This window comes from Solanum pennellii, chromosome 8 (genome assembly GCF_001406875.1).
Source record: "Solanum pennellii chromosome 8, SPENNV200".
Classification (NCBI taxonomy): domain Eukaryota; kingdom Viridiplantae; phylum Streptophyta; class Magnoliopsida; order Solanales; family Solanaceae; genus Solanum; species Solanum pennellii.
In genome coordinates this window covers 36,759,736-36,831,824 of record NC_028644.1, presented here as the reverse complement: position 1 = coordinate 36,831,824, position 72,089 = coordinate 36,759,736, and the positions used below count along the sequence as shown (strand labels likewise).

At 34.7% G+C, this 72,089-nt stretch overlaps 2 protein-coding genes across 2 annotated transcripts; both read left to right on the top strand.

Annotated features, from left to right (window-relative positions):
* Positions 1–49,756: 49,756 nt before the first annotated feature.
* LOC107028112 lies at positions 49,757–52,327 on the top strand (the record flags this gene model as incomplete). Its single annotated transcript, XM_015229161.2, has 1 exon — positions 49,757–52,327. A coding segment is annotated over exon 1 (1,746 nt), but the record flags the coding sequence as incomplete, so codon positions are not given.
* Positions 52,328–55,522: 3,195 nt separating this feature from the next.
* Positions 55,523–56,674, top strand: LOC107027607. The gene has a single exon (XM_015228729.1). It carries the CDS (start codon positions 55,523–55,525, stop codon positions 56,672–56,674), a length of 1,152 nt encoding a protein of 383 aa, XP_015084215.1.
* The last annotated feature ends 15,415 nt before the right edge of the window (positions 56,675–72,089 follow it).

Genomic DNA, 72,089 nt, shown 5'->3' with positions numbered 1-72,089 from the left:
GAGAGCCCTCTTGATAACCCCTAGATTTGAGAGCATTGAAGCGGTTCTTCTTAGGAGCATAGAAACTTGGGCCACTAGCTTGTGCTTGATTACTCTACCTACTTTTAAGTCTTGACCATGGGAAAATCTCTCACCATGTGTCCACTCTTTCCACAAAACAAATAGTATCCGTTCCCTTTTCTCACCTTGAGAACCACCAACTTTTCCCCCTTGAGGCTTAGGGTTATAAACCCTATCCTTGTTAGCCCTTGGGAAATTATAAGGAACTTGGTTGGAGAATCTCTTCTTACACTTTGGCTTGTGTTGGATTTCAAACTTACCCTTAGAAGTACCTCATCATAGGACCTTGCCCTCTTGCCCTCCCTATTCTTCCTCTTTAGCCTACTCTCCTCAACTTGTTGATCATGCACCATCACGAGAAATGTCCATTTTGTCATGAAGCATTGCCACACAACATTCTTCCACAAGATCATCCAACACACCTGTCACAAAACAGTTCATTTCATCTCTAGGATTAGACACCAAAGAAGAGGCATACTTAGAAAACTTAGTGAATTTCAAAGAGTATGCGTGCACACTCATACCTTCTTGATGAAGGTTGATGAACTCTTCCACTTTTGCCTCTATTTTCTCCCTTGGGAAAAACCTATCAATAAATGCCCTCCTAAAGATTTCCTAACTTATGAGACCCGCTTTCAAAACCCCATTGCCTTTGCATTGAGTGTACCATGTTTGAGTCACGTCCTTGAGTTGGTAAGCCGCTAGCTCAACCTTATCATTTGAACTCACCCCCATAGAACACAAGATCTTATACACCTCATCAAGAAAGTCTGGGGGGTATATATTCACTTTATACCGAAAGAACATGGGAGTGTTCATCCTTGTAAAGTCCCTCAAGCGAGAAGCCATGGTACTAGCATTTTGATTCACACCGGGTGCAACTTCTAAATTTTCTTGAGCCGTCATAGCTTTAGTTTGAGTGGTTACAACTCAATCTTGAGTAGTCATGGCTTGTTCTAAGTTTACGAAAGTCATCTTTATCTCTTTATACGCCATAGTTGGAGGATTGACCGGAGCTTGGTCACCTTGAGGAACTTGTTCTTGAGAAGGAGCTTGGTTGTCTTGGGGAAGAATTTGATTGTCTTTGGGAGGAGCTTCTGCATTACCAATCTCCTCTTAAACACTTCTTGCGGCTTCCCTTCTAGTAGTCATATCCTATAACCACAAGAAAAGGATTAGAATAAAAGGACACATGGAGTGAAGAATCTTGAGGCACGACCTAGGAATACGAAAGGATATGAGAATTTCCTAAGCATCACATAGCCTCTAATTCCTAATTGTGGCGCGCTTCACAATTATGAGCAAGACTTTAGATAGACGTGTTTTTGTAAGACATCATTCTTAAGATTATTCAACCTCTTGCTCTAATACCAAGTTTGTTATGACCAAGGAGCCCCCCTAGTCGTAACCAACATTTTCGTCCTTTTAGAGGCCTTACACAAGCCCTTAACATTCATCATAGCATTTAAAACATTATTTGAAGTTCAAGTCATTTGATGAAAATAGTCTACATTGTCTCACATAAACCATTTAACATAAAAGGACATGATTTGGGACATAACCCTTACACTACTACGATATATCATAAAAAAGTACAACAATCTCAAAAGATAAGGAATAGAACATTGTCTTTAGACTAACCAAATAACAATAACTAGATTGACGACTTTCGTCCTCAGACTTGAGTACTCACCAGTTTGGGGATCTATCCAAGCTTGTTGAAAATTGGCCTTGAAACCCTTCAATGGCCTGAACCTACATTGTTGTAGAAATAAAAGATAATATGGGATAGTACAAACCACATGTACTAAGTATGAAGACATATGCAAGTAAAACATTTAGAAACACGCTAAAAAGGACATTTTGTTCAAAATCATGCGAAGTCACTTGAAAAGCCTTTATGCACATACCAAGCATGTGCAAGTCCACAACACAACAACAATGAACCAAATTTATCTTCATGAGCAAGAAAACATCATAATGAAGCCATTGTCAACAATTAATGCTTAGAATACATTTCATATATATATCAAAATACCTTACTCACAATTCCAATCCAAGCCAACTAGTGCAATGTCTATGTGAAACCCCATAACTAGGAAAGAGACCATAAGCATTGTCTTTACAACATATAACATTATAACAAGTGTAGTCAACATCATACATAACAATCTAGATCAACATCATGCATATCAAGTTAAACCAACATAATGGATAACATATGAAACTAATATCATATAGAATCAACATTATGCATTTCATTCAAAATATAAGTACATAAAGAATAAACCCTAAGACTCCCCTCAAGGTCCACTTGTGCAATGTATAGGTAAATTCCCATACCCTTACCTACACTAAGTTTAACTATTAAGTAATTCTCGTTGTAGTATTCAACTTTTTAGTTTCATTCATTCATTTAAGTTTCTAGAAACTTTACCATAACCGACAATTGACTATGTGATCTAAACATGGAATTCAGTGTGAACCCCTCACACCGAAAGAAGGGTATCCTACTAGCCAAGGTAGGACATATACATCATAATAACATCTACGTGGATCTACTAGCTAGGTTCCTATGGGGCACATAGTTAAGTATCTAGGTGGTTGTTACTAAAACCCTCTCCCTGCTAATTCACATCATAGTTTCCACCACATGAGACCTTGGGTGAACCTACCTTTCTCATTGTAAGGGACACCTCTCATTGTCATGTTCACTCGGTGCTACGCTAAATATTCCCTTTTTGAAGTATCTTAGAGTCTTTTTTGTCAATATCTTATATTATAGGTCTTAGGATTCTAGCCCCTCATATATCATGTTCATAGATCCTAGGTTCTAGGATGAGAAAGTACTTTCATCATAACCCAACATTATGTGAGAATATCAACCCCATAAACATAGTAAATAGATGCACATAGGAATCACCTCCAGTCTCTTATAATAATACACCTATCATGTTCTCACAGTTCATAACTTTTTTTTATCATGCTATTACATTCATAATCTCATCATCTTCCTATCATACTCACATATTCATACTTCAATTGAACAAAAACATCAAGAATATACTAACATTATTACCATGAAGTACTCATGAACTTGACGATCTTACTATTATCCTTCAAGAAAGCTCTTTCAAGAGTTCCCTTTCAATTCAATGATCTTTACCCAAAAATTCAATCATAATCATCATATAATAGTAATATACACAAAAATACATTCAATTACATCTTCCATAATCATAAATAAACCTAAATCACAAGTTAGGTGTAACACTCCATAAAATGTACTTGTCTAGTGAAGATTCTATTAGGTTTTAAGAATATGTATTGGGGTACATAGGCATCCCAATGCCCAATATTGAGTAATATTGGGCATGTTAGAGAATATTGGCTTAAGGGTGTTAGACAATTTATCTGTTCTTAAAATACACTTTGATGTTTAAATGCTCCAATCCAAGCTTGTTTAGGAATTGTACTTGCAATGAAGACCCTAAGCTAAATTTTTTGTTTTCTTAGCTTACACACAGTAGCTACGAGGCATCCAAGTGTCAAGCCTAGGTAACATAGCACATGATCATTTAAAATGATCATGTAGATCAGGAAAGTGCACGGAAACACATGTGCAAGCACATGTGCTATGACCGAGACACCAAACGACCAAGCCTAACCGATTCGGTTAGGGCGGTTAGGGGTCCAGCATGCGTCGGGCCAAGCCACGTGGGGCTGAGCTTCCTAACCAATCCTAGGATCTACTAACTTAAATAACTAGCTAACTAACCTAGGTCTAACTAAATTGAATTAACTAGTCTACTCGAAATCCTTAGACCTAATCGGGTGACACTAGCCGAGTAACTAACTAAATAAACATCCTAGTACCTAACCTTGGATGGTCCAAAGGGGTTGCTTATGGTCCTAGTGACTGAAGGGTACTTTAGTAATTGCCCTAGGTCACTTAATTAATTAAATTGACAACTTAATTAATTAATTTAAATTCATGGTCAAACCCAAGACTCTTAGCAAATTTTCAGAATTTGGCTAAGTCAAATGCTCTCCTATTTTTAGTCAATTTAGGAGGGGCGTTTTGGTAATTAGCTAATTGATTTATTTAATTAAGTTAATTAGCCTAAGTTGAACTATTAAATATTAAGTTCCTAATACTAGACTCACTTTTATCCAGTAGAAACCCACGATTGAAAAATAGTGAACAAACGTGAGAAAAAATAGAAAAATACTCTCGGTTCTCCTTAGGAGATTTCAAGGCAATTCTTCATAATTTTCATGCAAAGTACAGGGTGATCTTCGTAGATTCAATTCTACATCAAGGTATTGGTTTTATCTCTTGGATTCCATTCCCCTAGAGACTTTTCAAACATTTTAAATTCAAGAAAACTGAAACTAGAGTTGTTCCCAATGAAATTGTCGAATGTCCATCTACCTAGTTCTCCCTATTTCCGGTTCTAATAGTATGTATAATGCCAATATTGAGCATGTTGTTGGCATGTGGTGCTAACTGATCATTATGTGTAGGTTTTTGTGATTTGATAATGTCGAATGAGACCTATAGGTTAGATCCGTACGATTAGAGTATCATTTACATGAGATAAGAAAGGTTGTAATGCCTAATTGTGTTCAAGAAGATTAAATTGTTATAAGTCATTTATGAAATTCAGTTTACTGTTGAAAGGAATGAAGGTTTTGATTACTGTGTGTGTTTACAGTAGATATGTTTGTAAGTGTTTGGAATGCAATGTTTTCAAGAAGAAATAAGAATGAGAATCAAAGCTAGTTAATATTTCTTCAATGTCAAATAAACTTTATAGCTTGGCCAAACTAAGCACTGAATTGTTCTTATGATTATCAAATGTTAAAATTTGGCTTGCTTAAAATGATGAATTACTATAGTATATACATGAAGTTAATTGACTTGGCTAGTGATGATATCATGAAAAGCGTTTAGTGAAAGTTTGGTTTAGGCCAATAAATTGGCCACCAACATTATTTCCAAAATATGTAATAGAATTGGCCAATGACTAATTAATACCAATCTTATATGGCCAATTTAAATTATGATTTTTCTTGTAAGGCCAAATACATGTTAAAGATTGACTTGAAGAGATGTAACTCAATGAACTCATAATCTAGGGTATGCCAATGATTGGGACAAGTCCCAACATACCCTATCTAAATGAACTTGTGAACATAGTAGCACATTGAATAAGTCCTTATAACTTTCATAAATAATGGTACAAGACTACAAAATAACATTGAACAAGATAAGGTGATTAATGAAATAACTAAAATCTTATGAGTTATGAAATTGACCACAGAATGGGGTGTTAAAGGAAGTGAGACAAGTCTAACTTGCACCTAATCAATTATGTTAAAGATACTTACATAAGAGGGTGTTAGAAATCGTGAGGCAAGTCTCATTCACACCATAATGATAATGTAAGATTTAAGTTCACATTCATCAAGTATAGAAAGGAATGACAAGTCATCCATTGAGCTAAGCATACCTCATACTAAAGGCAAGCTTCCATAATATGCGAGTCAACTCTAAAAGGATTAAAGTATGATAAATTGAGCTACACACTGCTAGAGTAGTATTGAGCTTGTCCAAGCATATGTAAGCCTCATGATATGAGACTACCACCAAGGTTGATAAGGATCTCCAAATTCTCCTAGTCTTTGAACTATGTTGCCAGCATAGTTTACTAGCTAGTGGATCCACCTAAGAAAGCTAAGAAGTATTCAATTTCACTTTGTCAGGTGAACTACCTCTTTTCAGTATAGGGAAGACACTGGATTTCATGTTAGCTCACATGATCTATGTTGGTTAATGCTAAAGATTTATTTAAGAAGTAAGTAGGAAAGAAAGAAAGAACTAGGAAGACGAGGGGTGTTCGAATAGGATAACAAAGGGTGAGGTTAGACTAAGTAATGACGTAAGTCATTCTTAGTCATTGCAAAGAAAGATCCCAATGGAAGTCATACAAGAATATCCTAAGTCAACCTATCATGTTCAAAGTGAACATGAGATCAAAGAAGATGAAATGTAAGTTCAAAGTGAAGTAAGTAAGCAAAAGCCTAAGTATATGAAATTATCAATGTTCGATAAGAATGAAGTTTTAATAGTTATTGGCTTATGCTAATAAAGGGAGAAATTGGAGTATGAATATATTCCCTAGCATCTTTATATTATGCAAATGATCAAATGATGGGCGTAGTCAATAACTATTGGTTTATAAAGACTTCATGCCCAATTTAACAAGAATGGAAGATTAACTTGTGAGTAGGGTAGTCAAATCATTTCCTTAGTCTTTTCGATTACTTACTTGATTCATTGTAGCAATGGGACTACAATGAATCATTGCAATCGTAAGCAAAATATAGGATCAAAGGATCATTGAACTACACAACAAAAAGAAGAAAAGACTGAAAAATAAACTAAAGTCTGGGAGAGGGAGCTCTCGGCCTAAGGGTAGCAAAAATATTATATTTTGCTTGAGTTGTTCTAAAATTATGTTCATGATTCCAAGGTCTTATGTTCATATATATAAATGAGTTGTGTGCCTTCAATGCATGAAAATATTTCATATTTATAGCATGATTCATAAATATCGAATTAGGGAAAGTGAAGTGACTTCACTTTCCAAAAATAGCATGTTGCTATAGTAAGAGATTTCCTACACCCATACTTAGTACAAGTGTGTACTAACCTATATACAATAACTACTTTTTTTTATAGGTGCAGGTCCTTGAAGAAGATTGAAGATTTGTTGAAGCTGTTTGGACTAGTACCTCCTGACTAATGTAGGTCCTCTTGAGTTCGAGGATGCCTACACTTTATTTTCTAGATTTAATAGATTAGACATAGCTAGTTGATGTTGTCCCAAGCATTTCTTTTCAACCATTCGTTCAAGATTTTGTATTAAGGACGGTTTGGCAACTATTAATGATATTATGAATTCTTCATTTGAATGGTTCAATCTGTTAATAGATGGTTGTTTATTTTGAAATGTTAGTATATCACTCTCATGCAAGAATTATATGAAGTCTATGTACACTTCAGTGAATTTAAAAAGTTTTAAATTTTCCACTAAATTTAACTGTATGTGTGATGAAAGCTAAGATGAGGCTTGTCTGCGACCTCTGAGAGGTTAACGACGCCGATCTCATCTAGTGTCTAGGACCGAGGTGTGACAAACTTGGTATCAGAGCATGATGTTAAATTACCTAGGAACTAAGGCTTAAAACAACCACATTGCTTATTTTCTACCTTATGGTTGTGAAGTGCACCACAGCCATGACTTAGAGACTTAGTGATGTTAAGAATCTTCCCTTATTCTACTTTTTATCGTGCTGTGTAGAGTTTTTATATTTTGTGTCGTTCTAGCATCTAACTTCCTTCTTGTGTGTGCGTGTAGAAAAATGAACACAAGAAGAAACGCAGGCAAGAGAGTTAGAGAAGCAGCTGCTGGGGGAAACCAAGCTCCTCCTCAAGCCCTAACTGCTGGAGTGCAAGTGCTTGTCAACCCAACTGCGTTAACGGATGAAGAAATGAGAGAAACACTGGTTCAGATGGACCAAGGCATCACTTCTCAACCACAGGCTATCACAGCCCAGGGCACTAGAGAGGGTGCTCCCATGGAGAACCCACATGCTAGCACCAAGACTAGTAGACTAAGAGATTTCACCAGGATGAATCCTCTAGTTTACGTCCGGTCTAGAACCAATAAGGATCCCCAAGAGTTTGTGGACGAGGTCCACAAGATTCTCTGTGGTATGGGTGTTATTGAAGAGGAGAATGCTGAGTTGGTTGCATACCATCTCAAGGATGTGGCTCAAGTATGGTACAAGATGTAGGTAGATGGCCCCATCACTTGGGACATTTTCAACACAACATTCCTAGAGAGGTTCTTTCCCAGAGAGCAAAGAGAGGCTAATATTGAGGAGTTCATCAACCTACGTCAGGGAGGTATGTAAGTCAAGGAATACTCTTTGAAGTTTGTTAAGCTTTCCAAATATGGTTCTTCCCTGGTGTCCAGTAGAAGGGATGAGATGAGCAGGTTTGTGATTGGTGTATTGGATGATCTGGAGGAGGAATGTTGGGAAGCCATGTTGCATGATAACATGGACCTTCCTAGGTTGATGGTACATGCACAAAAAGTGGAGGAGAGTCATCGGAGGAAGACAGGTCGAGAAGGCAAGAAGCCTAGGCCCTCAGATCAGGCTAGTTCTAGAACTGGTAGGAGTTTGTTTGGAGTCCAGGACAGGCCCAAGTTCAAGAAGGGGCACCATCACTCGGTAATCCTACTCCTTCCAGGAACACTAATGCCTAAGGGGACAAGTCAGGCCCAAATAAGGGCAATGATAGAAATGCCCAACATGACAGAAAGCCGTGTGGTATGTCTAGCCGTTTGCATGGAGGTTAGTGCATGGTAGTTTCTAATTCCTACTATGGGTGCGACAAGAGTGGGCACATCATCAGGGACTGCCCACATGTGATGAATCAGGCCAAGGCAGATACTCTACCTCTGTCTAATCCTACTGCTGCAGCCGAGCCTCCCAAGAGGAACATGTTCTATTCTTTGAAAGGTAGCGATGAGTAGGAGAAGTCAGCTGATGTGGTCGCTGGTACATTGCATGTCTTTAATTTTCATGTGTATGCATTATTAGATCCAGGATCCACCTTGTCTTTTGTTACTCCTTTAGTAGCTAGTACATTTTACTTGCTTCTGGAGATCTTGCATGAACCTTTTCTAGTTAGTACTACCATAGGAGACAACATTAGAGTTAAAAGAGTATATAGAGATTTCGCAATAACTGTTCTTGATGGAGTTACCTATGTTGACCTAATTGAATTAAGCATGCTTGACTTTGGTATAATTTTGGGTATGGATTGGCTCCATTAATGCTATGCTACCATAGACTGTTGAAATAGGATAGTAAGGTTTCAGTTTCCTAATGAGTTAGAGCTGGGATGGGAAGGGCGTAGTTCAAATCCAATAGGCAAAATAGTTTCCCATCTTAAAGTCAATAAGATGTTATCCAAGGGGTATTTATACCACTTAGTCAGAGTCAATGACTTAGGCCATGAAGTTCCTTCCATAGACTCTGTGTCCATAGTGAATGAGTTTCAAAATGTCTTTCTCGAGGATTTACCAAGAATCCCTCCTGAACACAAAATTGACTTTTGTATTGACTTAGATCCCAACACCAAACCAATTACCGTTCCTCCCTATAGAATGGCTCCAGCTGAACTCAAAGAGTCAAAGTTGCAGTTAAAAGATCTATATGGGGTTCATCCAGCCGAGCATATATGGGGTGCTCCAGTATTGTTTGTTAAAAAAAGGATGGAACCCTTAGAATGTGTATCGATTATCGGCAACTCAACAAAGTCACTATAAAGAACAAATACCCTCTTCCAAGAATTGATGATCTATTTGATTAGCTCCAAGGTTCAAGTTTCACTTCTAAAATAGATCTCCGGTCAGTGTATCACCTGCTTAGAGTGAGACAAGAGGACATTCCTCAGACTGCCTTCCATACTAGGTATGGTTATTACGAGTTTCTTGTTATGTCCTGTGGTCTCACTAATGCACCAGCCGCGTTTATGGACCTTATGAATAGGGTCTTCCGTGAATACCTTTATTCTTTTGTCATAGTGTTCATAGATGACATCCTCATATACTCTAAGACAAGAGAAGAGCATGAACATCATTTGAGAATGACATTGGAAGTACTCAGGGAACATCAGCTGTATGCAAAATTTAGCTAATGTGAGTTTTGGTTGAGATCAGTGACCTTCCTTGGTCATGTTGTGTCCGACCAGGGTGTAGAGGTTGATCCAAAAAATATTGAGTCACTAAAGAACAGGCCGAGACCCCTCACTCCTACAAACATCCAGAGTTTCTTGGGTTTGCCTAATTACAATCGTAGGTTTATTGAGGGCTTTTATGCTATTGCTGCTCCATTGACAGCTTTAACAAAGAAGAAGGCAAAGTTTGAGTAGTCTGAAACTTGTGAAAAGAGCTTTCAAGAGCTCAAAGACCGACTCACTTAGCCCCAGTTCTCACATTGCCGAGGAGTGGTGAAGGGTATGTGGTGTACTTTCATGCTTCTCGAGTAGGTTTGAGATGTGTTCTTATGCATGATGGCAAAGTGATTGCATATGCATCAATACAGTTGAAAATCCACAAGAAGAATTATCTTACCCATGATCTTGAGTTAGATGCTGTGGTATTTGCGTTAAAACTTTGGAGACATTACATATATGGTGTACATGTTAGTATATTTACTAACCATAAAACTCTTCAGCAAATTTTTACACAAAGAGAATTCAATCTTCGTCAGAGAAGATGGATAGAGCTGCTAAGGAATTATGGCATGAGTGTCTACTATTACCCAGGTAAGACCAATGTAGTGGCCAATGCTTTGAGCCGATTCAGAATGGCTAGTGTGTCTCATATTGATGATGAGAAGAAGGAGCTGGTTAAAGAGGTACACCAATTGCCTAGGTTAGGTGTACGGTTGGTAGATACACCATGTGGGGGTGTTTCAGTTCATTCCAGTTCTCAATCCTCATTTGTTATCGATGTTAAAGCTAAGCAACATCTCGACCCAGTACTCATGGAGTTGAAAGACTCCCTATTGAGTAAGCTGAATAAACATTCTCCCTAAGGGGGATGATGTGCTTAGATACCAGGGAAGATTGTGTATGCCCAATGAACTCATAACCTAGGGTATGCCAATGATTGGGACAATTCCCAACATACCCTATCTAAATGAACTTGTGAACATAGTAGCACATCGAATAAGTCCTTATAACTCTCATAAATAATGGTACAAGACTATAAAATAACATTTAACAAGATAAGGTGATTAATGAAATAATTAAAAGCTTATGAGTTATGAAATTAACCACAGAATGGGGTGTTAAAGGAAGTGAGACAAGTCTCACTTTCACCTAATCAATTATGTTAAAGATACTCACATACGAGGGTGTTAGAAATCGTGAGGCAACTCTCATTCACACCATAATGATAATATAAGTTTTAAGTTCACATTAATCAAGTATAGAAAGGGATGAAAAGTCATCCATTGGGCTAAATATACCTCATATAGAAGCAAGCTTCCATAATGTGTGAGTCAACTCTAAAAGTTGTAAAGTATGATAAATTGAGCTAAGCACCGATAGACTAGTAATCAGCTTGTGCAAGCATATGTAAGCCTCATGAGATGAGACTACCACCAAGCTGGATAAGGGTCTCCAAATTCTCCTAGTCTTTTAACTATTTCACCAACATAGGTTACTAGCTAGTGGATCCACCTAAGAAAGCTATGAAGCACTCAGTTTCACTTTAGCCGGTGAACCACCTCTTTTCAGTATGGGGAAGACAATGAATTTCATGTTAGCTCACATGATCTATGTCGGTTACTGCTAAAGATTTCTTTAAGAAAGTAAGTAAGCAAGAAAGAACTTGGAAGATGAGAGGTGTTCGGATAGGATGACCAAAGGGTGAGGTTAGACTAAGTAATGATGTAAGTCATTCTTAGTCACTGCACAGAAAGATCCCAATTGAAAGATTCAAAAAATATCTTAAGTCAACCTAGCATATTCAACGTGAACATGACATCAAAGAAGAAGAAATTTAAGTTCAAAGTGAACTAAGTAAGCAAAAGCCTAATTATATCAAGTCATAGTGTTTGATAAGAATGAAGTTTTAACAGTTATTGGCTTATGCCAATAAAGGGAGCAAAATGTAATGAATCATCAATTGGAGTATAAATATATGACCCAGAAACTTTATATTATGCAAATGATCGAATAATGGGCATAGATCATAAAGATTGACTTATAAAGACTTCATGCCCAATTTAACAAGAATGGAATGAATAACTTGTGAGTAGGGTAGTCAAATTATTTCCTTTGTCTTTTGGATTACTTACTTGGTTCATTGTAGCAATGGGACTACATTGAATCATTGCACTCGTTAGCAAAACATAGGATCAAAGGAGATCATTTAACTAAACACACACAAAAAAACTGAAAAATAAACTTAGTCTGGCAGAGGGAGCTCTCGGCCTAAGGGGAGCAAAAATATTAAATTTTGCTTGAGTTGTTCTAAAATTATGTTCATAATTCCAAGGTCTTATGTTCATATAAAAAATGAGTTGTGCGCTTTAAATGCATGAAAATATGTCATATTCATAGCATGATTCGTAAATAACGAATTAGGAAAGTGAAGTGACTTCACTTTCCAAAAATAGCATGTTGCTATAGGAAGAGCTTTCCTTGATCATGCATAGTCCTTATGTGTTTATGTGCATACAACCATACTTAGTACAAGTGCGTACTAACCCATATAAAATTACTATTTTTTATAGGTGCAGGTCCTTGAAAGAGATTGAAGATTTGTTGAAGATGTTTCGACTAGTACCTCCAAACTTTGGTAGGTCCTCTTGTATTGGAGGATGCCTACGCTTTATTTTCTAGATTTCGTAGATTAGACATAGCTAGTGGATGTTTTCCCTAGCATTTCCTTTAAACCATTTGTTCAAGCTTTTGTATTAAGGCCGGTTCGGAAACTCTTAATGATATTATGAATTCTTCATTTCAATTGTTCAGTCTATTAATAGATGGCTGTTTATTTTGAGCTGTTAGTATATCACTCTTATGCAAGAATTATATGAAGTCTAAGTATACTTCGTAAAGTTAAAAGTCTTAAATTTTTTGCTAAATTTAACTGTATGATTGTGATGAAAGCTAAGAAGAGGCTTGTCTGCGACCTCTGAGAGGTTAACGACGTTGTTCTCATCTAGGGTCTAGGACCGAGTGTGACATTAGGGTTAGGAGATGAAGAGTATTCAAGGGAATTTTTGTGGAATTAGTTCAAAGTCTATAGTAGTTCATAAATAAACTCACAAACATGCAGAATTCATCACTTATAATTGAATTAAGAACAACAACTGAATTTAGAAAGAAGACACACGAAATTGGATGGTAGCAAGCGTTTTGAAGACCATTGAAATCAAATTTTAAAGAACCTCTGGGGAAAAGGTCCCAAGAGTGAATTTCTTCCATACCTTGAGAATCCTTGAATATTGGTGAAGTAAAGCCTTGATCTTGAAGCCCTATATAGAACTCGATCTTCTTCTTCAGTAACGTCTTTGTTGTTGTGAGAGAAACTAGGGAGAGATGAGAGCTTTTGGGTTTTTTGGGAATATGGGGTGTTAGGTTAGTTAATCACTTAGGATAGTTAAATAATCCTTAACCAACTAATATAACCGTCCCTAATCATTAATTAATTAACCAATTGCCTAACACACCTACTTAACTCGTGTAGATGTAGTTAGATTGGGGGTCAATCGACAAGACCCCATCAAGGCCCCCTCGTCCCAACCATAGACCGTATGGGTCAAACGCGGTTTGCGACAGAGAGTCCCTTTTTGGGTATCAAGGGGGAAGAGTCTAAGTATAGACCGACGAGCACCATCGATGGCTCGTTGGTGGCTCTAGTGGTTCCACACTGTTTTTAATAGCTTTTAGGGTAAAAGGTTGGGTCCTCCTCAAGGACCCATACGGTGGTCCTTGTGGGGTTGTACCTAAACCTTTTTACCCTAAACACGTAATAACATATGTTCAAGGTCTTATTACAAGATTTGACCCTCATACGACTCTTTAAACCCCATCCAAGACCTAAAGGCACACTAGATCACTTTGACGTCTTCGGACGTCAGTTTCTTGACGTATAGACTCTAACACTTCCTAATAAAGTTAATTACCATTATTTAGGCCTGGAAACACCGTTTTAAAGCATTATTCAATATGTGAGGCTCTAGTCTAGGTCATTGGAATTCCAATGCAAACACTGATAATGATATCACCAGTAGCATTAGGCTGCAAATACACTGGGAAAGTGTGTGCATTGATAGTTTTGATCCCATCATCATCCTCAACTTCTTTTTTTTTTCTTGTTATTTTTCCACACCTTGTTTTTGTTTTTCTATGTCTTTATTAACTTCATGTATTTTTTTCTTTTTCTTCCTCAACCGCTTCTCTATTTTTTCCTTCTTCTTCCTCAACTTCTTTTTGTTTTTTTTCTTCTTACTCAACTACTTCTCTAGTTTTTCCTTCTTCTTCCACAATGTCGCACCCCATTTTTTGAAAAATAGGTTATAACCTAACAACTCTTTTGTGTTTTGAATTGGATTGAAGAGTCGGCACCTAACAAATTAAGGTGTGTTATGACACCTATCTAACCTATCTAAATTTAAACTAAGATCAATGAACGTGAGATCAGGGTAAGGGTTCAAATTACCACAATGGGAAGGTGTTGGGCGTCCCTCGAGGAAAATAAATATGGGTCCTGGCCGTATCTCCTGCACTTTATGTGGGGATTACAAGTACAAAGTTTGTCACTTCATTTATTATTTTGTTTAGTTAATTTACATGCTAAAATAGGTGATAACAATAAATAAAGAATAAATATAAATTAAGAGACAAGTGAGAAGAAAGAAAATGAACAAACAGATAAAAAAACAATTTATTATTTTAATTAAGCTACCCCAAAAAATTATAATTATAAACAAATAAATGGACAAAAGGGAAGAGAGACTTTGAGAACGACACACGTTATGGATCAACGCTCGGTTTTTATATAGGGAAAAACAAAACAAACGTTAGTCATTTACTCCTCATGGCAATGTCATCATCTCTGCAAGGCTTAAATTACCTGTCACATCCGGGGAGCATCCCCTCGACGTAACCGGCGTCGTCATTTTTGAGGACTAAGACTAGCCTCTTAACATACATCATGACATTCATAGGTTAAAAAAGCGGAATAATTTAAAACTTTTCATTACTTGTATATGGAGGTTTACATAGACCTCGACATACACATAATATATTCGTATCGAGTATACATAGACCCTTCGTATAAGAAGATTACATAGTGTTCTACTTTTATTGCACATAAGTATATATAAGATAGAACATAGTCTTTAAAGAGTGTCTCATCTCATAACCATCTAACAAGATTATAGCAATTTGGGCATAGCCCATACATCAATGTTAAAGAGCCACATATAGGCTATACAATCCGTACTCAAATAAAAAGAGATAGAATATAAGAGTCTTAAAACTAAAAAAACTTCATAAGCTTGATATTGGCATCACACTCAGAAAGTGGGGACCTACCTAGTTGGATGATTGAGAAATTCCAAGTCTTCTTCAAAGTCATCTCAAAGAGCTTTCAACGACCGAAACCTAAAATGTAGGGGAAAAAGGAGAAATTGGGATAGTAAACTACTTGTACTAAATATGAGATCATATGCAAACATTCTCTGAAATCATGCTAAAAAAGGGACATTTAAATGAGTATGCACTTTTCATTAAAACGTTTATCCACATTCAACAAGATCATACCAACCAATAGGACATGTTCATTTAGTCATAGGCATGTATATCACAAGAACAACAACATCAAGTCTAGTAAAGTCAACATGCATATCATACTGTTGAATACATAGATAAGGAAAGACAATCACCCATGAACCCTTATTAAGTCAAAAAGTTCAATGACTGAGCAAAGCCCCATAACCTTACTCAATCAAGTTACTCAACAAGAATCATGAACAACATCCAACTTCACATGACACATCAGTTAAGAATATATATCATCATACTTTACCAATAGAGACCAAATACATATTCATAAGGACAACCAACATCACATAATGTCATTTACATGTAGGATCATTATATGCGTATTATTTACATTTATAAGCATCTGTATATATAAGAACATCCTTCTAAGACTTTCCTCAAGGCTAACTAATGCATTATATAGGTAGAGTCCCATACCCCTACCTAGACTAAGCTAAACCTCTTAATTCATCCTTGTTAGAGTTCATTCATTCCTTCATTTAACCTTTTTAAAACATCTTGCATTAACCGATATAGACCACATAAGCTAATTTTGGAATCCGGTGTCATGGAAATCTACACCAAAAGAAGGTGGAGTACTTATCAAGGTAGTATCAATACAAGAACATAGCAATTACTTGGGTTCACTAGCTAGTATTCCTATGGGGACAACATAGTTCAAGAAATAGGAGATATAATTTGGACCCTATTTATGCTACATGTATTATAGTCTCTGATCTCAAGATTACATTAGTGATCCAACCTTCCCTATGTGGGAATAGGCACTCCTCTTTCTAGTTCACTCGGTGCTAAGCTAGAGTCGTTTTTTGAAATGTCTTTAAGCCTTTATTAACAATGATAACTTAGTTTAGGTCATAGGACCTATACCTTATATAATAATCATCATCATATCTCAATAAGAATTGCATGAGTATAAATCCTTTCATTACAATTCATATAAGTGAGTTACCACATTTACATATCACTTCATAATAAGGCACTTTGGTAAATCATTCACCATCCTTATAACATTTTTATCTTAGACAACACCTCACAAATCATAGTTAAGACATTTCAATTCAACATCATTGCAACCCTATCAATCCTAATACAAGGCATAACCCAATACAACATCATGACTTAATCACAATTAACCATAATTTGAAGTAAATAATAGGGATCATAAGACTTACCATGTCTCCTTTATAATCCATTATCAAGGTCGTACCATAAACCCTTAACTCAACCCAATAGGAGTGTAATATCATCACACAACAACAACCAATAAAATAACAATTCCAGTTACATCACTATAACACAATTCATCACTAGTTCATAGCTTAAGATAAAAGACTTAGGTCATATTCACGACATGTTTCATAACATAGATCAACTACTAAAAAACTAGCATGATATGACTATAAATTCATATTAATCTATTAATAGTTGATAAAATAACATTATATTAATTCAATCAATAACCAAGTCAATTGAACCAACATTACACAATTCATATTAAGAATATAACCTAGGGTTAAGGGGAATGGGTCGTATTCAACAATTTAGACCAATCCTTTGAGATACTACATCATTAAGTTAAAATATATGTTGATTTACCCAAAATATCATAAATAAATTATAAACAAGGTAATTCACAAGATTAATTTCGAGATTGGGAAAGACCCACTTGAAAATTCAACTTTTGAAAATTACTTTGAAGAAACCCTTTGGGGAAAGGAGTCGAAAAGGTGAATTAGATCTCCTACATTACTAATTGATGAAGATTGATTGTGAAAATTGACTCTTTGAAGCCCTTAAACCCTCCCCTAGCTTGCTCTTCAATGGATTCCTTCTCTATAGAGATAAAGAAGAGAGAAGGAATAGAGTTTGGGTTTGTGAGTTATGAGAGTTTAGATTAGTCTAATGGGGTTGGAGTCTTTATACGAGGTGTTAATTAAATTAATTAGGCTTCCCTTAACCACAAACTAAATACCTAACCCCTTAATTAATTAATTGGAACTAACTTAAAACGTGCAGAAAATTAGGCCTTCATAGACGGCACCACGATCGACGGATCGTGGGTCAATCTAAGGCCAACCCCCCTTCCGTGCTGCACATCCATAGGTAAGTTCAGAGACTGTGTAAGAGAGTCCCTTCAAGGATTTTGCTAAGTGTTGGTATACGGATATGACCAAGCCCCGTCGATCCACACACGCCCCGTCGATTCCATTCAGGGGTGCACACTGCCAAGGAAGTCTTTGACCCCCAAATGCAATGGTCCTCCTCAAGGGCCCTTGTTTTTTCATTGGGGAGTTGTACCCGTACATTCCAACATGAATCAATTTAAACACATGTTACAAACCCTTCCACCAATTTTAATGCATTTTCGACTTCTAAAAGCCAGTCAAATAGGCTAAGGCACGCTAGTACCTCCTTGAACTAGTTTCCGAACTTCATGGACGTTCTTGGACATTTTGGTTTCTAGACTTCCTAAATGACTTATATTCATTAAAACGGACCTTAAAAAGGTGTCTAAACCTTATGACACATATGTTAGGTTCTAGTTCATGCCTTGGATTTTCAAAGTGTTACATTATCCCCCCCCCCCACCTTAGGAACATTCGTCCCCGTATGACACTAAAAATCTTTTGAAGGAAGGAATAGACTCAATACTAGAAGCCCAACCAACAACAATAATTAAAAACATCAACCATACCACTTACACAAGGTAATTTAAAACTTCGATTACTACACCTAAGGCTCAACATTACATTATGAGAAATATCCTTCTCACAACAAGAAGAGCTCATTATAGCATTTATGAGTTAACTATGTCAAAGTTCAACTTATCAACATGCTACATATTATTTCATACAGACTCACCATATCAAAACACACAACATAACTCAAACAAGAAAAATTGCAATTTTTAGCATACTTCAGTGCAAGTCACTGCAACAACATTAAAAAATACAAATTTTGTAAAACTTCACCAAAAATCAAGAAACTTCAATGTTTAGTCATTATTTTTATTATTAATAGAAGTAAATAACCTTAGTTATCAAATATATGAGGGTAACGGTACTTCATGTCGGCCTCTGCCTCCCATGTTGCACCCTCAACAAGGTGATTCTTGCATAACACCTTTACGGAAGGCACCTATTTATTTCTCAAGCTCTTTACTTGCCTATCAAGGATTTGAACTGGAACTTCCTCATAAAAGAGGTTATACTTCACACCAAGACCTCAATAGGAATAATAGACTCGGGATCACCGATACACTTCCGAAGCATGGAAACATGGAAAACTAGATGAACCGTAGCCAATTAATTAGGGAGTCTGAACTCATAGGCAACCTTCACAACCCTTTGCAAGATTTAATAAAGACCTACATAACGAGGACTTAACTTCCCTTTCTTGCGAAATCTAACCACCCCATTCATATGTGAAATTTTCAAGTACACTTTATAACCTTCTTCAAACTCTAAATTCCTTCTCCTATGATCGGCATAAGACTTTTGACGCTATAGGCCGTTTGCAACCGGTTCCTTATGATGTGAACTTTTTCCAAAGTCATATAAATCAAATCCAGACCAAGAATCCAAGACTCACCGACTTCAAACCACCTAATAGGAGATCTACACCTCCTACCATACAAGTCTTCATACGGAGCCATGTACGTGGATGAATGTAAACTATTATTGTAAGCAAACTCCACCAAAGGCAAGTGCTTATCCTAACTTCCCTTGAAGTTAATGACACAAGCTCTATGCATATCCTCAAGTGTTTGAATAGTACGCTCCGCTTGACCATCCGTTTGGGGATGAAAAGCGGTACTTAACTTCACCTTTGTACCCAGCCCTTCTTGGAATGACCTCCAAAACCTAGATTTAAATTGTGCACCCCTATCCGATATGATGGATAACGGAATAACATGACGACACACAATCTCATCTATGAATATCTTTGCATATTCCTCGGCCGAATAAGTAGAATTGACGGGAATAAAATGAGCGGACTTGGTCAACCTTTCAACCACCACCCATATGGAGTCATGCTGTTTTTGAGTCTTAGGCAAACCTACCAAAAAATCCATATTGATGTCTTCCCACTTCCAAGTAGGAATTTGGATTTCTTGAAGTTAACATTGCGACTTTTGATGTTGGATTTTCACTTATTGTCAATTTGGACACTTAGCAACGAACTCCTCTATATCCTTTTCAAACCTTCCAACCAATACACTTCCCTAAGGTCATGATACGTATTTGTCGAACCCGAATGAATGGAGTAAGGGGAACCATGAACTTCCTCAAGAATCCGGTTCCTCAAACCATCTACATTGGGAACAAACAAACTTCCTTGATACGTCAAGACACCATCCCCCTAAGGAGAATGACTCATTAAGCTTACAAAGACCCGATTCATTATACTCCATTAATGGTTGATCAAGGTGTTGTTTAGACTTCACCTCAACCACTGAATATGACTTCGAGTCATGATGGACCATAGAACCACCATTTTGAGAATCATCCAATCTTACACCCAATCTAGCATACCTGTGAACATCTTTCACTAGGTCTTTCTTGGCTTCCTCTGCATGAGACACAGTAGCCATTGTCATACGACTTAGAGTATTGGCAACCACATTGTCCTTGTAGGGGTGATAGAGAATACTCATGTCGTAATCTTTCAACAATTCTAACTATCTTCTTTATCAAAGATTCAATTCCTTTTCAGTAAATACATATTGGAGACTCTTGTGATTGGTATACACATCAACATGAACACCATACAAGTAATGCCTTTATATTTTTAAGGAAAATACCACGGCCTCTAACTCAAGGTCACGAGTTGGATAGTTCTCCTCATGCACCTTAAGTTGTATAGAAGCATATGGGATAACTTTCTCATTTTGCATAAACAGACACCCCAAACCCACTCGGGACACATCACAATACACAATGAATCCCTTTGTACCCTCTGGTAAAGTCAACACCAAAGTGGAAGTAAGCCTATCTTTCAAGATTTGGAATATTTTCTCACATGCCTCCGACTATTCAAACTTCTTACTCTTTTGGGTCAAAGTAGACAAGAGAGATGCGATGGATGCAAAATCATCCACAAACCTTTGATAATAAATTTCTAGATCCAAGGAACTCATAATGTCGGTTGGAGTCAATTGTCTCAGCCAATTTCTCACTGCCTCCGTTTTTCTTGGATCAATCTCAACCCCCTCACTAGAGATTATATGACCAAGGAATGACATCGCCCTCAACCAAAACTCACATTTGTTATACTTGGCAAACAATTGATGTTCTTTAAGTACTTGCAACACCTCTCTCAAATGACCCATGTGTTCACCCTCATTATTCGAATATACCAAGATGTCGTCAATGAACACAATGACAAATAAATCTAGTAACGTCAAAACCCCCTATTCGTTAGGTGTTTAAACGTCGCCGGAGCATTAGTGAGACCAATGGACTTTACTAAGAACTCATAGTGACCATATCTAGTACAAAATTCCGTCTTTGGTATATTCTTACCTCTCACCCTAAGTTAGTGATACCCCGACCTCAAGTCAATTTTCGAAATTAACTTGCCCCTTGGAGTTGATCAAACGAGTCGTCAATTTGAGGGAGAGGATACTTGTTCTTAATAGTGACTTTGTTGAGTTGGCAATAATTAATGCACATTCTAAGGGACCCATCCTTCTTCTTCACAAACAAAACGGGAGCACCCCACGGACAAATACTAGGTCTAATGAAGCCTTTATCTAGTAAATCTTTGAGTTGAGACTTCAACTCTTTTAATTCGGCCGGAGCCATCCGATAAGGAGGAATTGAAATGAGATTTGTATCCTGTAGCAAATCGATACCAAAATCAATTTTCCGTTATGGATAATACTGGAAATATCATTAAGAAAGACATCCGAAAATTTACTCACTACGGGGACCAACTCAATAGGAGAAATTTCGGAGTCTAAATCCTTGACTCTTACTATATGATATAAACAAACATTAGCGATCATTTTGCATGCTTTTAGACAAGATATAATATGACCTCTATAAATAGAATTTCCCCCCTTCCACTCAAGAATGGGTTCATTTGAAAAGTTGAACTTCACCACCCATGTTCTACAATCAATAAGCATTCAACAAATCCATACCCAAAATAAAATAAAAATCAAACATATCATAATCTACAAGTTCAACATAAGAAACTCTATTGGGCAACATTATAGCGCAATTTCTATACACCCTTTTTGCAACAGCCGACTCATCAACCGTGGTAGACACTTGAAAAGGTTCATGCAAGTTATCGGGAAAAATGTCAAACTTTTTTAGCTACAATAGGAGTAACAAATGACAATGTAGCACTGGGATCAATTAAATCATATACATAAATGGAGAAGACTTTCAACATAACGATCACCACATTGGGATAAGTCTCTTGCTCACCCCTAAAGCGGAGAGCATAGAAGCTATTCTTCTTAGGAGCATCATTAGAACTACTTGCTTGAGCTTGACTACCACCCTTATCTTGACCCTTCACTTTAGCGCAATCCTTAACCTTGTATCCACTTTTACCACTACCGAAAAAATTATCCGTTCCCTTAAGGCAATCACCATAATGTTTCTTGCCACACCTTTCACAAGTTTGCTTCTTAGTTGGTGAACTAGTGCTCCCTCCATTTTTAGACGTAGAGTTAGACACCTATCCTCCCTAGCCTTAGGGAACTTGGATGGAACTTGACTAGAAAACCTCTTCTTGAACATAGGCTTGTCTTGGATATCAAGCCTACCCTTTGAAGAACCACTATCAAAAGATCTTGCCGTCTAGGCATCTCTACTTTTTCTCTTAGCCCTTGACTCTTCCACTTTTCAAGCATGAACCATGACATGAGAAATGTTCATATTTTCATGTAGCATGGAAAAATGACACTCCTCTTGCAAATCATCCGGCACCCCCACAAAAAATGACTCATTTCATCCCTATGATCGGAAACCAAAGAAGGAGCATACTTGGAAAATTTAGTGAATTTAAATGAGTATTCAAGCACACTCATACCTCCTTGATGAAGGTCGATAAACTCCACCACTTTGGCTTCCCTCATTTCCCTAGGAAAGAATCGATCAAGAAAATCCTTCTAGAAGATCTCCCAAGTCACCATTCCATCCCTTAGAGGCCTATTGTCCTTCAATTGGACGTACCAAGTTTGAGCCACATCTTTGAGTTGGTAAGTATCTAACTAGGCCTTCTCACTAGTAGTCAACCGATAACATAAAGGATCTTGTAAACTTCATCAATGAACTCTTGGGGATATTTTTCGAACTTGGACCCATAAAAAATTAGAGGATTCATCCTAGTGAAATACCTTAGATGGAAGGCTACGGTAGAAACTTATTTATTTGGTCGGGGTACAACCTCCCGGTTAGCTTGGGACGTCATGGCTTGGGATTGAGTAGTGACGACTTGGGCTTGTGAAGTAAAGGCTTGGGCCATTTGAAAAAGGGAAGCCCTTATGTAACCATCTATACAAAGGGAGAGGATTGACCGGAGATTGGTCATCATTAGTATCTTCTTCAAGAGGAGGGACTTGATCATCACGGGGAGGAACTTCCGCATTGGCAATCTCTTTGTTAAGTATTCGTGCCGCATTCTTTTGGGTATTCATTGCCTATAATCAAAATACAAGGTTTAGGATAAAGCATACAATAAGTATACTCTAGATGCACAATATTGTATTTCCAAGAAAGAGAGTTTCGTATGCATCACATAGATTCCTATTCATAAGTGTGGCGCGCTTCACAATTATGAGCACGAATATATATTGACGTGGTTGAGGTGGATATCGACATCAAAGATATTCAACCTCATGCTCTGATACCAAGTTTGTCACATCCGGGGAGCAACCCTTTAGACGTAACCGGCATCGTCATCCTTTCTGAGGACTAAGACTAGCCTCTTAGCATACATATTTACATTCATAGGTTAAAAAAGCGGAATAATTTAAAAGTTTTCATTACTTCTATGTGGAGGTTTACATAAACCTCTACATACACATAATATATTCGTATCGAGTCTACATAGACACTTCGTATAGGAAGATTATATAGTCTTCTACTTTTATTGCATATAAGTATATATAAGATATAACATAGTCTTTAAAGAGTTTCTCATCTCGTAACCTTATAACAAGATTATAACAATTTTTACATAGGCCATACATCAATGTAAAAGGGCCACATATAGGATATACAATTTGTACTTAAATGAAAAGAGAAAGAACATAAGAGTCTTAAAACTAAAAAGCCTTCATAAGCCAGATATTGGCATCACACTCGAAAAGTGAGGACCTACCTAGTTGGATTATTGAGAAATTCCAAGTCTTTTTCAAAGTTGTCTCAAAGAGCCTTCAAAGATCGGAACCTAAAATATTGGGGAAAAGTGAGAAAATGGGGTTAGTACACCACTTGTACTAAGTATGAGATCATATGCACACATACTTTGAAATCATGCTAAGAAAAGGGACATTTCAATGAGTATGCACTTTTCATTAAAACATTTATGCATATTCAACAAGACCATAGAACAAATAGACATGTTCATTTAGTCATAGGCATGTATATCACAAGAACAACAATATCAAGTCTAGTCAAGTTAACATGCATATCATATAGTTGGATACATAGCTAAAGCAAGAAAATAACCCATGAACCCTCATTAAGTCAACAGTGCAATGACTAAGCAAAGCCCCATAACCTTACTCAATCAAGTAACTTAACAACAACCATGGACAACATCCAGCTTCACATGACACATTATTTAAGAATACATATCATTATACTTTACCAATAGATACCAAATACATATTCATAAGGACAACCAACATCAGATAATGTCATTTATATGTAAGATCATTATATACATATAATTTACGTTTATAAGAATATACATACATAAGAACATCCTTCTAAGACTTTCCTCAAGGCTAACTAGTGTAATGTATAGGTAGAGTCCCATACCCCTACCTACGCTAAGCTAAAACTCTTAGTTCATCCTCGTTAGAGTTCATTCATTACTTTATTTTACCTATTGGTAACATCTTACCTTAACCGACATAGACTACATGAGCTAATTGTGGAATCCAGTGTCATGGAAGCCTACACAGAAATAAGGTGGACTACTTGCCAAGGTAGTACCAATACATGAACATAGTAACAATGTGAATCCAATAGCTAGTATTCCTACGGGGGAAACATAGTTTAAGAACTAGGAGATATGATTGGTACCCTCTTTATGCTACATGCATTATAGTCTCCAATCTCAAGAGTACATTAGTGATCCTACCATTCCTATGTGAGAAAGGGACACTCCTCACACTAGTTCACTCGGTGCTAAGCTAGAGTCCCTTTTTGAAATGTCTTTAAGCCTTTATTAACAATTATAACTTAGTTTAGGTCATAGGGTCTATCACTTAAATAATCATCATCATCATAGCTCAATAAGAATTGTATGAGTATAAATCCTTTCATTACAATTCATATAAGTGAGGTTGGCACATTTACATATCACTTCATAATAAGGCACATTGGTAAATCATTCACCATCCTTAAAACATTTACATCTTAGCCAACAACTCACAAATAATAGTCAAGACATTTCAATTCAACATCATTCCAACCCTATCAATCCTAATACAAGGCATACTTTAAAACAACATCACGACTTAATCACAATTAACCATAATTTGAAGTAAAGAACAGGGACCATAAGACTTATCAAGTCTCTTTCATAATCCATCATCAAGGTCTTACCATAAACCCTTAAATCAACCCAATAGTGGATTAATATCATCACACAACAACAACCAGTTGAATAACATGTCCAATTACATCACTATATCATAATTCATCACTAGTTCATAGCTTAATATAAAATCCTTAAGTCAGATTCACAACATGTTTCATAACCTAGATCAACTACTCAAGAACTAGCATATATATGCCTTTAATTAATATTAATGTATTCATAGTTGATAAAATAACATCACAGGATAGTAATTCAATCAATAACAAAGTCAATTGAACCAACATTACACAATTCATGTTATGAACATAACCTAGGATCAAGGGGAATGGGCCATCTTCGACAATTTACACCAATCCTTAGACATACTACATCATTAAGTTAGAATACATGTTAAACTACCCAAAATATAAATAAAAAAAAGTTAATTCACAAGATCAATTTCGAGATTGGGAAAGACCCACATGAAAACTCAACTTTTGAAAATTACTTTGAAGGAACCCTTTGAGGAAAGGAGTCCCAAAGGTGAATTAGATCCCATAACTTACTAATTGATCAAGATTGATGGTGAAACTTGACTCTTTTCATCCCTTAAACCCTCCCCTAGCTTGGTCTTCAATGGAGTCCTTCATTAGAGAGAGAAAGAACATATTTTGGGTTTGTGAGTTATGAGAGTTTAGATTAGTCTAATAGGGTTGAGGTATTTATATGGGGTGTTAAATAAATTAATCAGGTTTCCCTTAACCCTTAACTAACGAACTAACCCCTTAATTAATTGGAACGAAATTAAAATGTGCAGAAAATTAGGCCTTCACAAACGACACCATGATCGACGGATCGTGGGTCAATCGACGACCAACCCCCCCTTCTGTGCTGCACATCCGTAGCTAAGTCCACAAACTACGCAAAAGAGTCCCTTCAAGTATTTGGCAAAGTTTGGGTCGACGGATGTCATCGATGTCCCATTGATCCACACACGCCCCGTCGATTACCTTCATGGGTGCACACAGCCTCGGCAGTCCTTGACCCCAATATGCAAGAGTCCTCCTCAAGGGGCCTTGGTTGGTACTTTGGTAGTCATACCCAGAAGTTTCAACCATTAATCAACTTAAAGACATGTTGGAAACCCTTCCACCAATTTTCATGCATTTTTGATTCCTAAAAGCTAGTCAAATAGGCTAAGGCACGCTAGTACCTCCTTTTACTAATTCCGAACATCATGAATGTTCTTGGGCGTTTTGGTTTCTAAACCTCCGAAATGACTTATATTAATTAAAATGAACCTTTAAATAGTTTCTATATCTTACGACACTTATGTTAGGCTCTAGAACACGTCTTAGATTCTCAAAGTGTTACAATGCTCTAGAATACGTCTTTGATTTTTGAAGTGTTGTACTACACCTACCCGCATTCATAACGTCCCTATGAGGTGACTTATCATTACAAATTAATGTCCAAGATGTATTGAACGTCTACAAAAGAGGTATAGATTAAAATAGAATGTAGGCTCCTAAAAGGACCACCTACACACCAAGTGTGTCACAACTCTCAAAATGAGTTAGCTTCAGTTAGAGCCTATCATGTGTTTTATGAGGTAATAAAGTGTTAAAATAATGAATATTAGCATTTTAAGTCAATTTGAAGAGGTTTGAAGTGAAACGTCAAAGAATGACCAAGACGTTCAAAAGTTAGCCTTTGTGTGTGCTAGTGTGCCTCCATATATTTAATGTGTTGTTTGGAGTCTAAATTTATAGGATAGGGCTCTAAAACCTAGATGAAAATATTCAGGGTTGAAACATTCCACTATGACTCCCCAAGGACCTCCCTAAGTGTCCTTGAGGAGGACCCAAACCTTGGAAGAATGCTGCCAAAAAGCAATCCAACCAACGACCCAAAACTACGGACCGTGGTCTAATCGACAATCTGTCAAAAGGGTTCGTGGATACAAACTGAGTTGTGGGAGATTATACCCCAATTTGGGAGCCTCTAACTAAAACCACGGACCTGCAGAAGATCCATTGGTCAGTCGATGGGACATTGCTTGCAACCATATTTGGGCCTGGAATTTTGTGCAGGTCTCAGCCTAGTGAAAGTTGAATTGAGAAATTCACCCCACGTACCAATTAAGTCCTGGATGGTTATTTTGGGTTATTTTTGGTATTTTAAGTTATTTAAATCTCTAAAACCTAGACTAAGATTTCATAATTCAGAATCTAAACCCAAGATCAAAAGAAAATTCTCCAAAACCTCCATGGAAGCTTGAAGTCAAGTTGAACCTAGAATTGAAATTCTTCATTGATTCTTATTCAATTTCGTTTGTTTTCTTCAATTAATGTATGGTGATTTCATCCTTGATTAAAAGAGAAGGTAGGCTCCTAAAAGGCCCACCTAGACACCAAGTCTGTCACAACTCTCAAAATGAGTTAGCTTCAGTTAGAGCCTATCATGTGTTATGAGTTAATAAAGTGCTAAAATAACGAATATTAGAATTTTAAGTCAATTTGAAGAGGTTTGAAGTTAAACACCAAAGAATGACCAAGACGTTCAAAAGTTAGCCTTTGTGTGTGCTAATGTGCCTTCATATATTTTACGTGTTGTTTGGTGTCCAAATTGATAGGAGAGGGATATAACACCTAGATGAAAATATTCAGGATTGAAACATTCCGCTATGACTCCCCAAGGACCTCCCTAAGTGTCCTTGAGGAGGACCCAAACCTTGGAAGAAAGCCGCCAAAAAGCAGTCCAACCAACGAACCAAAACTACAAACCGTGGTCTAATCGACAATCTGTCAAAAGGGTTTGTGGCTCCAAACTTAGTTGTGGGAGATTATACCCCAATTTGTGAGCCTCTAACCAAAACCGCGGACCTGCAGAAGATCCGTTGGTCAGTTGATGGGACATTGCTTGCAACCATCGTTTGGGCCTGGAATTTCTTGCAGGTCTCAGCCTAGTGAAAGTTGAATTGGGAAATTCACCCCACGTACCAATTAAGTCCTAGATGGTTATTTTGGGTGATTTTTTGTGTTTTAAGTTAGTTAAATCTCTAAAACCTAGACTCAAATTTCATTATTCAAAATCTAAACCCAAGATCAAAAGAAGTTTCTGCAAAATCTCCATGGAAGCTTGAAGTCAAGTTGAACCTAGAATTGAAATTCTTAATTGATTCTTATTCAATTTCGTTTGATTTCTTCAAGTAATGTATGGTGATTTCATACTTGATTCTTATGTCATTCAAGGATCCAATTCCAAAGGATTTTCAAAGATGTTCAAAAACCTTGAAATCCTATTTTGAATTCTAGGCATGGGTTTATACATAAAAAGGTTTAAATCAATGTTTTATGAAGTAATTGAAGTTAATTGGTTGTTTTAAGATCAAAACTTCCATTAATCCATGTATTCCTTGAATTCCTAATTTTCGCTCTTAAGTGGGTGAATTGATTATGGCTTAATCATATTGAATTCATGTGTAGATTTTATTGGGCTATTGAATTATGTATAGATCATGATAGAATTATTCATAATTTGACTTATAATGTTGATGTTTATATTGTATGTTGTTGGATCATTGATATGGATTGATTGTTGGCTTAGTATGATGCACATTGATATTGGTAAGAGCTTTTGTAATGTGAATTGGTTGAAAAGGCTAAGGAATGGGATGATGGCTATTAGAAGGTGGTGACTTGACCTAATTATATTATTTTGTATAGAATTGATGTTGAATTGTATTGATTGGTTTGGTCAATTTATACTGGCGGTGTTCAATTGTTATTTAAGTTATGAACATAGCCTTGTCGTCATTATTATGTGAAATATGGTATGATCATGATATGGTATATGTGAAGGTCTAAAGTGAAGGTGCTCATGTATTGTCAATATGATGTTATATGGGTGCTATATTGGTATGATTAAATGTATTTCCTCTCTAGTTGTTGATATATGATGATGAAGGACTAGGGAGAGCCATTTTAGAATGATGTTGTTTCTTGATTGGTAGACTTAAGTCCGTCTTATGGATACATGATAGCTTAAGGATTAGGAACTCTTGAATTGGTAGTCTTAGGAACCCTTGTCATGAACGTGTATGAATAAATGAAGAATGGAAGTTTAGGATCCATAGATCTAAAGTAGGTGCCTTTATATGAAAGACTTATATGTAGAACCTTGAATATGAAAAGAAGGTTATGTATGTGAAACCTTGAATATGAAAAGAAGGTTAAATAATGAGCTATCCTTGGACAAAGTATTATGAGTTTGTAAGATTTAGTGATGGTACCTTATCTAATAGACATAGAAACTAGGCAAAGCACCGAGAGATATGCTTGTGGTAGTAGCTCTAGTTGAGGATGAGACTAGAGTACAAAAAAGCCTTGATATCCATTAAACATGTGCCGATATGGGATGAGTCTAAGTGCTACCTTTGGAAAGTACAACTCGTTCCACGGCGTGGGTCCTTATGACACTGAATTCTATACCTAGTTATTATGGTCTATGTCGATTAATGCCTATTCTCATCATATGGGATGTACATTCTAATTATTGGATGGACTCTACAACATATGTGTAGTGGAATGGGACACTATCTACACATGACACGTGTAGGCCTTGAAGGTGCTAGGATGAGTTCCCTAGGTCTTCCAAGACCATAATGTAAAGTCTTTTGTTTGATTTCTTGTCTCTGAAGTGGATTAGATGAATATTGTTCACTTAGTGAAGTATGTTGTATAGAAAGGATCATGTATCACTTAGGTGGAGAATCAAAATGATGAAAATAGTTACTTGATGAATATGGAACTATGTATTAATGTTATGTAAAGAATAATATTAATTTGGGTAGTCTTAAGGATTACTTAGGAGTGCTTGAAGAGGGTGTATGAGCGGCCTCTTCTTTTCTTACTTAAGTGAGTCTTAGGATAACCTTTGGTAGGGGGTATAAATGCTTAAATGGGTTCTAAATGATGATGGTCATATATTATGGACTACTTGAGTATGTCTTCTATGTGAATGCCGACTTGATGATGTTGTTATACTTGTATTATGAGATTTCTATCAAAAGAGCACGAAAAGCATATCTTAAAGCAAATGTCCGTTTTAGCATGGTTTTCTTGGATATTCACCATACTTAGTACAGTCAATGTACTGATTCCACATCGTGTTCTATTTATACAAGTGAGGATTTTCTTAGGAGTGAAGCTTGGGTATGTCATATGAATCAAGGACATGGTTTATCTCTTAGTTTCCTTTTTCCAAAATAATATTGTAATGTGCTATAATTATCTTTTCAAATTGATGTATAGGGCCATGACCCTATGATATTATATGTATCTAAGATGGATTGCAGCGAGATTTATTTCTTACTTATATTCCATAAATAGTTGACTATTGTTGTGACAAGTTTTAATTCTGCACTACTTTACATATATATGCAATGAAGGATATCTAAGGGCTTGCATAAGACCTCCGAGAGGTCAAATACGTTGTGTACTTCTAGGGTATACCCTTGGGCGTTACAAAGTCAAACAAATAGGATGAACATTTAGCACATAAATCTCAAATTGACCTCTAGATTTTAATTTAGAATGCTGGCAAACACAAGTAAAGTGAAAACATCTCATGTTGAAGTGTGTGTACAAACATACAACATAAATACAATAGCGGACAATTTAAACATTTGATTCTAATAATTATTACTGCTTTTTAAAGGCCTCAATATATATTACAGCGTGCAAGAAGTAGTTATTAATGGATTTTAAGGGTGACATAGAGGTGATGATAAATTCAGAAATTATCAATTTATCAACAAGATTTAATCAGGTAAACCAAGTAGAAAATGATAAGAAGCAGAACAATTGACTTTAAGTGGCAAAGAATCATGTAGAAACTTATTAATCAATATGCAAAAAATGATTTATTAATTTAATTTTATTTTTATTGAAGCGGCAAGGATGTTTTAATGTAGAAAATAAAAGTATCAAGCAAATTCGGACAAGATCTAATCTTATATTAATTAATTTAAATTGAAAACTATGCTGATTTTTGTTCTTAACATATAGAAAACAATAACTATGTCATAGACCAAAGGAAAAAAAAATATGCACAACGAATGTGATTCTGATTAGTTAACATCGATTTTATAATTCGAGTCCTATATGCATTTTTTCTAAAAATTATGTTTCAATAATATAACAAGTAGCACGTAAATCCCTCCCCCCTAAACGATCCCCAAGTCATTTCATTTATAGATGGTTTAGAGTTATACAACATACAATGAAATAAATAATAAACGACATAATACAATAAAAAATAACTCTTAGACATAATTAGTTTCTCCGGTACCCCACCCTTTGCAACTCTTCATGTCTTCAACCCTTTAAGTTCAAAACCTGTTAAAGAAAGAAAAAATTAAATCCAACTAATACATAACACATAAATAACATTTATTTTATGAACCCAAGAAGAATAAGACATACACATTACTTCAAGCAAATATATTGCAAATATACAATCATACACATATAAAGGGAGAAGAGAACTGACCTGAACACTTACTTTATTTGTTTCAAACATACAATATCCATAATAGATGATGCAAACAAAATTTAAACTAGTTAGAAAAAGAGAGCAAACCAAATATGCAGATTTATTAGTCATCAATGAAAATAAACTCTATTTCAAACCGACCGAAACACATAAAAACAAAGTGGAAAAGTCCTTCTTAGAATAGTCATCAGGGTTTATATTTTTTAGAATAGAGAGAATTATAATAATTGTTTAAGCATGAGAGTGAGTCGTTTCGAAGACTGGGAGTGTGTAAGTAGTGTTTAAATTGGAGAGTGAGTGTAGTCTGTAAGCGTGAGCATGAGTCAGTAGTAAGACTGTGTAAAAGTGAATGGAAGTGTACAAGCATGAGAGTGTTCAACTGTGAGTCCTCTTTTATAATGATAAGGATGGATTGTGGTAAAGTGAGAATTATTAATGAGGAGTGATTATGAATTAAAAGATTTTCTTAAAAAAGAGGAGAATGTCTTCCGTATATACAAGGAGGAGGGCACAACTTTAAAGGAAAGGAATAAATTAAATGAACAACTAAGTTATTATTTTCCTAACTAAGAGGGCACAAAATCAGTCATATGATTTACCAAATATAATAAGTAATAAGAACTGGTGTAAAATTCCAATTATGGTATGAGATCAATTAATAGAAGCCACTAATATATAAATTAAGTAGACAATGATAAATATCTAAAGGAAAGAAATAATTTACAACTCAATTCAAGAAATTATATATAGCATCATAATTAACCCGATTTACCAGTTTTCCTGAATATTTACAATCAAAACAACGAGTACCTCAACATCGATTGGGACAATAAGAAAGTATTAAGGAGGATATTAACATGGAACTCTTTGGTGGAGGAAAATAAATATATTGTTAAAAAGGAAATACAAATATCATTTTAGTAGGAGTTACAACTTTATCAATATATGCATACTAACATTCATTTAAAGAGATTAAAACATATTTGAACATTTATAGCAAAGTGTGATATGCCAGGCATGAACAAACCTAATATTTTTGAACAAATAACACAAAAAACATGCTTAAATAACATTTTCTAGCACTCAAAGAATCTGACAAATTGTAAGCAAGCAATAGTATATCATAAGTTCACTAATTCACTGAAAATTTAAATGAATAATCAGAAAAGAAAATAAACCTTGTCGGATCTGAAAGATCCGTCTATAACTTTAAATTCACCGAAATTCTGGCCGCTTTATTTTCCTCGCCAGAGCTTGTTGGTTTTGTTCGCAAAGTTCGCCAAAAGTAGTAGCTGAGACAGCCTCTGGTCACAGTTATGATGTCGTTTTTCACTGGAGAAGAAACGACTGGTGGTGCCATCCTAGCGGTGTTGTTATGCATGGCCGGAGACCGCCCGATCATCCGGTTGCTTGCTCATTGGCTCATGTTGTTGCCAAAAAAGAGAGAGGTAGAGGGAGCTGAGGTTGATGCTTGTTGCTGGAGCTGTTGTCCACTTAGGTGCTTACTTGGCAGTGGCCGACGCCGCCCTTGCTAGATGCAGCTGATGTTGTTGTTGACCTCTTTCTCGGAGAAAATGGAGAAACAGGCCAAAGAGGGCGGAGGAGCGACTGATTTCTGTCCAAGAAGAAGAGAAAGAATGATCTGGGTCTTTTAGGTTTAAAGGTAAAAGAGGGTTGAGAAAATCTATAACAATGGATAAGATCACTTGGATGACTAAGATTAGTTGTTAGGTTTGATTAAAGCAACATATGGACACGATTAAAAGAATGGGTTTGAGAATTTGATTGGAATTACTAAAGATGCAAATTGAAGTTGAAATAAGAATGGGCTTGTCACACCCCGAGAGTACACCCTAGAAGACATGTCACTGTCGAAGTGTCACATGGCGTACTTGACCAGTCAGAGGTCTTGTACAAGCCCTTAGACATCATTCATTGCATACATGTAATAAAACTACTGCGAAATCAAAACTTTTCACATGAAATATCTTAAAACATCTTTCATAATAAAATTATAGGAAATACTAAAGTCTCGACATATGCCATCCTTATACTTTAAGAAATAGTTGGGACACATCCTATTCAATTGAAATACAACAATCTAATATCTATTACAATACTTTTAAAAAAAGAAGTTTAAAGACGATTATGCCCTCGATTCAAGTGAGGACATACTTAAACTATGCTTGAACTGTTACTAGATTCAAAGCTTGATTCAAGATACCTCTAACATGCTAACCACACCTTTAGAGATAAACAAAAGTATGGAATTAGTACAAACACATGTAATAAGTATAGATTAATGCATAAAATTATGTTAAATGGACATTTATGAGAAACATGATATTTTTGATTAAAACTTCATAATATAAGCATAAGAGTCACATTTAAACACCTATCACACAATTAGAACACATTAGAAATTATACTCAATTTATATGCATGTTATAGTAAGGTTACAGTGAGATTATAGTGACTTCACTGTAAGTTCATCTAAAATTACATATCACAATATACCAACAAAGTATATACAAAACATATAAATATGAGATCCTCCTACCCAAGATGATTCTAAGGCTCACTTGAGTGAGTTATGAAGTGATTACACATACAACCCCTTCACACACCTAAGAGATCAATTATATTATCTATAATAAGATAATTTTCTCTTCATACAATAACATATATATAATATGACATTCTCCTACCAAAGGTTATCAAAAGACTTACTTATCAATCCATCTTTCTCTTAGCTTCAAAAGTCCTTTAGCCCAAAACCTTTGAAAAATGCTAGTCAATGTTTCTGTTAAAGGTGTAAAAGTATGAAGTTTCCTTCCTTAAACTCGGGATACTTGCAACTAGAAATCCTTGCAGCTCATACCACCTAAATAAAAAATATCATGAACCTGCTCACTATTGTGATTTCTTTGCTTCGAAGGTATATGTATCACTGAGAAAGTTCAAAACTTAATATAGAGACTCACATGAGTGTCTAAGGTCTATAAAAATATTTAAGTTCAATAATATTGAATAAATGTAATTTAGGAAGTTTTAGAGTCAAGACATCAACGAACGTCCACGACGTTCGGAGACTAATGCAAAAGGTACTAGCGTGCCTTAACCTATTTGACGGGGTTTAAGAGATGGAATTTGATGAGTTTTGGTGGTAAGGTGTATAACATGTATTAAATTTAATTTAGGGTAGAATGTTTTGGGTACGACTCCCCGAGGACCAAACAAAGGGTCCTTTAGGAGGACCCTTTCATTTTGACCCAAAGCAGCCAATGGAGCACTGCAAATAGTAACGATCGTCGGTAGTTGGCGATGAGGCATGGCCTTATTGATGGGGCATCGATACCTCCATTGATGGTAACTTAGACATCTTAATGAAGGTTTCATTTTGGCAAGTGTCAGTTGCAAACGACGGATGTACAACACGTAGGGGAGCTTGGCTGTTGACTGGCTTAAGGACCCGTAGGTCGGTCTCGTAGGTCAGGTCTGCATTTTCTGTGAAGTTTTATGTTACCACATTTAATTAATTAGGTGGTTAGTTAATTATTTATATGTTAAGGTAGGTCTAAATAAGTTAGTTAGTGACATATAAATACCTAAACCTAATTAAACTAACCATCTCTCATATTTCCCAAAAACACTATTTCTCTTCCTTCTCTCTCCCAAATAGAAGAACTTCATTGAAGGGATAGGTAAAGGTCTTAGGGAATCAAGAAGGTTAATTTTCTCCATCAAACTTCAACAATCAACAAGGTATGTAATCCTTTCACCTTTGAGATTCCTTTCCCCATAGGATTCTTCCGAAATTGATTTCAAAAAGATGAGTTTCAAGGACCTTCTTATCTATGTTAAAGGTCACATGTCAATCACACATACAAAACTAAGAGGATTTAGAATAAGAATTCATATTAATATTATACATGTATCAAGTAAGGGACACAAGTCTACCAAAACAAGACACACGCATACATCAGTATACCAACACATATCATACTATTCTAGAGCACTTAGAGACAACCAAGTCAACTGTAGGTCACCCTATACACTACTGTAGAACCATCGATATAACCATCATAAGTCTCATAAAACCAAGTAGGAAGAATAATATATCAACTCTAAGGCTACACACATAAAGATATAGTCATAGTCTAACATGATCACCTAAAGTCAGTAGAAGAATACATAGTTTCAATTTACTCATAAGTAGATATATATGATCATAATTCATATGAATAAACTACACAAATCATCATAATACATTAAGTAATGTTGACAAGTCTATGATCATCATAGTTCATAAAGTAACGCCGATGAGGCCATATCATTCACAAGTAAAGCACATAGCACTGCTACCATAAGTGGACCATACAAATCACAACATAATTCAAGACCTAAATTACATAATATAAAGAGAATTAGGGAAGCATACCACCACTCCATTCTCACCACTTCAATCCATAGCCAACTCATCAAACACAATACTCAAAGGCCCTTGCACATGACCATGATCACCAATTCGATACAATACTTATAATAGACAATGAGTCAAATATAATTCAACATAGATTTATGAATTTATGGCTTAATACTAACAATTCTAACATGATTCTAGCATAATCAAATGTTCTAGTAAAACTACATATGTATTCAATAGCATTAAGACATCATCAAGTCATCCACAAAGTAGTAAAAAACTAGGGTTTATGAATTACATGGGTTCATAGAGTAATTAGGTTAAATAATCTAATTAACAACAATTCAATCAATCTGTAATTATTCAAAACGTTTTATACAAGAAATCCATAGATAGATACAAAAATTGGACAAGTTCATCTTTGAAGGACATTAGAAATCACTTCGAAGTTTGATTCCTTGAAGAAAAGAGTTTCAAGGATGAAGAACCATACCTCAATTGATGCTAGACTACTAATTTTATTAAGAATTGATGAAGAATCACCAAACAATCTTCAATCCAAGCTCTATCTTCAGTTTTTGACTTCAATGGAGTTCTAGAGAGTTTCTTAGAGAATTTTGATTTTGATGTGGAATATTGTCACATAAGTGTTTAGAACTTATAAACCCACTTAATATACCCAAAACACTCTTAGGTAAACTACCAATAATTTATTTGGACGTGGGGTGAATTTACCAATTAACCCTTTCACTTTACAGTGAGTCTGCGAAATTGCAGACTCAATCGACGCTTGCGCACCTACGCCCCGTCACCCAATCGACGGACCATCCTGCTAGTCTGTGGTTTGGGTCAGAGGCTGGTATTTGGAAGGGCAATATCCCACTCCTAATTCCCCATCTACGCCCTCCACCTATGGGGCGTCGACCAGCCTACTGGGCATCGATTGCCTCCGTAGGTGGGACTGCCTTAGGCTATTTTGGACGCCAAGATGGGTCCTTCCTCAAGGACCCTTGGTTGGTCCTTGGTGACTTTTTCCCAGACGTTTCCAACCCGAATATGTATGTGTACGATTTAAGTGCCTCTCGTATAAATTTCATCTAATAAGAACACGTAAAACTCAACAAAACATAAAAAGACAGACAAGGTCATTTCAAGGCAAACCTTTCGAACGTCATGGACGTTTGACCTCCAAACTTGATGAAAGTTTAAGAACTGACACCTAAACTTATTTTTGAACTTATTTTAGGACTTCAAAACATCAAGACACAAGCGTTAGGCTCTAGTTTCACCTAAGTCATTTTAGAGGTGTTACAGGGTCACGATTAATAATGATTACAATTGCAATGAATTGAATTCGGAAAGGGTACACTAGAAATAACTTTGAATAGATTAGGCTAAAATATAAATAATTTTAAGGAAGATTAAGGAAATGCTTTGTATTATATACTATATATATTATAATATTTTATATAATACAAGTCGCTTAAAATTTTAAAACATTTGAGTAAAATAATTATTTTCAGTTTAACTATAATAATTTAATAATAATAAAATACTTTAATAGTATGTAATTTTAGACAAATTAGATAAAAAATTTAGACTCGAAATATGTGTTGAAAATATCTATCAAACCGAATAGCATTTCCCAAAATGGTTAAAAATCGGTAAAAAAATTAGGTGTCAACAACTGCCCCTTGGTTGCTTTCGAATGAAGAATGAATTGCTGGGCAAACATTGTTGACTTAGTATCCGATTTTGTCTAACCGATGAGAGATTTTAGTAGGATTAATTGAAATAACTTATCATTGAAAAGGCGTACGACCGATACTTTGGTATTAAGCCTTATACATATCTGTGGTTATACGAGAATCAGATCCTGTGTAGTTCTAAACTTAGGTACAAACAAAGCTCCTAAAAATGAAAAAGCGAAATGATGTTTTAAAGGGCACGATATCTTCTTGAAGGGATAAAATTAGAATTAAAAGAAGAGCGTGATAGAGAATTCCTTCGAGTGGAAAGTAATTGATAGGGCCTTTGTTAGGATAGACAAGTCAACATGATAATTAAAGATGAGGGGCGACCGATCTTGACTGTAATTTCTAATATATGACTAGATAAAATGTTATCTTATAAATACAAAAAGTGTGAACCAACATGATAAATAATAATGACAAGAGGAGATAAGAAGACATATTTGCTTTGAAAAGATGGTTCAAACCTTGATAAACTTTGGCTTAACTTCTTGAAGCATCACAACACATTTTCGAAGGGTAATGTTAACTTCGAATAAAGAAATCCTAACAATCACATTGTAAGGTAGATGTTCCTAAATGTCGTATTGTGTGGCGGACAAGCCTAATGTCTTACTGTAGACAGATAATTCTAAATGTCGTATTGTGAGGCTAATGCAACTAAGCATACTATGGTAAGCAAGAAGAGCCTAAATGTCATATTTTAAGGCAACCTAAATGTCGCATTGTAAGGCAGATAAGTCCAAATGTCGTATTGTAAGGCCGACAAACCTAACCATCCTATTATAAGGCAGAAGATCCTAAATTTCGTATTGTAAGGTAGAAAAGCCTAAATGTCGTATTGTAAGGAAGACCATCATATTGTAAGGGAGAAGATCATAAATAATACTCAATTGGTCACAATATGAAGTTGATAATAGCATCTTCAAAATAGTCTTAATGGTAGATTGATTTCAATAGTAGCTTCTTGTGTCAAATCTAATGGTAGGCCCATACATAATTTATTATTGCATCTAGTGAATATTCATAAACATGAAAAGAATGATAAAGTCGTACCTATGCTTGTTTTTCCTTCATAAAACTTCAATGTGATGAAATTTTTGAGGATTTCTCAAACATTTCTGCCCCAGTTTATCAGATATATATTCACTTTCTTAAATAATTTCATGAATTTTTTTCAGTTTCCCTCAAAATTCTTCCCAGGTTCATTAGAGGCGAACGTCATGATCCTTTTTCACTCAAAGAAGAATATAAGTTAAAAAAAGAAAAGTGATTATCTTGTCTTTGAACACTAAGGCTCGACTTCGAATCTGAACCTCACTTATATTCCAGGATTGGTAAATTAACACTTGAAGGAAAAGCTTAACGACCATGGAAAGAAAATAAATTTCTTGATAGAGGCCGGACCCAATAAAGGGTTTCCTACATATCAAAAAGGAAATCACGTCAATCATAGGTCATGAGTACAAGGAAAAATAAGCAGAATGAAGACAAAGCTTCTGGTACAAAGTCTATAGCAAAAGAGACACTTTGCTTATAAGTGTATTGTCCTCCTTTATTTTTGTGATGTGACTTGTGCTTCCTTTTCAAGTCTCTTTAATACATATTTTTAGGGTCTCGTTGAACGATGACTGTATTTGCCATAAAAGGATTGCAAAGGTTGTTTAGTGGTCCTTGTTGCACTATAATTTTTCCATTTCCAATCATATTCTGGATCTTATTTCTCCATGCTTAAAATTCCTCGGTGTCATGACCTTGAATATTTGAATGATATGCAAAATTCTTGGACAGATCAAAAGCTGAAGAAGAGTGCTTAGGAATCCATCTTTCTCTTATCTTCAAAAGTCCTTTAGCCCAAAACCTTTGAAAAATGATAGTCAATATTTCTATAAAGGTGTAAAAGTATGAGGTTTTGTTACTTTAACTCGATATACTTGCGAGTAGAAAGTCTTGCAACACATACCACCTGAATAAAAAATATGATGAACTTTCTTACTGTTGTGATTTCTTTGCTTTTAAGGTATATGTAACACTCATAAAGTTCAAAACTTAATATAGAGAATCACATGAGTGTCTAAGGTATATAAAACTTTTTAATGTCAATAATAATGAATAGAAGTCATTTAGAAAGTTTTAGAGTCAAGACGTCAAGGAACGTTTACAACGTCTGGAGACTAATGCATAAGGTGCTAGTGTGCCTTATCCTATTTGATGGGGTTTTAGGAGATGGAATTTTATGAGTTTTGGTGGTAAGGTATCTAAAATGTATTAGAGTTAACTTAGGGTTGAAAGGTTTGGGTACGATCCCCAAGGACCAAACCAAGGTTCCTTTAGGAGGACCCTTTCATTTTTACACAAAGATGCGAATGGAGGCAGTATAGGCAGTAACTATCGATGGTTACAGGCGATGAGGCATGGCCTGATCTATGGGGCGTCAATTCCTTCGTCGATGGTCACTTAGACATTTTTATGAAGGGGTCATTTTGGCAAGTTTCAGTCACAAATGGCAGATGTACAACATGGAGGGGAGCTTGGCCGTTGACTGACCTATGACATGTAGGTCGGGGTCTCGTAGGTCATGTCTAAATTTTCTAGTGAAGTTTTATGTTATTTTATTTAATTAATTAGGTGGTTAGTTAATTAGTTAGGGTTTAAGGTAGGTCTAATTAATTTAGTTAAAAGCTTATATAAAGACATTAACCTAATTATACTACCCAATTATCATATTTCCCAAAAACACATTTGCTCTTCTTTCTCTCCTCTCTCTCTCTCTCCAAATAAAAGAACTCCATTGAAGGGCTAGGTCAAGGTATTAGGTCAGCAAGAAGGTTACTTTTATCCATCAAACTTCAACAATTAAAAAGGTATTGGATCCTTTCACCTTTGGGATTCTTGTTCCCGAATGGGTTTTCCATAATTGATTTCAAAAAAGATGAGTTTCAAGTGGGTTTTCTTCTTTTTACGAATTTGATCTTCTAAATTGTATTGTATATGGTTTATTTTTATATTATACTTATACTATGATGTATTATGATGAATTTACGCTAGTTCTTGATAAATTAACCTAGTGTGTGATGTAGATCATGAAATTGACCCAATTCTCACACCCTAGGTTATGAACTATTAATTGATGTGTAGTGACTCAATTGACTTCATTATTGTGTTAATTACTATTGTGCATTATACCCATTGTTGGGTTTAATTGGATTGTTAATGGTAAAATCATAGATGATGGCTTCTGATGGAGATGGGGTAAGTCTTGTGATCTCAATCCTTTACTTCAAGTATGATTACTTGTGTTTAGTAATGAAGTTATATAAAAGTATACCTTATGATAAGATTTATTAGGGTTGGTACGATGTTGAATTGAAATGTGTTGATTTATGGCATGTGAGTTGTTGAGTAGGATGTAATAATATGAGGTTGGTGATGAATTGCCAATGTGCCTTATCATAATATGGTTATGTAAATGTGCTAACCTCACATGTGTGAATTGTATTGAAAGGACAATACTCATGCAATTCCTATTGAGCTATGACTATGACAATATAAGGGGTAGACCCCAATGACCTAAACTAAGTTATGATTATTAATGAAAGACATTTCAAAAGAAACTCTAGCTTAGGACCTAGTGAACTAGAAGTGAGGAGTGTTCCTTCCCACATAGGGAAGGTAGGATCACTATTGTATTCATTAGATTGGAGACTATAATGCATATAACATAAAGAGGGTCCCAACTACATCTCCTAGTTCTTGAACTATGTTGCCACCATAGGTATACTAGCTAGTGGATCCACATAGATGCTATATTCATGTTTTGGTACTACCTTTGAAAGTAGTCAAAAATCTTTTAGTGTAGGGTTCCATGACACCGGATCTCACATTAGCTTATGTGGTCTATGTTGTTTAAGGCAATATTTTCCCAAAGGTAAAATGAAGTAACAAAGTAAACTCTAACTAGAATGACCTAAGGGGTTTGACTAAGTCTAGGTAGGGGTATGTCACTCTATCTATACATTGAACTAGTTAGACTTGAGAGAAGTCTTAGAAGGATATTATTATGTGCTTGTATGCTTATAATGTAAATAATATGTATATGTTGATCTAACATGTTATAGACACTATGTGATATTGGTTTCACTTATGAACATGTGGTTGGTCTCCATTGATAAGGTATGATGATGTCTACTCTTAATGGTATAATATCTAAAGTTGGACATTTCTTATAGTTCTTGTTGGGTTTACTTGGTTGAGTGAGGTTAGAGGCTTTACTTAGTCATTGAACTAGTGGACTTGATGGGGGTGTATGATTAATCGTCTTGATTAGGTTATGATGTCATGAACTCTTATGCATGCTTGTTGATATTTTAACTTGATGTTAGATTGGTCTTAACTATGTGATCTATTATATTGATATGCGTGTTAACTTGACTAGATTTGATATTTTTTGTTGACTCAAGTAATATGTGCTAATTGACTTGTATTGGTTCTTTAATGTGCATAAGGTATTTCCAAAGTTACTTTCCATACGTTTGAATAATGTCCCTCCTTGGTATGATTTCTATGTTGTATGTGCATATGATCCTATACTTAGTACAAGTGATGTGATAACCCCATTTCTACCTTTTCCCCAACATTTTAGGTTGCGGTCGTTGGAGGGTTTGTGAACATTTTTGAAGGAAGGCATGGAATCATTCTCCAAGTGTGGGTATGTCCTCAAGTCCGTTGATGATGCCTTGTTATTTCTCTATATATGGTTCGTGGTTATAGTCTAAAGACGATCATTTTATTGTACTTGTTTCAGGATATTGTTGTAAGCCCTAAGTGGCATGTATACATAGTGTAAGGTCTTATGCTCATATTGTTCAATTTCATTTAGATGGTTTAATATGAGACATCAATTTTAAGACTATATTATGTATGTTGTCTTTATGTGGCATAAAAGTAAAATACTATGTAATCTTATTATACGAGTAGTCTATGTATACTCACTATGAGTATGTTATGTGTAAGCGAGAGGTCTACTTAAACCTCATGAAGTAGATGTAGATGAAAAGTTTTAAATTTTCTGCAGTTCTTAATCTATGAATGTGATGATGAATTCTAAGAGGCTAGTCTTAGTCCTCTCTAAGGACGATGACGCCAGTTACGTTTAGGGTCTACTTCCATGATGTGACATTATAGAGGTTGATGCCTCCTTATTCTTTTCATCCAATGAATTTTCTAAGACATGAAGAGGAGTTTGTGCATCAACAATTCTTCCATACTCAATGCCATATTCTAATTTTTTTCCAATTTGAATTAGACTGTCGAATCTCTGAATACCTGTGAAGAGCATAGTTTTGTAGTATAGGCCATCAAAAGACCTCATGAGAATTTTGATCAACTCCTCTCCATGCGATGACTGATGTATCTTGGACGTTTCCATTTTCCAACGCACGACATACTTTTCAAAAGATTCATTAATCAATTTTCTTCGTTCGAGAAAATCCAACATTGTAGGATCAATCTTAGGCGATAAAATTAAATAAAGACTAAATATATATATTAAGATACTAGCGAGAAGATAGAAAATAAAGAACCAGATAAGCAAATAATTTTTTATTTTATTTAAGTTACCCCAAACAATTGTAATTAAAAGCAAATAAAGGGACAAAAGGGAAGGAAGACTGTGAGAATGGCATAGCTTATGGATCAACGCTCATCTTCTATATAGAAACAGACAAAAGAAATATTTTCTTTGTAGAACTCAAGGCAATGTCATCATCTCCATAGTGTAACACTCTGAATGTCCAAGCCTAATCTAGATTCTCACGTGATTATCTAATATTTGAAACACTATTATAACACCTAAAATAATGTTTATAAGTCATTAAAGAAGTATTAGAATCATGACATCAAGAAACGTCCACGACATCTCGAGATTTGTGAAAGAGGTGCTAGTGTGCCTTAGCCTATTTCATGGGGTTTTCAGAGTTGAGATTTGATGAAAATTGGTGGAAATGTGTCAAACTAGTGTTAGAGTATGTTTAGGGTCGAAACTTCTAGGTATGACTCCCCAAGGATCACCCTAAGGGTCTTTCGAGAGGACCCTTGCATTAGACCATAATCTGCAAAATGGGGCAGCGTTAACAGTAGCCAACTACCTTTGCCAAATGACAAACCGTCGTCTTGATGACGGGGCGATGATGGATCCATACTCCCATACTTAGACACTTTTCACAAATTTTACAAAAACATAATCTGTTACAAAAATGAGAGTTGTGTAGGACGGTGGGGGGGGGGGCAAAGGTGTCAACTGACCTACGGACCGTAGATCGGGGTCTCGTAGGTCATGTCTCTGATTTTCTATTTGGTGTTAAGTGACTTAATTTAATTATTTGGTTAGTTGATTAATTAAGGGCTAGGGAAGTTCTAATTTATTTAATTAAGGACGTATATGAAGACCTAAGTCTAATTAAACTAACCCAACACCCCAATTCCCAAACTCAAATCACTCTTCCTTCTCAATACTTTCTCTCTCCCCCAAAGAAAACTCCATAGATGACCAAAGTCAAGGGAAGTAGGGATTCAATAAAACCACTTTCCTCCGTCAATCTTCAAGAAATATCAAGATATGTGAACCTTTCACCTTTGGGATTCCTTTCCCCAAAGGGTCTTTTCAATATTGGTTTCAAAAAGATGAATTGCATATGGGTTTCTTCCTAATCCGGGATTGATCTTTTCAATTATGTTGTTCTTGATTTCTATTGGTTATTATGATTATATTATGATATATTATTGGTTAATTGAGCTATCTCTTGATGATTATATGTTGTATTTGGTTTGGGATGATGAATTTGACCTAATTCCCTAACCTTTGATTATGAACTCATGTTGAATTGATTAGGATTGATATAATTGACCTAGAAATTGTGTTATATACTACTGTATTACAATATTACACCTATTCTGGGGTGGAATAGGATGGTTGATGGTAAAACATTGGATGATGGCTTGTGGAGGAGATTGGGTAAGTCTTTGTAATCTCAAACATTTACTTCAAATATAATGGCTTGTACTTGGTGATGGATTTCAATTGAACTGTATCTTGTGATTGGATTAAGGAGGTGTTAGTATGATGATGCAATTGAACTGTTTTGATTATGTGAATTGTGAGATTATGGTTAAGTTATAAAGATATAAGGTTGGTCAGGAATTACCTATGAGGTTAATAGGTTAATCTCACATATGAGGGTTGTATTGGAAGGGAATTCTCTTGCAATTCCTATTGAAAAATGACTATGACTATATAAGGGTTTAGTATCGTATGACCTAAACTAAGTTATGATTGTTAAAGAAAGACAAACACATTTCAAAAGGGACTCTAGCTTAGCACTGAGTGAAATAGCAGTGAGGAGTGTCCCTTCACTATTGTACTCATGAGATAGATATTAGAATTCCCATGACATAAAGAGAGTCTCAAACATATGTTATAGTTCTTGAACTATGTTGCGTCCATAGGAATACTAGCTTGGGGATCCAACTAGATATTAGGTTGATGCTTGGTACTAATTTAGTAAGTTTGACCACTATTTTTTTGGTGATAGGGTTTTCATGAAACCGGATTCCACATTGAGCTCTTGTGGTCTATGTAACTTAAGGCAAGTGTTACCTAAAGTAAAATAAAGTAATAATGTGAACACTAACTACGGTGACTGAAGGGGTTTGACTTAGTCTAGGTAGGGGTATGAGACTCTACCTATACATTGAACTAGTTGGTCTTGAGGGAAGTCCTAGAAGGTTGTTCTTATGTTCTTATAAAGTAAATGTTATGCATATGTTAACTTTACATGTTGATGATGCTATATGTTGTTCTTATGTTCTTATAAAGTACAATAGTTTCACTTATGAACATACTATTGGTCTATATTGCTAAATATGATGATGACTACTGTTGATGCGATGTTATGTGAGGTTAGGTATTACTTGTGATCCTTTTTTTTGGTTTACTTGGTTGAGTGAGCTTATGTGACTTTTCTTGGTCATTTCACTTGTACACTTAATAGTGGGTTATAAGTTATGGTCTTGCATATGTTGTAATGTTATGATCTATTATACATGCTTTGTTGTTACAAAATTATGTTTGAGTTGTTTTATTATGTACTCAAATATGTTATTATACTTGTTTACTTGATTATACTTGATGATGTTGGTATTTTGTTGTACATGGTCTTGACTTAAGGATTATGTGACAGTTTACTTGACTGTACTTGATGATGTTGGTCTTGTGTTGTACATGGTCTTGACTTAAGGATTATGTGACGATTGGTTTATATGGGTTCTTGGTTGTGCATAAGGCTTAGCATGATTTCTAAGTTTATGTGTGCATGTGTTTTCATACTTAGTACAAGTGGTGTACTAACCCATATTTCTCCCTTTCCCCAAAACATCTTTTATTCCGGTCGTTGAAGAGTTCATGGCCAATTTGCAAGGAAGACTTGGATCATTTCTCCAATCGTGGGTATGTTCTCAAGGTAAGACGATGATGACTTTTCTTATTCTACCTATGTTTCTTGCTATTGTCCAAGGTTATTCATTTCACTCTTATTTTTAAAGACATTGTTGTAAGCTTTAAGTGACAATTATACAATAGTGTTAGGACTATGCCTGAATTTTTCTATTCCGTTTAGATGGTTTTATATGAGACATCGCTATTAAGACTATTGTGTATATTGTATATGTTGCATAAATGTAGTAGCCTATGTAAGCTTCTTATGCGAGGAGTCTAAGTAAACTCCCTATGTATATGTGATGTTTAAGCGAGAGGTCTATGTAAACCTCAAGATGTATATGTATTTTAAAAGTTCAAATTTTCCAGACTTTTTAACCTATGATATGTAATGAAGAATGCTAAGAGTCTAGTCTTAGTCTTCTCCGAGGATGACGACACCATTTACATCTAGGGTGTACTTCTCGGACGTGAAAAACTTTGTATTAGAGCATGAGGTTAAATATGCTTAGTATCGGTGTCACATTAAACAACGTATATGTAGATTCTTATTTATAATTGTGACGCATGCCACACTTATGATAAGAGACTATGTGATGTTTAAGAAATTCTCGTCGTTCAGTAATTCCAAACTTGTGCCTCTAGAGTATTACTTATGTGTTCTTTAACCTAAACCTTTTATTGTGGTTATAGGTATGACTACTAGAAGGGCAGGCGTAAGAAGGGCCAATAAACGGATTTCTAATGCGGAAGATCATGACAACCAAGCTATACCGCAAGACAATCAAGTGCCTCCACTTGAGAAATTTCATATGGGTGATAAGGTTCCGGTTGTTTCTCCACCTAGACGGATGGGGAGATAAGGTCGGTTTTTTCCAACATGGCTAAAGCCATGACATCTCAAGCTAATGCCGAAGCTTCTCAAGTCCAAGCTATGATGACTCAAGTGAATCGGGAAGTTGGACCCCGTATGCCTCAACATGCTAGCACTATGGCTTCTCGTTTGAGAGACTTTACTAGGATGAAACCTTCTATGTTCTTTGGGTAAAAAAGGGTGAAAACCCCCAAGACTTTCTTGATGAGTTCTACAACATCTTATTTGCTATGTGTGTGACTTCAAATGAGAAGTCCGAGTTGCGGCCTATCAACTCAAAGATGTCGCCCAAAGTTGGTACATACACAATGGGCGGATAATAGGGTTCTAAGAGGTGGTTCGGTGACTTGGGAGATCTTCAAGAGGGCTTTCTTTGATAGGTTATTTCCTAGAAAATTGAGGTAAGCTAAGGTGGAAAAATTTATTAACCTTCGTCAAGGAGGTATGAGTGTGCTTTATTCCTACTTGAAGTTTACTTAATTATCAGAGTATGCTCCATCCTTGGTGTCCAACCCAAGGGATAAGATGAGCCGTTTTCTTACGGGAGTGTCCGAAGACTTGGTAGAAGAATGTCGTTCGGCTATGCTTTATGATAATATTAATATATCTTGTCTAATGGTTCATGATCAACAATTGGAAGAAAGTAGACTAAGGAGGAAAAATAGAGAGGCCAAGAGGGCCAAGTATTATGAAGGTGGTTCTTTAGAAGGTTGTAAATTCAAGACAAGCCTAGGTTCAAGAAGAGGTTTTCCAATAAAGTTCCTTCTATGTTCCCCAAGTCTCATGATAATAGTTTGTCTAACCCTAAGTCTCAAAAGGGAAAAAGTATTAGTTCACTAAGCAAGAAGGCTAATTGTGGAAAGTGTGGCAAGAAGCATATGGGTGAATGTCTAGTTTGGATGGACAATTACTTTGGGTGTGGCAAAAGTGGTCACAAGGTTAGGGATTGCCCTAATGTGAAGGGGCAAGCCAAAGGAAGTGGGAAATATCAAGTAAGTGGTTCTAATATGGATGTTCCAAGAAAGAATCCCTTTTATTCTCTCAGCTCTAGGGTTGAACAGGAGAGTTTTCCCGATGTGGTGAGTGGTATGTTACCATTCTTCTTTATTGATGTTTGTGCTTTACTTTATCTGGGTGCTACATTGTCATTTTTTACTCATTTCGTAGCTATAAAATTTGATATTTAGCCCGATATCCTAAATGAACCTTTTATGGTGACTACCCCGGTAGGTGATTTGGTGGTTGCAGAGAGGGTATATAGAAATTTTACTATAATGTTGACCAATAGATTTACTCATCTTGAATTAGTAGAACTTGATATGGTTGATTTTGATGTCATTTTGGGAATGGATTGGTTGCATTGTTTTGCTTCCATTGATTGTAGAACAAGAGTTGTTAAGTTCAATTTTCCTAACGAACCCGTCGTAGAGTAGAGGAGGGGATTCTATTTCTAGAGGTCGTATCATTTCTTTTCTAAAGGCTTGTAACATAATCTCTAAAGGGTTTTTAAACCATATTGTAAGAGTCTAAGATTTAGACTCTAAAAATCCTCCCATTGAGTTAGTCCCCGTAGTGAGAGAATTTCTGGAGGTCTATCCTAATGATCTTCCCGGAATCCTTCCTGAACGGGAAATTGATTTTGGTATTGACTTGCTACCGAATACGAAACCCATTTAAATTCCTCCTTATCGGATGCCTCCAGGCGAATTGAAAGAGTTGAAGGCTCAACTTAAAGACTTGCTAGACAAGGGTTTCATTCGTCCTAGTATTTCACCATGGGGTGCCCCGGTGTTTTTGTGAAGAAAAAGAATGGGTCCCTTAGGATATATATTGATAACCGACAACTCAATAAGGTCACTATACAGAACAAGTATCCTCTCCCTATGAATGATGATTTAATTTATTTAATCAATTCCAAGGTACACATTATTTTTCAAAGATTGATTTGAGGTCGGGAATCACCAACTTAGGGTGAGAGGTGAATATATACCTAAGACGACTTTTAGAACTAGGTATGTTCACTATGAGTTTCTTGTGATGTGGTTTGGGTTGACAAATGCCCCCATTGACTTTTAAGGACTAATGAATAGGGTGTTTCGGAATCACCTAGATTCCTTTGTTATTGTCTTCATTGACGATATCTTGGCATATTTGAAGAATGGCAAAGAAGGCCGTTTAGGGGAGTAAACAGAGTCGAGGCGCTGCTAGGGTAACTAATCAAAGAAGAAAGCTGTAGTAGTGACTAGACGAGATGATTATTAAACCATTATTATTACATAATATGTAAGTATAATTTATTAAGAGGTTGGAAGGAATAAAACTTTTAGCAAAAATGAATAAAATGGGTACCTACTTAATTGATGATAATGATGAATATAAGATATTACTACTTTATATATTAAAAAATCTTAATACTGACATAAAAAGAGAAATTTATGATAAATTGGTAACATATGAAATAATAGAGATAACGACTCAAGGTTGGACTCAGTTAACCATACAAAGTATACAGGATGAACTTTATTATGATATGTATGATTTATATGATGATATAGATACAGACTAATGATAAATTACGAATATTTACAATATTGGGTAAAAACTATAGAAGATATAGATCTACATGAGAAATTACTAATAGAAAATCTATTCGATTATTTGAGAACTAGAGAAGTTGAACATCTAGAATATATTACAAATAATGCTAATGAAATACAACGATTAGATCTACTTAAAAGAGAATATTACAGAAAGACATTTTATGAAGGATAATATAATACCAAGCAAAGAAACTAAAATAACAACAAACAATATAGGTAAAAAAATAAGAAAGACATGGAAAAAATTAAGACCCTTATATATAGAATATGAACTATCACAACTAGTCAAAACAAGTAATAATGAAAAAGATCATTTAATAGATAAAATTTCGAAAACAGAATACAAATATGTTCGCTATTTGAAAAAACAGTATGAACAAAGAAATTTATAAACAACAATTAATAGAAAAAATAACGGAAAAAATAACTGAAAAAGAACAAGAATTACAACATAGAAAAAGAAGATTAGAAGAAAACATATTAGCAGATGTATGTAATAAATCGATACTAGTACAAAGAAAAGATATATCTATGTTAAAATTAGAATTAGATTGTCTTGAATATGAGTTACAACATAATATAATACATAAATTATAATGAATAAAGAAGAATTTGCAGTAGACGAAAAAACATATGAAAATCAAGACGGAATGATAATAAAAATAATATTTTCAAATCTAGGAAGAAGATATAAAAAAATAGGAAATAATCTATACTTAATGTTAGAAAGAGAAACAGCAAAATTAGAAGACAGTTTAACAGCTATGGTAAGAATAACAAAAGAAAATGAAGAAATAGACAGATCAAAAGAAATAGAAAAAATAAGAATACAAGCAAAACAAGAAGTACAATACGTAGAAGAAATAAAAAATACAAGAATAGAAGAACTAGAAAAAGAACTAACAAAATTAAGATTATTATATGAAGAAAAACAAAAAGCAAAACAAATAGAAAAAGAAAAAGAACTAGAAAAAGAATTAAAAAATAAAATAAACGAAGTACGACAAAAATTAGATGAAGATCTTGAATTAAATGAAATAAATGAAATAGATGAAAATGAAAATGACCAAAAATCGGAAATAAGTGATATAAGTGAAACATATACAGAAATCTTGGAACAGACAAACAAACTAAAGAAATTAGAAATAAATACAGGAGATACAAATAGACCTAGTACATCAGGAGTTAAACCAGAAAATAGTCCAAGAAATAGTCCCAGAACTAGTCCTAGAAGGGCACAACCAACTTATTATACAGAAAGTTATCAACAGTCAGATAGAGCTAATACGATATGGAACAGTAGATTAAATAAAAATTGGATACCAAAACCAGCAAATGAACAATATAATTTCTTAGACCTAGATTGTGTAACAGATATAAATAAAGTAATGTTACTATGGACAGGAAATATATCTAAACAACTAATAGATAACAAAATAAGTACAACAGAAACACCAAGATATATAGAAAGAACATTTGTAGGAACAGTTAAATTATGGATAGAAAATCTACCCCCAGAAAGTTTAGAAGTACTTAGAAATAATACAAAATTAGATGGATCTTCTTTAGCAACAAATATAGAAATATTAGATAAATACGAATTGACGATAAGAAGTGAATTCGGAGGTATGACCACAGATGTAAAAGAACAAAATAAAGAAAAAATAATAAACAGGCAACTTATGACAAAATTAGCTATATGTAAAATGTGTTTTATAGAAGAATACACTTGCGCATTTAAAGAATATTACTACAAAGCAAAATATAATCTTAATGAAGCAAAAGAAGTAAGACACCAATATTTTACAAAATTACCAGAACCATTTAGTACAAAAGTAATTAAAGATTGGGAGAATGAAGGGCTTACAGATACTTTAGGATCTAGAATAAAATTCTTATCTCAATGGTTTACACAATTATGTGAAAGCCAAAAAGAAAAATTAAAAATGGAAAAAGTATTAAATAAAAACTTATCGTGTTGCAAAAATAAAATGGCACCACAATTTGGATGCACATATAAAAAACAGAAAAGTAAAAGATATAAAAATTACACAAAAAATAAAACTAAGTATAAATATAAACAACCAAGAAGAAGATATTATATAAAAAATTATAAAACAAAAAGACCATATAGACCAAAGAGGAAAATATCCCAATGTACTTGTTACAATTGTGGAAAAATAGGACACATAGCTAAAAATTGTAAATTACCAAAAAACCTAAAAAGAAAACAAATTGCAGAATTAATTATAGACGATGAAAAATATATGCAAATAGAATACATAGACTATGAATTAAGTGAAAATGATAGTATATACGAAGTATCAGATATAGAAACTGAAAATGAAGAAGAAAATACTAATACAGATAATGATGAAATAAATGAAGAATAATGTCAGAAAGTGAAATAAAAATAATAACTGAAGAAAATTATGAAAATGAAGAAATATCACATCAAAAAATCATATTTGATAACACAATTTTTGAACAGATAAAAGGAAAAGAATTAGATTTAAGCGTTGAAAAGATACTTGAAACATCCTTATTAAAAAATATTTTTAAAAGGCGAAAAGAAGAATATTATGTAGTTAGTCAGAAAGAACATGCCATAGATTGTAAATATACAAGTGGAAAAGCATATATACCTATAATAAACAAACGAATAATAAATAAAGAAATACAAAATATAAAAAATAAAGCAGATATAAAATATGTACATTTAGGAGGAACAGAAATACTGATAAAAGCTTGTTTCAGAGAAGGAATAGATACACCCATTGAAATATATCTAGCAGATGACAGAATAATACATCCTATAGAAAAAAGCGTAATCAGTGCAGTTAGAGGAAATTTAATATACCAAAAATTTAAATTCATAATAAGTGCTAATTATACAGTAGCATTAACAGATACAAACATAGATAAATCATTAGTACTATATTGGAAATTATCAGGAATAAAGTTAGCACCAGGAAGTAAAATATTTACAGCAAGATGTAAAAATCTATATATATTAACCACAAAACATAAAATAACAGCAAGAAATAAAATTGATAAAATAAAAATAGAAAATCCTTTCGAAAAAATAATTACTGTAATAGACAATAATGACTACAGCTATAAAGAAATTGACATGGAAGAAGATTTAGAAATAGTAAAAGAAAGATTAAGTACTTCAAGCGTACCAAATACACTAACAAGAGCTACCTCATCAAGAATGAGTACATCTAAAAGAAAATATGAAATGCCTCAAGAATTATTAGAAGAAATAACACCTAACCACTATTTTATAACAGGAATAATGGATCAAAGGAAATATAAAATCTTGATAAATACAGGACAAGAAGAAAATCATATAACAAGAGAACTAGTATTAGAAGAAGAAATTATAAAAACAGGACACACATACCCTGGATTACCCAGTGAAATAATAAACACAAACGAAGAAACAACAGAAAAAGAAATAATTATAGGAGGAATTCCATTAAAATTACAATTTAAAATATACGAAGGAAATTATAATATCACGTTAGGAATAAAATGGTTAGAAAAAGTTAAGCCATACAAAATAGAAAATGAACAATTAACAATAACTTGTCAAAATAAGAAAATAATCATAAAAAGAACAAAATGAATAATGAAAATATTTATTCTTGCGAAAATTATTGTAGAAGGATATTACAACAGATATTATACACCTATGATAGATACAGGAGCAGAAGCAAACATATGTAAATATAATTGTCTACCAGAAGATAAATGGGAAAAACTAAAAACACCTATGGTAGTAACAGGATTTAATAATGAAGGAAGTATGATAAAATACAAAGCAAAAAATATAAAGATACAAATATGGGATAAAATACTAATAATAGAAGAAATCTATAATTTTGAGTTCACAACAAAAGATATGTTACTAGGAATGCCATTTTTAGATAAATTTTACCCACATATAATAACAAAAACACACTGGTGGCTTACTACACCATGTGGCAATAAAATAGGAGCAAAAAGGGTAAAAAATAAACAACGAAAAGCTATGGAATGGATAAAAGGTAGTGAAAAAATAAACCAAGAAATGAAAAATATAGATAAAGAACAAGAAACACAATTGGAAATAATCATATTTACAATAGACAGAGTTCAAATAATTAATGAACAACTAAAACAACTATACAATGAAGACCCATTACAAGGATGGGAAAAACATAAAACAAAGGTAAAGATTGAGCTAATAGACGAAAATAGTATAATAACACAGAAACCGTTAAAATATAACTTCGATGATTTACAAGAATTTAAAATACATATAAATGAATTACTGGAAAAGAATTATATACAAGAAAGTAACAGTAAGCACACAAGCCCGGCATTTATAGTTATAAAACATAGTGAACAAAAAAGAGGTAAAAGTAGAATGGTTATAGATTACAGAAATCTAAACGCCAAAACTAAAACATACAACTACCCAATACCTAATAAAATACTTAAAATAAGACAGATACAAGGATATAACTATTTTAGTAAATTTGACTGTAAATCAGGATTTTACCATCTAAGACTAGAAGAAGAATCTAAACAATTAACAGCATTCACAGTACCACAAGGTTTCTATGAATGGAATGTATTACCATTTGGATATAAAAATGCACCAGGTAGATATCAACACTTTATGGACAACTATTTCAACCAATTAGAAAATTGCATTGTATACATAGATGATATATTATTATATTCTAAAACACAAGAAGAACATATAAGATTATTAGAAAAATTCATACATATAATAAAAAATTCAGGTATAAGCTTAAGTGAAAGTAAAGCAGAAATAATGAAACCACAGATAGAATTTCTAGGCATACAAATAGATAAAAATGGAATAAAAATGCAAACTCACATAGTACAAAAGATAATCACCCTTGACGAAAATATAGATACAAAAAAGAAATTACAATCATTTTTAGGACTAGTAAATCAAGTAAGAGAATATATACCAAAACTAGCAGAACATTTAAAACCACTACATAAAAAACTTAAAAAAGATGTTGAATATTATTTTGACAACAAAGATAAAGAACACATAAAGAATATTAAGAAATTATGTAAAAATCTACCAAAACTGTATTTTCCTGATGAAAGTAAAACATTTATATACATAGTTGAAACAGATTCGAGTGATCACAGTTATGGAGGAGTACTAAAATATAAATATAACAAAGAAAAGATAGAACACCATTGCAGATATTACTCAGGATCATATACTGAAGCACAGGCAAAATGGGAGATAAATAGAAAGGAACTATTTGCATTATATAAATGTTTACTAGCATTCGAACCATATATAGTTTACAATAAATTTATTGTAAGGACAGATAACACACAGGTAAAGTGGTGGATAACCAAAAAGATAGACGATTCAGTTACAACAAAAGAAATAAGAAGATTAATATTAAATATATTAAATTTTACATTTACAATTGAGATTATTAAAACTGATGAAAATCTTATTGCAGACTACCTCTCAAGAAAGAGATACAATGAAAGATCTATTGGCAATGATGACAAATCTATGCCAAAAAATAGAAAAGATAGAGACAGATGTACAAAATCTGAAAGCTAACAGTCAGCAGCATGACTCTAAACATGCGGAGCTACGTCGTCCGGCAGACGGAAAACAGCCAGAACTAGAAGGAGACGATGGGATACTCCAAAAAACCCATAACAATGTTTGTTTAAATACAGCTGCAGGTACGAGCAAAAGAGTTACTGAAAAATCAAAAAATACAAATTTAAACCAGCTATTTATAAAACCATTTATCCAAAAACCACAAATACAGATACCAGTAGAACCGCAAACATCTACCTACGCAGTTAGCCTACAAAATGACAAAAAGAGATATAACTACATTACACAATCCTACATTGAAAATATATATAAAATCCAGACATATTTAAACCTAAACCCAAGATCCACACAGACAAAAAATCCCGAAGAAGATTACATAACCCAGAAGCTACAGGGATACAACAAACTTATAGCACAACCTAAAACCAGCCCAAACCTAGTAAAGACATGTTACAGTTATGGACTACTAAATACAGTATATACATATACCGGAGAAGAAATAATTGGAATACCGGAGCTACATAGAGCATTCTTGACATATAAAAGAATTACTAAAGGGAACCTATTCTATATAAAATTCTATACAGCACCAGCAGAGATACTATACGAGGAGATAAAATCACCGATACAAGTTGTAAAGATAGGACTTACCAGAGATATGATTATACCGGAAGAAATAGAAAAACAAATCGAGATACCAAAGACAGAAATGCCTAACTTTTATGCGAATAAAAGAATAATTGGCATAGCTACGATTATACAAGAGTTAGCAAATAATTATTTAAATGGCAATGCCATTTGGAGCTATTATGCAAGAGATCAGGTAATGATTTATGCGAACTCCAAAGAGCTAAGGAAATCAGATATGGATGAAGTCCAGCGATGGATTTTGTCATTACTAAAGCCAGAAGAACAACCAACTACAAGAGCCTTGAAGAAGGAATTTATTTCAGAAGAGCTACTAGTAAGATATTGCAAGCTTATCGGAAATAAGTACCCAGATCATAGATGCTCCAAGTGTAATGGAGAAGACAACGTAATACCAACAGTTGATTTGGGATAAGAACAAGCTACACCAGAAGATTCCGATAAAAGAAGATAAAAAAAAATAATAAAATAATATTAGTGTTTATCGTTTTGTGTCGGCTGAATATCAGCCATATGTAAAAAGTATTGTGTCAGTCTTTTATTTTTGTCGTGTTGCGTCGGCTGTAAAAAGCCAATTATGTAAAAAGTCGTAAAGTAAATAGTAAGTGTGTCGGCCAATAATAAAAATAGGCCATTAAGTTTTTGTTTTTTGCGTCGGTCAAATGTAAAAAGGCCAAGTGTAAAGTAGATGTCGGCCATTTTGGCCAAAAGTGTGAAATTTTTGTATATAAATAGAGGGCTTCCCCTCATAAATAAAATCATCAATCTTTCATCAATCTCTCTTCACTACACTTCCTATATAATTCCGCTTTCACCCCAAAATTGGTATCAGCGAGTTCTTAAGGAACACCAAATTTTTGCCAAGTACAGCAAATGTGAATTTCGGTTGAGATTGACAGCGTTTCTTGGTCATATCATCTATAATGATGGTGTAGAGGTTGATTAGAGAAAGACAGAAGTAGTTAAGAATTGGCCTACACCTTTGGCCCAATCGATATAAGAAGTTTCTTGGGTCTAACGGGTTACTATATAAGTTTTGTTTATGGGTTTGCGTCTATTTCATCTCCTTTGACAACTTTGACTCAAAAGAATGTGAAATTTTGAGTGGTCAGAGGCTTCTGAAAGAAGATTCCAAGTGTTGAAAGATAGTGTTGAAGATTCCAAGTGTTGAAAGATAGTTTTACCTCGGTATGTACCGAGGTTTTTGTGGTATATTGTGATGCTTCTTGAATTTGTTTGGGTTGTGTCCTCATGCAACATGGTAAGATTATAACTTATGCCTCTAGGCAACTAAAGGTTAATGTAGAGAACTACCCAACCCATGATCTTGAGTTAGCAGCCATGGTGTTTGCCTTGAAAATATGGAGGAATTATGTTTATGGTGTCCATGTTGATGTGTATATCGATCATAAGAGTCTTCAATATGTGTTTACCCAAAAGAAGTTGAATCTCCAACAACGAAGGTGGTTAGAATTGTTGAAAGATTATGACATAAGTGTTCTCTACCACCCCGACAAGGCTAATGTGATTGCAGATTCTCTTAGTCGTATGACCATGGGTAGTGTGTCTTATGTAGAGGAATCCAAGAAAGACCTAGTGAAAGATGTTCATGAGTTGGCTCGTTTGGGTGTTAGATTGGATGATTCTCCTAATGGTGGTTTTATGGTCCATCATAAATCCGAATCGTCTTTGGTGGTAGAGGTGAAGTCTAATCAATATTTTGATCCATCATTTATAGAGTTGAAGGAATTGTTTTTTTGGTAAGCTTAATGAGTCATTATCCTTAGGGGTGATGGTGTTTTGAGGTACCAAGAGAGGTTGTGTGTGCCCGATGTTGATGATTTGAGAGACCAGATTCTTGAGAAAGCTCAGAGTTCCCATTATTCTATTCATCTGGGTTCTACTCAGATGTATCATGACCATAAAAGAGTATTTTGGTGGGATGACTTGAAAATCAACATAGAGAAATTTGTGGTAAAGTATCGAAATTGCGAACAAGTGAAAGTAGAGCACTAAAGGCCAGGTGGCTTACTTCAAGAAATTCAAGTTCACTCTTTGAAGTGGGAAAACATTAATATGGACTTCATAGTGGGTTTGCCTCGGACTCGAAGGAAAAATGACTTTATATGGGTAGTTATGGATAGGTTGATGGAATTAACTCACTTTATCCCCGTTAAATCTACTTATTCGATGAAAGAGTTTGCAAAGATCTACATAAATGAGATTCTGAGTCTTCATGTGATCCCTTTATCCATAATCTTGGATAGAGGTGCTTAATTCATATCTCGGTTTTAGAGTTCTTTCCAAAAAACTTAGGATTTAAGAATAATTTTCATCCCTAGACGGACGGTCAAGCAGAGTATACTATTTAAACCCTTGAGGATATGCATAGAGCTTATGTTATTGACTTCTAGTGAATTTGGGATGAACATTTGCCTTTGGTTGAGTTTTCATATAATAATAGTTACCATTCGACTATATCCATCGCTCCTTTTGAGGCTTTGTATGGTAGGAGATGTAGATCTCCGGTTGGATGGTTTGAGGTTGGTGATTCTTCACCCTTGGGTCCTGAAACGATGTATGACACTTCGGAGAAAGTTCATATGATAAGGAATAGATTGAAGAAAACCTATAGTCGGCAAAACTCTTATGCCAATAATAGGAGAAGAGACCTTGAATTTGAGGAAGGTGATAACGTGTATCTGAAAATTTCATCGATGAAAAGGGTGATAAAGTTTGGCAAGAAAGGTAAACTTAGTCCTCGCTATGTGGGTCCCTATGAAATTTTGTAAAGGGTTGGCAACGTTCCATATGAGTTGAGATTACCTAGTGAACTAGATTTGGTTCACTCGGAATTCCATGTCTCCATGCTTAAGAAGTGCATTAGTGACCCCGAGTCCATTATTCATATTGAATGTCTTGGTTTGGATGACAACCTCTCCTTTGAAGAGGTTCCAATGGAAATCCTTGACTGGCAAGTGAAGAAGTTGAGGAACAAAGAGCTGGCCTCTGTAAAGTTCTATGGACAAACCACCTCGTTGAGGGAGCAACATGGGAGGCCGAGGCCGACATGAAGTCCCCTTATCCTCATCTCTTTGCTAATTAAGGTTAGTTGTTCCTATTAATAATGAAAATAATGAGTTAATTTGTATTTGACTTATTTTGTAAATATATGCATAATTATGGTAAAGGTTTTTGCTTAAATAAATTTTCATAAAAAAAAGCTCTTTGTCTTGATTAGCACTTAGTTGTGTATTTCGTATATTGTTGCCTTTATGAAATGATATGGAGCATGTTGATATATGTTGTGATGGCATAATTGTCTCTTTAATGTTATGTTGAGATCATGTTATTATTGAGTAGGTAGTTCCTCATGTTGTGATTTTGAGCTCTTATATATGTGTGGTAATTGAAGTTTTTAGTTACTTGCGAAATGCCATGGTTATATGTTGAAGGGAGTGGTGAATCACTCCTTTGAGTTTGTAACTCATGTTGATTAAGTATGTTGTTTGTTGGGCTGCTATTATTGAGTCTATTCTTTCCCTTCAAAAGATTCTAGTGTCATCCGGGGACAAATGTTCCTGGGGGGGGGGATAATGTAACACTACGAAAGTCCAAGAACTAATCTTGAACTTCACATGAGTATCTAAGACTTGAAACACTGTTATAAGACCTGAAATAATGTTTATTAGTCATTTAGGAAGTTTTAGAGTCAAGAGATCATCCATGACGTCCGGAGATTTGTGAAAGAGGTGCTAGTGTGTCTTAGCCTATTCGACGGGGTTTTAGGAGTCAAAATTTGATGAAAATTGGTGTAACGGTGTCAAACTAGTGTTAGAGTATGTTAAGCATCAAAAAGTTTGGGTATGACTCCCTAAGGATCACCCTAAGGGTCCTTGGAGAGGACCCTTGCATTAGACCCAAATCTGCGAAATTGGGCAGTGTTGAGAGTAGCCTACTACGGTTGCCAAATGACGGACCATCGTCCTGATGACAGGGCAACGATGTCTCTGTATTGCAACACTTATTTCTAAAAGTGGACAAAAACATTGTTTTTGATGCAAACGATGGTTGTGCAAGACTGTGGGGAGGGCAAGGGTGTTGACTGACCTACAAATCGTAGGTCGAGGTCTCGTAGGTAAAGTCTGTGATTTTCTGTTTGGTCTTAAGTGACTTCATTTAATTATTTAGCAGGTTAGTTTGTTAATTAAGGGTTAGGTAAGGTCTAATTAAATTAATTAAGGACCTATATAAAGATCTAAGCCTAATTAAATTAATTAAGGACCTATATAAAGATCTAAGCCTAATTAAACTAACCCCACACCCCCAATTCCTAAACTTCAATAACTCTTCCTACTCTTTACTTTCTCGCTCTCCCAAAGAAGAAATCCATAGAAAAAAAAAGGTCAAGGGCAGTTGGTCTTCAAGAACACTACTTTCGTCCATTTATATTCAAAAAACATCAAGGTATAAGAACTTTTAACCTTTGGAATTCCATTCCCCAAAGGGTTCTTTCTAAATTGGTTTCAAAAAGATTAATTGCATATGGGTTTCTTCCTAATCCGGGATTGATCTTTTCAATTGTGTCGTTGTTGATTTCTATTGGTTATTATGATTATATTATGATATATTATTGTTTAATTGAGTTAGTTCTTGATGATTATACCTTGAATGTGCTAGGGATGATGAATTTGACCCAATTCCCTAACCCTAGATTATAAACTCATGTTGAATTGATTAGGATTGATATAATTGACTTAGACATTGTTTTATATACTATTTTATGATGATATTACACCTATTGTGGGGTATAATTGGATGGTTAATGGTAATACCATGGATGATGGCTTGTGAAGGATATTGGATAAGTCTTTGTAATATCAAACCTTTACTTCAATTATTATGGCTTGTACTTGGTGATGAATTTCAATTGAGGTGTATCTTGTGATTTGATTAAGTAGGTGTTGGTATGATGATGCAATTGAAATGTCTTGATTAAGTGAATTGTGAGATTATGATTAAGATGTAATGATATAAGGTGGATCAGGAATTACCTATGTGCCTTACCATGATATGATGATGTGAATGTGTTAATCTCACATATGAGGGTTATATTGAAATAGTATTCTTATGCAATTCCTATTTATCTAATGACTATGACTATAAAAGGGGTTATTCTCCTATGAACTAAACTAAGTTATGATTATTAAAGAAAGACATAAAGACATTTCAAAAGGGACTCTAATTTAGCACTAAGTGAACTAGTAGTGAGGAGTGTCCCTCCCAAGTAGGGAAGATAGGTTCACTATTGTACTCATGAGAAAGAGATTACAATGTCCATTGAATAAATAGGGTCTCAAACATGTCTACTAGTTCTTGAACTATGTTTTCCCATAGGAATACAAGTTATGGATCCACCTAAATGCTATGTTCATGTTTGGTACTACTTTCGAAAGTAGACCACCTTCTTTCGGTGTAGGGTTTTCATGACACCGGATTTCACATTAAGCTTTTGTGGTCTATGTCAGTTAAGGCAAGTGTTCCCGATAGTAAATGAAGTAATAATGTGAACACTAACTAGGGTGACTTAAAGGGTTTGACTTAGTCTAGATAGGGGTACGAGAGTCTACCTATACATTACACTAGTTGGCCTTGAGGGAAATCCTAGATGGTTGTTCTTATGTTCTTATAATGTAAATGTTATGCATATGTTGACTTTACATGTTGATGATCCTATATGACGTTCGTTTCACTTATGAACATGCTATTGGTCTATATTTCTAAATATGATGATTACTACTATTGATACAATTTTATGTGAGGTTAGGCATTACTTGTGAACCTTTGTTTGGTTTACTATATTGAGTGAGGTTATGGGACTTTTCTTAGTCATTGCACTTGTAGACTAAATGGCGCGTTATAAGTAAGGGTATTGCATATGTTGTAGTGTTATGAACTATTATACATGCTTTGTTGTTGTAAAATAATGTGGGAGTTGTTTTGGTTATGTACTTAAATATGTTGTTATACATGTTACCTTGACTATACTTGATGAGGTTGGTCTTGTGTTGTACATGGTCTAGACTTAAGCATTACGTGACTATTGGCTTATATGGGTTCTTGGTTGTGCATAAGGCTTTTCAAAGTAATTTAGCATGGATTAGAACAAATGTTCCCTTTAGCATGATTTCTATGTTTATGTGTGCATGTGTTTCCATACTTAGTACAAGTGGTGTACTAACCCAGATTTCTCCTCATTTCCCAAAATTTTAGGTTTCACTCGTTGAAGGGTTCGTAGCAAATTTTCAAGGAAGACTTGGATCATTTCTCCAAGTGTGGGTATGTCCTCAATATCCAAAGATGATGCCTTTTCTCATTCTACTTATGTTACTTTCTACAGTCAAAGGATATTTGTTTCTCTCTTATTGTTCAAGACATTGTTGTAAGCCCTAAGTGGCAATTATACATTTTTGTAAGGGCTATGCCCGAATTTTTCTATTTCATTTAGATAGTTTTATATCAGACATCCCTATTAAGACTATATTGTGTATATTGTATATATGGCATAAAAGTAGAAGCCTATGTAAGCTGCTTATGCGATGAGTCTATGTAAAATCCCTATGTATATATGATGTGTAAGCGAAAGGTATATGTAAACCTCAAGATGTACCTGTATATGAAAGTTTTTATGTTTCTGCACTTTTGAACCTTTGTATGTAATGACGAATGCTAAGAGGCTAGTCATAGTCCTCTCCGATGACGATAACGTCGGTTACGTCTAGGGGGTGCTCACTGGATGTGACACATAAGGTCTAAACTACCCGTACTCCACCACCGCATACATAACGTCTCTGAAACGTGCCTAATTTTTCCATCTTAACATAAAAGAGGTATGGGACTGTTATAACGGAGGTTTATACTAAATAGAATATAGGCTCCTAACAAGCCCACCTAGACACCAAGTAAAAATAATAGGACGAGTAATAAGCATCTAAATCTCAGATTGACCTATAGATTTTAATTAATCATGCTTGCAAACACAAGTAAAGTGAAAAGGTCTCATGCTGAAGTATGTGCACAAATATACAATATCAATACAACATCGAACAGTTTAAACATCATGCTTATAATTATTATTACTAATTTTAATGGTGGTAACATATATTACATCATGCATGAATGTGATGACCCTCAAAATGAACTAAGTTATCTAGATATTCAGATGTGTATAAAAGGTTAATAACATGTAAATAAAGTGTTTTACAACATGTATATTTTATTTGAAGAGGTTTGGAGGTCAAACGGCCAAGAACGTCCAAGAAGTTTGAAAGATAGTTTTTGGACGTGCTAGTGTGTCCTTGTCTGATTGCTTTGTTTATATGTGCTTTATGGAGTCTTTAAAAAGTAAATGTTATCCTAGTATTTTAATAGGCATGTTAAGGGTCAAAAAGGGTACAACTCCCCGAGGACCACCCTGAGGGTCCTTGAGGAGGACCCAAACATCGGACAAGGAAGGCAGCGTGCATCACCATGATCTGGATGCTGCCATGCGTGCGCGCCTGGAGCTAAATATTCTTGTGTGTAGCTCACCCTACATGTGGACCACTTCTTCAAAATTAGGGGAGGCAAGATTTGGGTCAGCCTCCGCGACAAGCAACTACTTTCCATATTCGATTGCGTCGTTTTAAAGTCAATTTTACATGTATAAAAGTCCCAATAAGTATGGGGGTGTTTTTGTATCTTTTGGAGTAGGTTATAAACTGTTTTAGGACCTATTTAACCCATTTCCCAAGTCAAAACCCTAACACCCATTAAGAAATAAAAATCCCCAAAAGTGTCTTTTCTTCCAAAAACCCAAAAACCTCCAATGAAGACCAAGCTCAAGAACAAACTATGGAGGTGGATTCTTGGAGCTTTCTTCTCAGATTTTCGTGGGATTTCTTATGTATAAGGTATGGTAATCCTTCATCCCTAGATAACCATTCATCTATGGAGTCCTTTCAATGCTTTTTTCCAAACACGCTTCTAAGTCAAAAACCCTATCTTTCAATCTAGCCATGAGTTCTTTCTCAAATTGATTTCAAAAACATTCTAATGATGAATATATGTTTATATACTGATTTTATGATGAATTTATATCCTATTTTATGAACCCATGATCCTCCTAATTTCTCAAATTTGCCTAGAATGTGGGTCTTCTAATCTTGATGTTATGATGATCAAATTATGTTTAGATTATCATGAATTTATTAATTCTATATTCCTTTATGTCAATTGATTATGAAATGTTGGGAATTTTTCAAGATGATCATTAGCTTGGAGATTTTGTAAGTTGACATATTTTCCTCTTATTGGCTTAGAGTGTATATTGAATTGTGACATCCACTTATGGTGGCAGTGTTAACATTGTTGTACACGTTTATGTGTTATGATCATGGAATTTAGGGCATTAGATGCAAGATGAATTGATATGATGATTTCCATTTTTAGGAAGTCAAAGGATTTATCCTTCATTCTAATATCATGTTCCAAGTGAAATGATGTTATGTGAAGCATATGAATAACCCTCAAAAGTAGTTGCATGACCTAAGTGTGGGAATGATGTTATGTGAATATGTGTGATCATCATGTTAGGGTTGGGTGGTCTATATGGATAGTGATGAATAATATCCTTTTATCATGACCCCTACCTGTATGAACCCTATATGAATGTATGATCAAATTATGCTAGGTGTATTCTATTCTATTGTTGAATATGTACTTGCCTCCTATGATGTAATGTGGGTGTGTGTAGTCTATAGTCTTAAATACTCTAGGTGTGTTTCACTCAAGACATGAAAGAGTGATGTACATGTGTTGAGATCTTCAGAGGGTGGCTTATTCAATGCTATGTGATAGACATTATGTGATTATGTTGACCAATGTACACACACTTCATGCATATCTATGAGTAGGGTAGATTCATGATTACTAAGGAAATGATATTTCTCCTATGAATAATTACCTATTTGTATGCATTTTAAGTATATGATTAAGGAAGTTATGAACATATGTGCCTAAAGGCGTTTATGTGGAGGTAGATCTCACATATATGTACATACACATACATGTATGAATGAAGTATGTTAATGGTACTCCAATGAATAAGTGAGTCTTTTGAAAGGTATTACTCAATTTTACTCTAAACAAGACTATAGTATGAATATGATATGATTATGTGAAAGGACATTCTCACATAATGTAGGTTCTATGATGAAAGTACATTCTCATCTTAGATACCTTTGAGCTATATGATGTATGATGGTGTAAGTCCCTAAGCCTTTTCCTTATGAACTAATGTTATATAAAGGCTTAATGATGTTTAAAAAAAGGAGTTTAAGCTTAGCACCAAGTGAACATAAAAAATGAGAGTAGGAGCTTCACATTAGTAAGTACGACTTCCCACAAAGAGAACTTTCGCGTTAGCAAGTCTGGGTTCCCAATATAGATGTTGTATAATGAGACTGAAACCTCCACGTTAGCAAGTCAAGGTCTCTAGAAGCAATCTCATTGTTCGATAAATACGTGCCCCGTAGGTTTTAGCTTAGTGGATCCACTGGAATAGCTATTTTTATGAAGATCCTACCTTGGTAGTAGTACCCTCTCTTTTCAGAATGGGAGCAGAACACCGGATTTCATGTATCTCACATAGTCTATGTCTATTATAGTTGTGTCTCCCGAAAGTTAAGAAAATAAATAAGACAAGAATATGAATTCTAATCAAATTCCTTAAGAAGTGTACTTAATATAGGGAGGACTATGGACCCTACATATGCATTGCACTAGATGACTTCAAGAAAAGATAGGATTAAAGCCTCTTATGAAGTAAAGACTTATTTTATGAATGTACTTGTATGAATGCATAATTAAGTGACTTTGTTATTTGAAGACATGAATTATGACTATGTATGTGAGTTACACTTGTGGCGTCTAAATGACTTTACTTAGTATATGTAGGGTGATGGGACTCCATGTGTACATTGCACAAGTAAGCTTCTGAAGAGGTTATGAGGGTGGTTTACTTATGGTATTAACTAAATGAGTTACGAGTAAGGTTGTAGTAAAGAAAAGAGTCCTTATATGATGCTATGAAGTATGTGTTTTTATGTCTAGTTATAAATGAAAGTGTTATGACTTGTTGAGTATGTTATTCCTAGTCTAAGGTAACTTCTTAGGTACACCTGGTGAAGGTAGTATTATAAGTTGCTACCTATATGTGGCACTAGTGTGACTTAGGAGTTGTCTTAGGTGATGGTCCTTATGTGAAACTTATGTCTATGAGGTGCTTATGACTTGTAAATGTATGTGGTTATGTTTATGAAGCATATGTATGATAGTCTATTGTAAAGTAACCTCATGGTGATACATTACACTATGTTTACTTGAGGGTTGCTTAAGGAAAGAAGTAAGATCAAAGAAAGGTAATGTATTGGATGTATTGAATATGCCTGAAAGTATGATAAATGACTTTATATGCTATTATGAGTAGTATCCATGTATATGTGATGTATGTGAACTATATTGAGTTTATATGTGCCTATGTTCGTGAAATTTAATAAAAAGACATGTTGCATTTTTAAAAATGATATGTACTCTCTAAATACATGTTTTTGTATGGTTGTCATACTTAGTGCATTCTCGTACTAATACCATTGTTCTTCATATTTTTAGACAAAGTGTAGGTGTTGATGGCTAGACGACGTCCCCTATGTAAAGAGCTTGTATAGATCTTCCAAGTTCAAGTAAAGGATCCCTTATGATTCATGGGTTTCCTATGTCAAGATGTTTAAGTTTATGTAATATCTTAGACTTATATGTTATGTTGTTAAGGCTCGTTCCATATTCTATTCTATTGAGTTGTGTCTTAAGATGGCAAAGAGACTTAGAGTCTAATTATGTACTTATACTATTTTATATATATGAAGTGATGATTCTATCATATGATGTGCTATGAAAAGTGTTAAATTTTCCGCTATTTTTATTACTATTATGCAATGAAAGATGTCTAAGGTCTTGCTTAGACCTCCGAGAGGTCGACGACGCCATGTGGTGATTTAAGAGTACTCTAACTTCTAGGGGCTACATTGGGTCATCACATTGAATTAGTTATTAATTTATTTTAAGGGTGGCATAGAAGTGATGATAAATGCCAATTAATCAACAAGACTTAATCAGGTCAAGCAAGTAGCAAATGCAGAAAATGAGAAGTAGCAGAACAATTAACTTTAAGTGGCAGAATAATTATGCAGAAATTTATTAATTAACAATGTTCAAATGCATGATTATATCGGGGCATTGGGTATTTAAAGTAGCTGAATTTAGGAAAGTATGCAAAAAAAATGATTTATTGATTCATTTTTATTTTTATTTAAGTGGCAAGGTTGTTTAAATGCAGAAAATAAAAGTTTCAAGCAAATTTGCTGATTTTAGTTCTCAACTTAGAGAAAAAAATAACTATGTCATATACCAAAGGAATAAAATATGCACAACAAATGTGATTCTGATTAGTTCACATCAATTTTATCATTTGAGTCCTATAGGCATGTTTTTTAACAAGTAGGTTGCGGTAATATAACAAGTAACTCATAAGTCCCTTTCTCCCTTAAACGATCCCTAAATTATTTCATATAACAAAAGTTTAGATTTATAGAACACATTACAAACTGAATGAAACAAAAAATAAATGACATAATACAATAAAAAATGAACCAATAGACAAAATTAGTTTCTCCAATCCCCGCCCTAGGCAACTCTTTATTTCTTGAACCCTCTAAGTTAAAACCCTGTTAAAGAAAGCAACAATAAACCCAACTAATACACAACAAATGTAATAACATTTATTTTTATCAACCCAAGAAGAATAGGACATACACATTACTTCAAGCTACTATATTGCTCATATACAATAATACACATATTAAGGGATAAGAGAACTGACAAGAACACTTCATTTATTTATTTCAAACACAAAATATGCATAATAGATGATGTAAACAAAATTTAAAGTAGTGGTAAAATTATAGATAACCGATTATGAAGAATTAATAATCATCAATGAAGATAAACTCTATTCCAAACCGACCTGAACAGAACAAAACAAAGTGGAGAAGTCCTTCTTAGAATATTCACCGGGATTTATATTTTTTTAAATGGAGAAAATTCTAATAGTTGCTTAAGGATGAGAGTGTGAGTAGTTTCTAAGGCTAGGAGTGTGTAAGTAGTGTATAACCGTGTGAGTGAGTGTAGTGTGTAAGCGTGAGCATGAGTCAGTAGTAAGATTCTGTAAAAGTAAATGGAAGTGTACAAGCATGAGAGTGATCAACCGTTAGTCCTATTTTATTGTGATAGGGAGGGATCATGCAAAATAGGGAATAATTAGTGAGGAGCGATTATGGATTTAAAGATTTACTTAAAAAAGAGGAGAATGTCACAACTTTAAAGGATAGGAATAAATGAAAGGAACAAATAAACAATAATTTTCATAACTAAGAGGGCACGAAATCAGTCATATAGTTTACCAAATATACTTAGGTAATAAGAACTGGTGTAAAATTCCAATTATGGTATGAGATCAAGTAATGGTAGTCACTAACATATAATATTAAGTATACAGAGATAAATATCTAAAAGAAAGAAATAATTTACAACTCAATTCAAGCATTTATATATAGCAACGTAATCAACCCGATTTATTAATTTTCCTAAAATTTTTCATTCAAATCAATGAGTACCACAACATCAATTGGGACAATAAGCTAATATTAAGGAGGAGCTTAACATGGTTATCTTTGATGGAGGAAAATAAGTATTTTCTTAAGCAGAAAATCCAAATATCATTTTAGAAGGAGTTACAATTATATCAATATATGCATACTAACATTCAATTACAGAGATTAAAACATATTCGAACATATATAGAAGAGTGTGATATACCAAGCATGATCAAACCTATGAATTTTAACAAAACACAGAGAAAACATGCTTAGATAATATTTTATAGAAGTAAGCAAATCTAACAATGTGCAAGCAAGCAATAGTATATCATAAGTTCAATGATCCACTGAGAATTTAAATGATAAATCAAAGACGAGAATAAACTTGGGTGGATCTGAAAAGATTCGTCTAGAACTTTAACTTCACCAAAATTCTTGTCACTTTATTTGACTTTCCTGAGCTTTGTTGTTGTTTCTCGCTGGAGAGAAAATGAATGGTGGCGTCATCCTACCTCCTGCTAGTCCGGTTTCTTGTAGATTGGATGTTATTGTCGCCTTTAAAGTGAGAGGTCGAGGGAGCTGAGGTTTATGCTTAGGAAGAGACGGACGAGAGAGGGCGGAGGAGAGCTCGATTTCCCTTAAAGAAGATGATAAAAAATGATTTGTGTATTTTAGGTTTAAATTGAAAGGAGGGTTGAGCAAATCTAGACCATTGGATAAGATCACTTAGATGACTAGGATTAGTTGTTGAGTTTCATCAAAGCAACGTATGGATACGATTAAAAGAATTGGTTTGAGAATTGGATTGGCATGACTAAAGCTGTAAATTGAAGTTGAAATAAAAATGAGCCACATTAATAATGACTACAATTTCAATGAATTGAATTACGATAGGCTAGAATCAAAATAACTCTAAATAGATTAGGCCATTATTTAAATGAGTTTGAGAAATATTTAGGAAATTCAATACAATTAAATAGTACATAAATTATAATATTTTTATATACTTTAAATCACTTACATTTTAAAATATTTGAGTAAAATAATTATTTCAAGTTTAACAATAATAATTTATCTATAATAAAATGATTTAAAATTATATAATTTTAGACAAAATTGAATAAAAAAGATAGACAAGAAATATGTGTTAAAAATACGTATTTAACCGAATACCATGTCCAAAAGGTTAAAGGTCGGTCAAAATTGGGTGTCAACAGCTGCCCCTAGTTTTTTTAGGAATGAAGAATAAATTGTCGGGCAACCAACACTGACTTAGTAGCCAATTTTGTTTGGCCGATGAGAGATGTCAGTGGCATAAATTTATTTGATATACAGTTAAAAAGGGGTACGAACGAGACTTTGGTATTAAGCCGCCTACATATCTCTGGTTATACAAGAATGAGGCCGTGTGTAGTTCTACATTTAAGAACAAATGAAGTTCCTAAAAAAGGGAAAGTGGTACGATGATTTAAAAGGCATGATTACATCATGAATGTATAAGATTAGGGTAGAGAGAAGAACATGAAAGAGGAATTCCATCGAGTAGCAAGTAATTGATAGGGCCTTTGTTGCGAAAGACAAGTCAACAAGAAAATTGTAGTTGAGAGGGCGACCGATCTTACCTGCAATTTCTAATATATTACTCGATAAAATGTTAACTTATAAATACGAAAAGTGTGAACCAACATGATAAATAATAATTCCAAGAAGAGATAGGAAGATATATCTGGTTTGAGAAGATGGTGAAAACCCTAATAAAATTTTGCTTAACTTCTTGAAGCATTGCAACTCATTTCCGAAGGATAATGTTAACTTCGAATAAAGAAAGACTAAACAAAATATTATTAGGTAGATAAGCCTAAATGTCGTATTGTGTGGCGGACGAGCCTAATGTCCTATTGTTAGGCAGACAATGCTAAATGTTGTATTGTAAGGACGACGAACCTAGATATCCTATTCTAAGACGGAAGAGCCTAAATGTAATATTAATAGGTACATGAGACTAAATGTCATATTATAAGGCAGACGAGACAAAATATCATATTGTAAGGTAACGAGTCTAAATATCATATTTTAAGGCCGATAAACCTAAGGAGCCTAAATGTCATATTGTAAGACAGAAGAGCCTAAATATTGTATTGTAAGGCCGGAGAACATAAATGTTGTATTGTAAGGAAGATGAGCCTAAATGAATATTGAGAAGCTCACAACAACAAGTTCATAATAGCATCTTCAAAAAAGTTTGAATGATAAATTGATTTCAACAGTTGCTTCTTGTGTCAAATCTAATGGTAGGCCCATATATAATTTATTCTTGCATCGTGAGAAAATATGTAAATATGTAAAGCAAAATAGGCCCATACCTATACTTGTTTTGCCTTCAAAATTGGACTTCAATACGATGAAATTTCTGAGGATTTTTCAAAACATTCTGCCCTAGATTATATAATATATTCACTTTCTTAAATAATGTCATGAAACTTTGAGGTCTCCATAAAAGAATTCCCAGCTTCATTAGCGAGGAACTATGTGCTCCTACTTCACCCAAAAATATATTAGTTCAAAAAGAAAAGTGATTATCTTGTCTTTGAACATTACGGCTCGACTTCGAATCAGAACATCACTTATGTTTAAGTTTAGGTCAATTAGTGTAACGACCTGTTTAGTCGATTCGAGCAGCAAGATTATTTTGATAGAAACTAGCTGAGTCGACAGAACAGTCGACGGACCGTCATTGTCACGACAGACCGTCGGGGGTCATCGTTCCAAAACACTTAAACTCTGAAAATCTGGGTACTGGGATCAACTCTCTAAACTTCACGACGGAACTGCAGTACGGACCGTCGTAGCCACGACGGACCGTCACAGACCTTTTACTGAAATTGAGTCTCTGAACTTTGTGACGGACGTGCAGGACGGACCGTCGCAGGTATGACGGGCCGTCACGAGTGGCGTAACCTCGACTGAGTCGGATTTCTGCTGAGAGTTTTTAAGGGGCGTTTTGGACTATTCATGCTTATAATTATGAAATTTGTGGGGTAGGGGTAATAATTTCATTACTTGGGGGTTAAAGGAGAT

Bases quoted from the DNA above. Each gene is read 5' to 3' on its own strand.
- LOC107027607 (XM_015228729.1), top strand. From the start codon at position 55,523: ATGAAAGATCTATTGGCAATGATGACAAATCTATGCCAAAAAATAGAA.